At 35.2% G+C, this 72089-nt stretch overlaps 2 protein-coding genes and 1 pseudogene across 3 annotated transcripts; 1 reads left to right on the forward strand and 2 right to left on the reverse strand.

The window, feature by feature from the left end:
* Positions 1 to 32753: 32753 nt before the first annotated feature.
* On the reverse strand, positions 32754 to 35474 carry LOC107851151 (5-epiaristolochene synthase-like). 2 transcript variants are annotated; one of them, XM_016696077.2, is made up of 7 exons: positions 35254 to 35474; positions 34871 to 35147; positions 34385 to 34760; positions 34086 to 34304; positions 33825 to 33963; positions 33429 to 33674; positions 32754 to 33307 (listed from the first exon to the last, which is right to left on the reverse strand). In XM_016696077.2, exons 1-7 carry the CDS (start codon positions 35383 to 35385, stop codon positions 33011 to 33013), a joined length of 1686 nt encoding a protein of 561 aa, XP_016551563.2. In that variant the 5' UTR covers positions 35386 to 35474; the 3' UTR covers positions 32754 to 33010. The 2 variants fall into 2 exon arrangements, with proteins under 2 accessions (XP_016551563.2, XP_047256706.1); XM_047400750.1 differs by having other exon boundaries at positions 34888 to 35147; positions 35254 to 35470.
* A 3387-nt stretch (positions 35475 to 38861) lies between these two features.
* LOC107851150 (cytochrome P450 71D7) lies at positions 38862 to 41222 on the forward strand. Its single transcript, XM_016696076.2, has 3 exons — positions 38862 to 39285; positions 39657 to 40189; positions 40452 to 41222. Exons 1-3 carry the CDS (start codon positions 38871 to 38873, stop codon positions 41052 to 41054), a joined length of 1551 nt encoding a protein of 516 aa, XP_016551562.2. The 5' UTR covers positions 38862 to 38870; the 3' UTR covers positions 41055 to 41222.
* Positions 41223 to 41284: 62 nt separating this feature from the next.
* LOC107849457 lies at positions 41285 to 47777 on the reverse strand (annotated as a pseudogene).
* Between the last annotated feature and the right edge of the window lie 24312 nt (positions 47778 to 72089).

Below are 72089 nucleotides of genomic sequence, written 5' to 3' on the forward strand. Positions count from 1 at the left end.
TGACTTTAATAGTGAACTTTTTTCGTTGGTGCCTTTGTTAGTTGAAAAAGCTTAAGTTTTGGTAACTTTAATAGAGAACTAGTGTTTAGAAGGTGATGTTGTTGGTCACTTTATTTGTTGAAAATGCTTAAGTGCCGGTGACTTTAATAGTGAATTAGTGTTTAGGAGGTGATGTGGTTGGTGGCTTTATTAGTTGAAAGTTCTTAAGTTTTGGTGACTTTAAAAGTGAACTTTTGTTTAGAAGGTGATGTTGTTGGTTACTTATTTGTTGAAAATGAATAAGTGCCGGTGACTTTAATAGTGATTTAGTGTTTATTTGGTGATGTTGTTGGTGACTTTATTTGTTGAAAATGCTTAAGTTTTGGTGACATTAATTGTGAATTAGTGTTTAGGAGGTGATGTTGGTGACTTTATTTGTTGAAAATGCTTAAGTGCCGGTGATTTTAATAGTGGCTATTTGTTGGGGACTGCTCTATATTATTGTTGTGGTTGCATGCAGTATTTAGAAGGTGGTATTGTTGGTTACTTTATTTGTTGAAAATGCTTAAGTGCTGGTGACTTTAAAAGTAAACTTTTGTTTAGAAGGTGTTGTTGTTGGTTACTTTATTTGTTGAAAATGCTTAAGTACCGGTGACTTTAATAGTGAATTAGTGGTTAGAAGGTGATGTTGTTGGTGACTTTATTTGTTGAAAATTCTTAAGTTTTGAAGACTTTAGTAGTGAATTAGTTTCGTTGGTGACTTTATTTGTTGAAAATTCTTAAGTTTTGAAGACTTTATTTGTTGGTTTTTCTATATATTTTTTTTTTGCAAAAAATCAACCACAAGTGGTCGATTTTTCTAATTTTTTTCTGCAAAAAACCGACCACACTTCTGTCGGTTTTTTATAAAATTAATTTATTAGTTTATCTAAAAACCTACCACATGTGGTCGATTTTTCTTAAATTAATAAAATTATTTTAATAAAAAACCGACCCCTTGTGGTCGGTTTATATTTCCCTACAATTATTTTTTTATTTAAATAAAATAATAATAAATTTTATGTATTCTTAAGCATAGTGCAAGAAAGTTGTTGTTGATAGAGGTTTAGAGAACATGATAAGTACGCCTTATGTGTGTTTGCCTTGAAGTTCATAGATGGTTATAGTGATAGGCTTGAATGTCGCGTTTGGCTGTAAGTGGAGGAATGCAATATGAGCTAGTGAATTCATAGTGAGAGTTCAGAGTTAGTCATTAAAGTGGTAAGCCATGCTATGTTAGGGCATAAGCTCTAGAAGAGATGTAGATGATCGAATCATGTGATTTAGACTAGTATTATTGTGTAGCATGTTGTACCTAGTGATTTGAGTTAGGCTTGATCATGGTGAGAGAATTTAGTTCAGTTTAGACTTTAGTAGATACATTTATCAATGCCTATGTGAAAACTTTAAATTGAATCAATGAGTTTGTTATTTAAGGGGAATAGTATAGTTGAGGGAGTATTTGAGAAGTGCTGCTAAGTTTGAAGGTAATAAGTTGCATTGTCAAAGGCCTAGTAATTCTATCCTAGCTTATGATCTATAGGTCTATGTTCCGTGCTATAGAGTTGTAGCAATATTGTAATTTCTTATTCAGATGTCTTGTTCAGATCATGCCCAAAGTTCTTTTCTCCCTAATATCATTAGAATTTTTTAGAAGAGTGTTGAAGAAATACTCCATTTGGTTATAAGCATTAAGTATGATCCAATTCGTAAAGCCTGTGATCCAATTTAGCAATTAAGAAGATAAGCTCCTATAGATTTCCAACATTCCATTTGGTCTTACTACCCAAAGTTTCATGAGTAAGGCCATTCCATGAGGTAGAGTATCCACATTCATGCAAATTACAAATTAAGCTTGGTTCATGCATCATTTTCAGTTTCAGATTAAGATATTAAGTCATGAATCAGCTATATGTGTCCTGTGCATCAGCTTAGTCTTTCCATAATATTTCATCCAAGTTTGTGTTATTCAGGGGACAATATGTCTCAAGAGGTAGAGTAATTCCCCGAGTTTCCATGCTCTATACCCCTCAATTCTTCATCATGAAACAATATCCATCTTGAAACAATGGGTACTAATAAGTTAACCCTCTCATTTCTATCTCAGCCTTATAACCATTCTCATGTCAGTGCATGTATTCAAGAAATTAGCTCAGTCATGATATTTAGTTCATGTATTAGTTATCACTTCATAGTACAATAATAATAATTGTTTCATGGAAATTTCAAGTGAGTTCTAAACTCCAAGAATGAATCAGTACTTGATAGTTAGTAAGGTCAAGTCACCTCAAAATTCAGCTTCATGATAGGATTTTTAAAGTTTCAGCTCACCTATATCCTTTATTAGCATACATGTCATGTCTATATTATTCCATACTTTTAATGTTTCGATAAGTTCCTACCCACCATTCGAGGATGAATAATTTCAAGGGGGAGATATTGTAATACCCCATATACATCTAAGCTAGGAATCAGACCTTTGTTCCTATGAGTGTAAACTCTAGTCCTGTGATTCATACTTGAATTCATGTTTCATAATTATTAACTAGTGTGAATAAATATTATGAGGTGGGAAAGATGTTCATAAGTGTCACTTAGAGTCAAGTGAGCTAAGAACCTTTGATTCAACCAATTTTTGGTGTTTGATGTCACAAATATCATCTTTTAATGAGTATAAATTTATATAAATATGAAATTTGGTAGATTAAGATCCATCAAATTGTAGATAATCGAATTAGCTTTCCAATGATACCAATTTTGCCTTAATTCGATACCCGAGTGAAGAGTTATGCCCATTTTCGTGAGAGGCAATAAGGGTGTGTGATTCGTTGGATGCCGCCCAACCAAACTTAGGCAGTTGAACGCAGCTCCCACCTTGACTTGGGAGATTTATTGGGTGCCACCTAAGTCATTGCCATGTGACAAAAACACCCTGTTTTGACCTAGATAAGGGTGTTGAAGTCATTTCACAACCCTAAACCGTCCCTAATTACTTCAAAACATTTTTATGAGATACAAAACACGTAAAATCCACTATCTTAATCCTAAGAAATCAGTAAACAAATCAAACGCCCTCTTCCACTCCCAAGAAAAAAATCCAAGTGACATCACTCAAGAATCAAGAAGTTCCAAATTCAAAGTTCATGTGGGGTTATGAATAATGATACTTCTTTCATCCTTGTTTCCAAAACTAGTTTTTAAAGATTAATTTACATGATATTATATGGTTTGCAGTTTAGGATTCATACCCAACTATCATAGGTGAAGTTTATGATGTTACAAGTGATTTAAGTGTTGAATTGAATAACTACTTTCACAAATTCATGTGTGTGATTTGATTGCATATATTGAGAATTTAATTTCATTGTCTTAATTAGAATTGTTAAAGTATTTCAATATTATTGTTATTAAGCATGAAGTTGTTGTCAATGACATAAGTTTCAAGAATGGATTGAAGCCCCAAGTTTAAATGTTGATATTTCAAGAAAGACGATGTTTAAGCATTCTTTGATAAGTATGTATTCAAATTTTAAGAAAGATTTGATCTTTTGATCCTCAGCTAAGATACGGAATCCACATAGTTTGTTTTGATTATAGTTTTGAATAGGAAGATGCATAACTGATTTTCATTATAAACCCTTATGCTAGTTTTAATATGAATTTCTTTCAAAATGAGCATATAAATAAAAAGGAGTAGTATTTAGCATCGAGTTGGGTATGTATCTTAGTTCACATACCTCAGAAATACGAGCCAATATAGGTACAAATTTAGATTATTCTCATTTATATGGAAGAAGATACAGACTTTGATCACTCAGCGCAAGTTATACTTCTTAGCAAGAGTATGACACCTCTCCCTAATGTGAGATTTTTCCCTTAGGGGAACTAGATGTTGGACTCCGTGATAGCTCGCATGGTTCATGTCAATTAAGAGAACCTCCTTAACAGAAAATAATAACAGGAAAGCTTTTATAAGAAACTCCCTAAGTCCTTGATGTGTGAGCAAAAGCTAACATATTTAATGGTTTTGAGCTCAAAATAATTGTGAATTCTAAAGCAAGTCTTGTTGTTTTGATGTGTTTGCTCATGATATTGCAGTAAAAGGGTGGAGGAAGAAAAACAAATGACAATGGAGTAAAAGAGTTGAAAATCTGAGAAAAAAAGAAAAAAAAGAAGTTCTGACGACGTTGGTGATAAGGCATCACAAAGGGTGTCAGCCTAAACCGGAGAATTGAGTTTGAAGAAGAAATCTGACGACGTTAGTGATACACCATCAGATCGGTAATGCGGCATCAGCTACATCATCATCCTAAGATAAATTTTGAAGGTAACTAAAGCATTTCTGATGCCATCTGGGATAGGGCGTCAGACTCTTGACGTGACGTCAGCTTGGGCATCACCTATTCTGAGAATTTTATTAATTTTAGTTATTTTATTTCCTTAATTAGGCTTTAGCATAAATAGCATCTCTTAGGGTTTTTAAAGTGGGTGGAAACATTATCTATCTGACGTCAACCCTAAGAAGAGAGACACGTATTTTTGCTCTCTTTCATAAAATATTCATGTGTTTTCGTATCAACTATTTTTGGAGTTTCTACCTTGTGATTAAATCGGAGGAACTACTTGTTGTTTTCTATCCATTCGTAAGTTTATCATTCTAATTATGAATTCAAATTGTTATTTTGTTCATCAAGTCATGAGCGGCTAATTTCATTAGCCGGAGTTATGGGATCCATGTATTAGGGTTTGATATGATGCTAGGTGATTAACGAATTCAAAGAGTAGTAGAACATCATGAAATTCTGTTGTTTGAACTAAAATCTAGTGGTTGCAAACATTATATTATGTCTTAGGTTTTATTTTCTTGTAATGGGGAAATAGACTAGGGGATGTGAATTATCAACAGGGATTCGGAAGCTACCATCCTTCTATTTAATGATTAATGCTGTAACTAGATTAATCTACCTGAGATAACATCCTATTGGAAATAGATTAGTTATCTAAGATGGAGAAAATTAGATAATAAATTGTCTAGTGAGGTCAAGAGATAAGTCAGATAGTATAATCGTCAGGGATATTCCGCTGTTCTACTCATTCCGAGAATCTCTAGCATTACCTAGTGTCTGTCAATTCTCGAAACCCTTGGTGAACATAGCTATGGTTTCCTATTTAACTTGATTACAAACACTGAAGTATTGAAAGTGATATTGAACACACTGTGAACTTAAACCCTCATATTTCGGAAACAGTAAACTACCAGTAAAGTCTTTCGTAAATAAATCAAAATTTACACCCTATTTCCTGTGGGATTCAACCCCAACGTAGTTGGGTTTTATATTGACAACGATCGCTTACACCCATTCAAGAGAGTAATTTGAGCATTATCAGTCCTAAGACAGAATAATAGAACAACTTTTAGAAATCAAGTGTAACGGCTCACAATTTTATTCAGATATTTTTTTACATAAGACATTTGCTATAAGATTTTAGCTTTCAGTTTACAGATGATAAAGGTAAGCCCTTTTTACACTTACCCTGCATGATTTAAAAAAAATAGGCTTAACTTCAGTCTTACTGATTCCACGAAAAGAAAGAGTAAAAGTACAACTTGTTTTTATGCTTTACTATAGTATGCTTATTTTTAGCAGTCTTTGCAGTACTCTAGCCAACGTGAGTCATTTACACTTAGAGTGCATTCTTTACCAGTTATATGAATATTTAGTTACTATTTTTACTTATGATTTCAACCCCACATTCTCAGTAAATTTCAAAAGTGCGGATCCATATATACGTCTTTTTGCTACAGTGTTTAATAATTTAGGTACAACTTGTAGTGTGCATATCAGAATCAGACAGTTGTAGCTTCCATTCAACAGGTGATGAGTCTTTTTGATTCAAGGTCTCGAGTTAGTCAAAGTTTGTGTAGTATTTTCTTTTCTTCATTCAGTCGTATTGATTCAGGATAGCTGAGGGTCATGTCCCGGCTACCTATAGTCAATACTAGTAGAGGCTTCATAGACGATTAGTAGAAGTTGATGTATTTGATTCCAAATTGTTTTTTAAAATTAGAGTCATAATTATCTTAATATAGTTTGTATTGATCATATTCAGAAAATATTTATCTTTCGCATTATTCTTTAGACATCAGTATTTATTTTCGTTGCTCATGAGTTATGCTAATACAAGGGTTAGCTTGGGATCATTTGTGGTCCTAAGCACTGTATGACGTCCAGGGGGTAGTCTCAAGGCGTTATACTAACCATATGGTGGGAAACTCAGACTTTTTACTTAAAAAGAGTCTTACAGAATTGAAAAAACCAAAGAAGGTATATCTACCAAATGGTGACAGTACAATGGTCACTCATGTGGGAACTAGTTTCCTGTTAGAAGGAAATAACATCATAGATGTCTATCACATTCCACAGCTTGCATGTAGCCTTCTATCAGTTTCACAAGTGACTAAGGAGTGAAATTGCTCAGTGAATTTCTTTCCTAATTTCTGTGTTTTCCAGGATCTTGGTACTAGAAATATGAGGAGGATTGGTAAGCTTGATGAAGGAATATATGTGCTTGGAAATTAGTCAAGGAAAGAGGTTGCAGTAGCAACTAAAGAATCTAGTAAACCAGTTATTGAAAGAACTCAAACTCGGGTATATCATGGCATCAAAGGTTGGGACATGCATCATCTAGTGTACTGAAAAGAGTTATATCTCAAGAAGTTCAAGTAATAAAAGATAGAATAAAGCAATGTAATATCTATTCTAATGCTAAACAAACTAGGTTACCTTTTCTGTCTACTAACAGTAAAAGTACATGTTGTTTTGGTCATGTGCACATGGATGTTTGGGGACCTTACTAAGTACCAACTATGAATGGAAATAGATATTTTCTAATAGTGGTTTCTGATTTTTCAAGTTATACTTGGTTATTTCTATTAAAACATAAGTCTAATATGTGTGTTCAGCTTCAATACTTTCTTGTGTATATCAAAACTCAATTTGACAAGGCTATCAAAGTTATAAGGAATAATAATGGTACTGAGTTTGTCAACTCAATATGTAAGAAGTTGTTCCAGGAACATGTCATAGCTTATCAAACTACATGTCCATATTCCCCTAAGCAAAATGATGTTGTTGAAAGAAAACACAGACACATCCTAGAAGTGACAAGGGCTATCAAATTTCAGGCTGAAATTCCAATAAGTTTTTGGGATTATTGTCTTCTAACTGCAGCATATATCATCAATAGGTTGCCTAGACAAGTCATTCATCTTGTGAGTTCTTAGGAGAAACTATAGGGTAAATAGCCAAGTTGTGATCATCTCATAGTAATGGGGTAACTGTGCTATGAAAAAGTACTGAATGGGCATGATAAGCTCATGTCTAGAACAAGAACATGCATTATGATGAGGTAATCTAGAACTAAAAAGGGATGTGTTCTATATGATTTATCTACTAACATATTTTCTATATGTAGAGATATGTCAATTAGGGAAGATATATTTCCTTTTAAGGAGCTCAAGAAGCAGCCTCAGCCACCTCAATATGTGTTTCTTTTGGAAGATCAATATCCAGTAACTATTGATATTATATAGATTCTAATACATATCTCGTCCCAAAGTACTACTACCTCATACAATTAGCAAAAGCATCTACCACCAAGTAAACCTACTCCCAAACAATCCATAACTATGGTATATTAAACGAGGTCATGTAGAAGTCAATGAGTTACTCAGCAAGAACAACAACTACAGACAATTCCCACCACTACACAAGTTGTATCTCAGGATCATAGGAAGTCAACTAGAGAAAGAACGTCACCAACATGGATGAATGACTTTGTTTCCAAAAACACAAAGAAGGTATATCATGCTCTTGCAAATCATGTGTCTTATGATGGCCCTTCCCAGTCCTATAAGAACTATGTTGTGAGTACTTTATGTGTTGTTGAACCTAGAAGCTACTTTAGAGCCTACAAAGATCCTAGATAGGTTGAAGCAATGAAGAATGAAATAGATGCCTGGAATTTTAACAACACTTGGGTGGTTGTTACCCTGCCTAAAGGAAAGAAGGTTATTAGTTGTACGTGGATATATAAAGTAAAGTATAAGGCCTCATGTGAAGTTGATAGGTCTAAAGCAAGACTAGTAGTAAAGGGGTATGGACAAAGAGAAGGCATTGATTACCAAGAAGCATTCTCTCCTATTATGAAGATAAAGACAGTGAGAACTGTACTTTCTACAACAACTAGAAAACACTAGTGTGTCCAACAAATGGATGTCTATAATGATTTCCTAAATTGTGATTATATGATGAAGTGTAAACGTACCTACCTCAAGGATTTTCTAGTCAGGGGGAGAATACAGTATGTAGACTACTCAAATCCCTATATACAAGCACTAAGGCAATGGAATACCAAACTATCAGAGATCTTGGTAAGTTCTTAATTCATTTAGAGTCAATATGCTTCATCCTTGTATATTAGAAAGATAATAGGAGGCATCATTCTTATGCTTGTTTATATTGATAATATGCTGATCACTAGGCATCAAGATGAAGGGTCTAGGTGAGCTAAGATACTTTCTATGAATAGAATTTGCAAGGTCTGACAAAGTAATATTGATACATCAGAGAAAATATGCTTTAGAGTTACTATATGATCTAGTCTTAACAACAGCCAAGCCTACAACTACTCTTATGGAATACAACATCAAGCTAACATCTAGATAGTTTGATGATCAAGCTAAGCATGGACAGACTACTGATAATCCACCAACAAATAATGTTTCTTATCAAAAATTGATTGGCAAGTTGTTATACCTAACTATGAAAAGGCCAGACATAGCCTTCCGTGTTCAAACACTCAGTTAATTTCTTCAAGACCCTAAAATATCACACATGGAGGCAGCACTTAGAGTAGTAAAGTATGTGAAAGGACAACTACGTCAATGTATGTTTTTGTCTAGTGGCTCTGATAATAAAGTGAGTACCTACTATGATGCAGACTAGGCCTCATGTCCTCAAACTAGAATATTTATGACTGGTTATTTTGTGAAGATTGGAGAATCAGTACAATCCTGGAGATCAAAGAAATAAAACACTATCTCCAAGAGCTCAGCTGAGGCAGAATTTAGTAGTCTTGCAGCAGTAACAACTGAACTGGTATGGATTCTAGGTCTGATGAACGAAATTAGAAATGAAATAATGGTACCTGTGGATGTATTCAATAATAGAAGTTTGCACTACAAATAACAGCTAATACAATATATCATGAGAGGAAAAATAATATTAACATTGACTACTTTTTTATATTGGAAAAAACAGTCCAAGGAATGACCAAGACTCACTACATTGCAACTCATGACCAACCTACAGATATGCTGAGAAAAGGACTGACAAGAGATCAACAAGTTTATCTTAATACCAAGCTAGGAATCTATGACATATTCACACCTTTCTAGATTGAGGGGGAGTGTTGAAGACATTGAAGAGGTGGTGACCTCAAATATAAAATAAAGTAGACTTGTTTCTAGTTTTTACTTGTAACTATTTTAGCAGTTAGTTATAAGAGGTCGTTGATGGCTAGTTGAGTTAGTTAGGCATATCACAAGCTAGTATATATATGACCGTGTACATTGTGCTTATCTAATCAATTCAAGTAGTTACTTCTCTCTTTCATCTTCTTCTCCTCTCAGCTCTCTTCCTTCTTTCTTCTACTAAAACTAACAAACTCTGTACTTCCTCTACTGTTGAATAAACAAAAAGCTTACTTCTATCTTTTGTAATTATAGAAACGTAGCCTACTTTCATGTTTACTTAAATGTAGGTGCATTGTTAGCAAGCTTTTATTGCCAAATAATCATCTAGAGTTAGGTGATTTAGAAGCTAGAGTAAGCTTCTTAATTTAGTTAGAGGTAGCTAAATCAGTGTGCAATAGAGTTATTGCGTTGATATCATTGTAATAGAGTTATTTTGAGGTGAATAAGGATTAGGAGTCTAATCCTTAAAGCCATGGGTTTGTATTTAAGGTTTCTTGAATGGAGCTATTGGAAATCCTGGAGGAAGATCGTGGTTTTTCTCCCTTGATCAAGGAGTTTCCACGTAAAATTTGTTGCATTCATTGTTTATTTACTTTACGTTTTATTTAGCTTCCTGTTACATACGTCACTATAGTACTAGGTCCCAGAGTAGGAGGGAAATTCGTACGTCTCTTCAATACTAACTCATGGTGACAAACTCTATGAACCACATGTATTTCCTATAGACATCTCTAGAAAGAAAGGTCGCATCATGGCCAACAATTGTGAGACCACCAGCTTGAGCATCAAAAGAAGCAAGATGATCACCATTCTTATCAAATTCCAACACGGATAAATATGGCCACTCCCCAAATCAGCCAAAGATGACTGGTTGAACAAGCATGGGAAAAACTCAGCAATCTAGCATCATCAACATGAGGGATATGGGAAACAGATTTTTCAAAAGCCAAAATAATTCGGGAAATAGATTTTTCAATCACAACAAGCTTCAGATATTCAAATTGGCCTTGTAGGTTGAACTCATTTTGCTGGAGACTTCCACCAAACACTATGTTCATGTTAAAGTGTCTGAAAACCTTTTTCAATGCTTTTGGTCTGACCACTACCCCAGCAAAATCAAATATATATGCTTAAAACATGCCTCAATGCTCAAACTACCTCAGAAAGTGATGAAGACCATAACTGCTACTTGTAGAAGCTACTTATGGCGAAGCTCATAACTCAACAATAAAGTCCCATTGGTTGATTTGATTTTAGTATGCAGACCAACGAAAGTAGGAAGATTGGGAATTATAAAGGGGTTACTTGGAATGAGGCGGCCATGGAATGTTTGAAACATAGAACGAAAATCCAACAGCCTATGAGTGAAATGGGTTGATCAATCTTTCTGAAGGGCATCTAATGGTGGAATACGAGCCTCCTTGTGAAAGTGGTACTGGAAGAAGATCTTCTCTACTAGAGTTAAAGTGGAAAAGGGCTATGTACAAGAGAGTTGGCTAAATGAATCAAGCAAATACTCAATCAGTCGTGGCTAAAAATGGCTATGGGGAATCCTAGAAAAAGAACTTTGGAGGTGACGGATTTTGAATATAATGAATATACGAAGGTATAGCGTTATTGCATGGTTGGCAGTCATCAAAGACCACAAACAAAGGATTGATTGCACAGGCATGGCATATTTCTAAACAAATGATGTACGATCTATGAGAATACTGATGATTATGTCACTCATCTCTTCTCTGAGTATCCATTCGCTACTACTTGCTTAACGAGCATGATGCACTGGTTGTCTTTGAATATATAAAACATAGAAGGAAAGGTACTGTGGAAATGGATGGTTAGGTTAATAAAAGGAATCAAATGAAGGGATTTTGTCTTGGCTGCCTAGGAATGAAGCATCGGGTTCACCAACCTCAGAGGTTGATTGATGGGATTAAATGAGATTGCAATCATCGAACTTATGACTTTTTTACACGGAGAACCTGCACACAAGTAAGAGAGTAATTGATAAATTGTTTAAAGAGACTAGTACCTAGACAGAAGTTGAATAATACAATAATATATAACGGATGGGATCGAAAGTATGAGTTAGAGGAACTGTTATGAAATATGATTTATCTCGAAACTCCAAGTTAGTAGATATTTTGTAGTAGCCAAGTCTTTTATTTAAAATGAGTGGTGGTTAGTTGGCCACATATTTACTTAGTATTGTGTGAGATATTTTGCTTATTTTGTGGTTTTTATTCCTCATCCACACACTATATATATGTGTAGACTATGTAGTGAACTATTAAGAGAAATAAATAGAGTACTCAACAAGTTTCAACTCTTCTTCTTTCTCTGGAGTTTGTTTTCTAGTAGCAATTTACAGCTCAATTTTGTTCCTATTTCAGCTTGTTGCTTATCAGTTCTTCTTGTCTTTCTAGTGACATGGTATCAGAGCCCATTTTTCGTGGGATATGAATTTGTTTTTAGTTGATTGGCTCATCTTATTTTTAGCTCCTTTTTATTAGATATTTTTGTTGAATAAACATGGCACCAGAAAACTTTCTAGATCAAAAAGTTGTAGAGAAGATCATGGTCGGCCTTCCGCACAAGCTTGAATCAAAAATCTCAACTATTGAAGAGTCTTGTGTCTTGACTACTCTTTTTATAGTTGAGTTGATCTCTAAATTGAAAATCCAAGAGCAATGGGTAACTATGAGAAGTGAAGGGACAGTAAAAGATGCCTTTCAAGTAAGCCATAAATTCAATCAACAAAAGAAAGACCAAAAATCCTCTTTAGACCACTCTGGAGAGGTGAAATCTGGTGGATACCAAGGCGAATCATAGAGGAGAGGAAAATTTCCACCTAGTGATATTTGTATGAAGACAAACCACTGAGAGAAGAATTATTGGCAGAAGTCCAAGGGGTTTCCAATTCAATGTAGATATAGTAAAAAGTATGTACACATTGAGAAGTATTGCAGGCAAAGCAAGCTCAAAGTGGTCAGTCTTCCCAACGAGTAAATTTTGTGAAAAATCATTAAGTTGAAAAATCAGAGGAGGAGGTATTCATGGCTTTGCACACATCATATATTGATCGATATAATTGGTATGTTGATAGTGTGTTCACAAGGCACATGGAGATTGATGAAAGTTTATTTTTAGCTTGGACAGGCCTAATAGGAATAAAGTAAAGCTTGGAGATGGTACACTAGTGCAAGCTCAAGGAAGAGGATCAGTGAAATTCCCTACGTACAAAGGTATGAAAATCATAAATGATGTTCTTTATGTGCCAAGCCTGACTCAAAACTTGTTGAGTGTTGCGCAGTTGTTTCACAATAATTATTCACTTACTTTTAAGGATAAAAATATGTCATTTATGATCCTAAAGGTAGTGAAGTAGATAAAATTAGCATGATTGGTAATCCCTTTCCAATTTCATGCTATTCTGTTGAAAGTTGTTCTTTCAATGTTGAAATGTGTGATACTCGGCTTTGGCATAAAAGATTCGGTCAGTAAAAACTTAGTTCATTGGTGTGTATGCAATCCAAGGGTATGGTGCTTGATGTACCCAAAATGACATGTAACGAGATGTTTGTGAGTCATGTCAATTTGATAAATTAAATAGACAATCCTTTTCTAAAGGAAGTCTTTGGAGGGCAAAGAAAAAGCTAGAGTTAGTTCATACATATATATGTGGACCAACGAGGATATCTTCTTTAAGTAGGGAATAAATATTTTCACTTTATAGATGATTTAAATCGAATTATATGGGTCTATTTTTTAAGAAGCAAAATTCAAGAGTTTTTTAATTTCAAAGAATTCAAGGCTATGGTAGAAAAGGCAGAGTGGCTGCTGGTTGAAGTATATTTGGTCTGATAATGGAACTGAATATACTTCACATTAGTTCAACAAGTATTGTAAAGATGTGGGCATTGAACAACAATTTACTGTGAGCTACAATCTAGAACAAAATAGGGTTTCTAAGAGAAAGAACAGAACGGTGATGGAGATGTGAGATGTATGCTAGCAGAAAAGAAGATACCCAAATGTTTTTGGGATGAGGCAGTTAACACCGTAGTCTATTTTTTGAACACATTACCAACTAGAAAAATCCAAGAAATGACACAATTTGAAGCATGGAAAGGTATAAATCCATCTCCGAGACACTTAAAAGTCTTTGGTTCAATCTGCTATGCACATGTTCCTGATGCTAAAAGAGGCAAATAGGATAACAAGGCAGAACTTTGTATTTTGGTGGGCTATAGCATAGTTGTAAAAGGGTACAAAGTGTATAATATTCATACAAAGAAGGGGCTTATCAGTAGAAATATTATGGTAGATGAGTCTAGCCCCTATGATTGGGATCGAGATACTATTGTAAGGAACCAAGATGGGAGTACTCCAATTGCAGCTCAAAATCTGATCACTAGCTGAAGTTTATGAGCAATGCAATTATGCTCTTGTGGAACCATTTTCCTTTAAAGAAGAAGCAGGTTATGAAGCTTGGATTTCTGCAATGGAGGATGATCTTGCCATGATTAATAAAAATGATACTTGGGTGCTGGATGATAGGCCTAAACAAAAGAACATGATTGGTGTCAAATGGGTCTATAGAATAAAGCTCAATCTAGATGGCTTCATCTTCAAACATAAATCTAGGCTCATAGTTAAAGGCTATTTCCAGCAGTTGGAGTAGACTTTGGAGATATGTTTTCTCCTATCACGAGGCATGAAATAGTAAAATTTCTGGTTTCTCTTGCAACACAATACAAGTGAAAAATCTACCATTTAGATGTCAAATCTACATATCTAAATGGATTTCTTAAATAAGATATTTATGTTGAACAACTAAAGGTTTTTATGGCCTTAAAAAGACAAGGTGTATAAGCTTAAAAAAGCTCTTTATGGCCTTAAAAGTGCCCTGAAAGCTAAGTACAGTAGCCTGGATACTCATTTGCTACCTCTTAATCTCAAGGTTTCAACCGAATCCTAAATGAGCCTACTTTATACTTCAAAAGGAAAGTTAAAAGTAAAGTTGATGGGAGTTTAATTATGATATCCATTTATGTTGATGATTTGATGATCACAGGTGAAGATTCTCTTGTGGTTCAAAAAGTTATAATTCGATGTTAAAAGTTTTTGAAATGTCTGATCTAGGGGAGATGAAGTTCTTCGTGGGAATGGAAATTTCTGAATCTTCTGGAAGAATTTTCTTGTCCCAAAAGAGGTATGCCCTGAATCTCTTAAAAAGGTTCAAGCTTGATTAGTGCAAACCTGTTGTAACTCCACTTGTTGTGAATGAAAAGTTAATGAAGGATGATAGAGAAGAGAGGGAAGATTCACAACTATATAGAAGCCTTATTGGAAGCTTGTTGAATCTGACTGCTATCAGGCTAGATGTGATATTTTCTGCTAGTTTATTATCCCGATATATGCAATGTCCCAGCACCAAGAATTTTGGAGCTGCTAAAAGGGTGCTGAGGTACATTAAAGGGAGAACAGATTAGGGAATTTTGTATTAAAGTGTGGAGAATAGGTCTCTTATTGTCAATTCAAATAGTGACTAGGGTGGATGCTTGGATGATTACTGTGACCACTCGAGCCAGGGCTTTGGCCGCAATGGACATCCCAAACCATCAAGCCTCAATAGACCCTTGTAATGGCCCAACCCACTAGTGATATTATTCTATCTGTGTCTAGGCCCGTACGGCTTTAAAATGCATCACTAGGGAGTATGTCTTGCTTACTTATATAACCAGCAACCCTTTTATATTTTGCCGATGTAGGAATCCATATCCTACATTGGGGTTGTTAAATACACCCCCTTATGGACTCAGAGTACTCGTTGAGGTTTCCCATACTGAATGGGATTTTCCATACTAAATGGGATTTTCCTAGACTCAGGACTGAGGTTTGCCCTGCCTTATTATGATTTTCCTAAACTCGGAATTTGAACTCTGGCAGACAAGGCTGATACAGGAGCAGCTCCGATACTATTCTATCATGACCCAAGCTGGGGCCCTGGTCGTGATGGGCATCCCAAACCATCAAGGCCCGAGAGACCCCTATAATGGACCAACCCACTAGTGATATTATCCGTTCTAGGACCAGGACCATACGACTTTAAAATACATCACTAAGGAGTAAGTCTTACTTATGGGACTCTTTATCCTAAGTTGGGGTTGTTAAAATTATGAAATCACATATGGTTACACTATTTTATTTGGTTCAGGCATTTTTTAATGGACCACAAAAAAGCAGGATATCATAGCTCAATCTTCAGCTAAAGCCGAGTATGTGGTTGCAATAAGAAATTTGGTTGAGAAAAATCTTATTTGAATTGGATCTTTTGCCAAAAAAAAACAACCATTATCTATATTGACAATAAATCAGCTATTTCTATGGCTGAAAATCTAGTGCAGCATAGAAGGACGAAGCATATCAACATCAGATTCTTTGTGTTGCGAGATGCCGAGAAGAAGGGGGAAGTTAAGCTAATGCATTGCAAAAGTGAATAACAACAAGCCGATATTATAACTAAGGCTCTTCCCACCATTAAGTTTGAGTTTCAAAGGTCATTGCAGGGAATATCAATGAAAAATCTTAAGGTGAAGTGTTAGGAAATTATGATTTATCTAGAAACTCCTAGTTAGTAGATATTTTGTAGTAGACAAGTGTTCTATTTATAATGAGTGGTAATTAGTTGGCAACATATGTACTTAGTACTGTTTGAGATATTTTTCTTATTTTGTGGTTTATATTCCTCACACACAAACTATATAAATGTGTAGCCTATTATAACACCCCACACTTTCGAGCTAAGGTTAAACAGTCTTTCATACATTTATGAACCTAACTGTAACACTCTATACTATTCTTATATTAATTCATCTTTTAGTTGTATGTTTAAGGGACTTAAGGCTCAAAATTTTCACTAAGTGTTGGGGTGCTTAGTCATCTTCAAGACCTCTAAACTTTGAGGGCTTCTAAACTGACCTTATCGACCCTGAGACATAATTTTTTGAGTTGATTCATGTTCAGAGATATAAGAAGTATGTCTCAGGGGAATTTTGAATTTTTTGGACAAGTTTTAGGGCACGCTTGGATTTCTATTCCAGATCCTCACCACGATAGTGGCGCGTCATGGTGGGTTTAGCGATGACCATATAACCACATTGCAGTGAAGTGTTTTCTTCAAGTTCTTGATAAATAATTGCATACATGTTTCATGATCTTTATCCTAGAGTGTGAAGTGCTTATGAGATGAAGAATATTCATAGGAATCACTTAAAGCCAAGTTGAGCTAAGAATCTTAGATTCATCTAAAGTTTGGTATTCGATTCTATGAGGGTCAACTTTAAAAGTGTATAAATTTTGATGTATGTGAAATTTTTCATCTCAAAATCCACCAAACTGTAGATAAGTGAATTCTATTTCCAACAATATCAATTTTGCCTTAATCTGATACCTAAGTGAAAATTTACGATCATTTTTCTCAGAACCAACAGGTCACTACGATTAGACCGCGTCGCGATGAGCCTTCAATCTGCATTTCAGTTATGAATTTTTGGTTTAAATGAGTGACAGGCAACTGGGTCTTTTCCCACATCAACCCAAATCATAATATTGCAAGATTAAGTCATCATTAGGGCATTATGTTCCCAAAATTCCTTAATTTTTCTCTAAACTAAACCCTAGCCTTTCCCCAAAACAAGAATTCAAGCCTTCTAACTTACAGATTCTCCAGAAAAGTTTCAAGATTAGGGCTTCATTCTTCAAATTAAGGGACTTAAGGTATATGGGACTACCCTACACTCTATGGGCCTAAGGTTTTTTTATTTTTATAAAGTGTAAGGATTTATAATCATGTTGCAAGAAGTGTGTTGAATATTGTTTCGAAAAGCATGTCATGAAATCATTTTGATGAAAGTGTATAGATTGTATTTGGACTCTTTTTCGTGTAATCAAATTATAGTGCCTTATTTATATATGATCTCAATTTTGAAAAGTTTAATTGAGAGCATGAACAATGAATTCCCTCTCTTGATATGAAATATATTGTCTATTTGAATTGTGAGTTATTTCGAATGCATGAATTAAGGTTTTGAAATTAAGTTCCTCCATATACTCATGGTTGACATGGTTTATGACATTATGAAAGGGTAGCACTCCTTATTTACAAGTGTTCATTTTTGTTATGAGAAAGAAATGCATGTGTTTCAAAGAAGGACAGGCCATCATATGATTATGTATGAGAAAGAAATGCATGTGTTTCAAAGAAGGACAGGCCATCATATGATTATGTGTTTCAGAAAAGTGTTTTATATACATTTTCATATGTTTTGAATTATTAATGACCTCAAGAAACATTTGAATCTTTTGGGGTGTCCATCTATATGACTTCTTTAATAAAAAGGGCTATTGATATGTTATGATGTAACATAAATGACTTACAAGTCTGGGTATGATGGTACCCGATTATAACGTGCCCTTAACAGAATAAGTATTGAATGATTTGAAAATGTGAAGCATGGTTTTGAAGGAACTAAAAATTGGGCTTAAGAGATCTAGCTGGTTACCCAAAGAAGGCATTTGAATACAAGGGCTCATTGCTGGAAACCATGGTTTGCCGATACGGGTATTATCCAAAAGGAGATAATTTTGGACATTATGCAAGGGTGATGCCACGGTACACGTGTAAGGGGTGTACCATATCATGAATACTCTAATTCTTGTGGAAAACTTGGATTGGGGGCTTGGACATCGAATCAAGGGCGATTCCATATAGCCCATGGAATTACATATTATAGGGTGTACAGACTAGCTCAGAGGAAAAATAAAGAGTGATTCAAAGTTGTCAGGATTGTTTCGGAATTTATTAAAAGGTTCCCATGTATTTTTACCTGTATTATGTTTATTGTTTTTGTGAAATGCTCTCACTTATATTAAATAAAAACATGCTATTTTGGGTTGCTTCACATACTAGTACATTTGTATTGACCCCTATATTTCAGGATCTGAGGCACAGTCCCGGGGTCCCGCTAAGCAGTAGATCAGTTTATTAGACTTTGAAGTTGGTGAGCCTCCCTCGTTCCGTAGGACCTTGGTTCATGCTATATCTTTATTTTCTTTTAGTTCATGGTCAAAATGGGGGCCTTGTCCTGGTCACAAACAGTTATTGTTTTCGTATTGTTAGATATTTGCAGCTGGTGTTAGATGTTTCTAAATGTTTATGAACTCATATTCGTATTGATTAGTTGAAGTAAGAGAATGACCGTGTTTCTGTTTTGTTATGTTTTCTGCATTCATTTATAGTAGATGAATTATACATATGATTACCAGTTAGAAGGGGAACTCGGGCCTTTATGGTTCGACATGCTTATCGCGGCCAGTGTCTCAGCTCAGCTCATGACACCTATGTAGTTATCTATCAAGAGAAATAAATAGAGTACTCAACAAATTTCAGCTCTTCTTCTTTCTCCATAGTTTGTTTTCTAGCAGCAATTTACAGATCCATTTTGTTGTTGTTTTAACTTGTTACTTCTCAGTTCTTCTTTTCTTTCCAGTGACAGGAACTATAGAACAACTGGATCCTTTTTGAGATTTTTGTTTTCCTATTTTGGTTTTGGTCGTGGGGCTTGTAAATAGCTATTGGAGTAGAATAATAAAATGTTTCCCGTTGACCAAAAGAATAAACAAGAGAAGAGAAGGGGGTACATTTTTCCTTCTTTATTTCCAATTCTAGTAGGTACATTGCCACGACCCGAACCGAGGCCCAGGCCATGATAGGCATCCCAAACCATGAAGGACCGAGAGCCCTTCTCTAATTGGAAATCATATACACAAATCATATACAGTAAGGAAATGTGAAAATATGGAAAAACAAAAACATGGTCATTCTCTTACTTCAAATGAACAATATGAAATTTAATTCATAGCGTTTGAAAACACACAACACTAGTCTGCAAAATCTCTAACAATGCCAAGACCAATATCTATCTGAAAGCAAGGACAAGACCCCCAGTCAGACCATAAATCAAAATTAACTAAAAATATTATTAAACAGGCCTTCCGAAATAAGGGGAGGCACACCAACTGTAAACTCTAACAATATTGGACCTACTGCTTAGTGGGATCCCAGAACTATGTCTCAGATCCTGAAATATAGGAGTCAATACAATTGTACTAGTATGAAACAAACCAAAAATAGCATGCTTTTTATACAAAATAGATGAGAGCATTTCGTAATAACCATGAACACAATACAAGTAAAAATACATGGGCATACTTTAGTGTACTTGAAAACAATTCTTGACAACATTAATTCACCCTTTGTTATTCTTCTGAACTAGTCGGTACACCCTACAAATCTGGAATTCTATGGGCTATGTGGAACACTTCCTTGACTCAACTTCCAAGCCTCTAATCCAAGTAACCGTAACGATTGGGGTGGTGATACCCCCATGTGATCACACTGCAGGCAATCCCCCCATATGAGATGTCCTAAAAATATCCTTTCATGTAGTATCATCAATCATAAGTCCTGCATCGGAAATTACGGTTTCCTATGATGAGGCCTTGCACTCAAATGCCTTCTTCGTGTAACCTACTAGCTCTCTTAAACCCAACTTTTTGTTCTATAAAGAAAACATGTTCATACTTTCAAAACATGCAACACTATCTTGTTAAGGGCATGAAATCATAGGGTATCTGTAATACCCCGTACTTTTCCTAGCTTGAAAAGTTTCCCCAAGAATGTTACAAGCTTTCTTTGAAAGATGAATCTACTTTTTTACACGAGGTATTTTCAAGATTTTCACTTTTTATCATGCGTGGAATCAAACAAACTTTCCATCGATACCAAATTCACCCAAATCCAACACCCGGGTGAAGAGTTAGAGCCTTTTTAGTGAGATAATGTATCACCTGAGCCTTCAGCGCATCGCGGAGATAGGTCAAATGGAAATTGTCAATTTCCAGTGTTGCTCCGTGATAGTGGCGTGTTGTGTCAAACTTCCAAGTCATAAACAAGGTGGCAACGCGATAGCTCCACGTCGCGCCACCGTACAACTTTCCATTTGTCACTTTCCAGTGACTTGGCACGATAGTGGCGCGTCGCGCCAAGGATGAAAATCGAAAAATTTTCTCAGAAATTAAAGACGCTTCCTAGGGTTAAAAGGGTCAATTTTCCACCCTATATAAGCCTTATAACACGAGATTTGGCCATAATTTGGTAGCTTATACTCAATTACTCTCAAAAACTCTCAAGAACAAGCCATAGGGTTTTAATAGAAGGTTTAATTACAAGGGAATTCACCGTCAAATTTCAAGAATCTCTCCGTCAATCTTCATAGAAATCACAAGCTAAGGTGTGCGTAGTGTTCATTCATGGACTCCTTTCGTCTATGAAATCTAAGAATCTCTTTTCTAAATTCAAGTTATGGATTTTCTTTATGAATTTCATGATTGGATTGCTCTTGTTCATATTGATAATGACTAATTGCATTCTAATCCATGTTTGGTGATAAATTGCATATGTAATCGACTAGTAATGATGTAGATTCGTGTAAACCTAGGATTAAAACCCTTGGATAATGAAATTAGAGATGAATCATGATGATTAATTATTGTATAATGATGTCTACATTTGTTATGCGTACCATGTGTTTGATTAAATGCCTAAACGAACGAACAATGCCCAACTAGTATGATATCATGAAATCCCCAGTATGTACAAATTTATACATATCACATGTTTGATGAAGTTCTTCAATATATGAATTATGAATTGTGTTGTTGGTCATGTGTTCAAGTAAGACATGCTATGTCAATTTTTTCTTATCAAGTCCTTAGGGTACTTGTACCCGAACATTTAGCTGTGTGCCTAGAGCCATGTCATGTTTTCACAATCTCCTCAGTCAAGCTATGATCCATAGAACTCAGTCAGTTATGTGACTCAGGAAATCTCAGTAATTTCAGTAGTTCAGCATTCTGAATAACATCAGTATTCCCAAACAATCTCAGTAACTTCAGTATTCTCAGTCATTCCTTAGAACTCAGTACATTCTGTCAGTCAACGGAACTTAGTAAATTTAGTTCAGCCAATCAGTTCAGTTTAGTGTCTTTCAGATGAGAGTAGGATTCAGCACCAAGCGAGCCTAAGGATGGGGACTTACCCGCTAGATAGGACTGAGATCCCTAGAAGCAATCCCTAAGTTCCAGAACTACGTAGCTAGTGTAGGTATGAGATTTCACTCATTAAATATGACTGACATACTCAGGGATCACCCATTAGCGTATTTAAATGTATAGGACTGATCCCAGAGGACTGATCCCAGAGGTCACCCACTAGATTAGGACTGACTCCACAGCAGTTGTCTTTACTAGTGGCATGGTACTGATACCCTTTCAGCTGGGGTTAAAGGTTGGACCCCAGTTAGCTTAGCATTGGTCATGTCGGTTAGATGATCACATCCCACAGTTTTAGTTATAGAATCAGGACTGTCAGATACAGTCAATTTAGCTTAGTAGTATAGATTTAAGACTGTCAGATACAGTCACTCCTTATCATTATAAATAAACCCTGAGATCATCCACTAGATAAGAATGATCTCAACTATGGTCAATTAGTATTAGTATTATCAGATTTAGAGATCACCCACTATATAGGACTGATCTAAGATTCAGTAAATCAGATGCAGTGTAGAACTCAGCTAGTTCCATTAGATTCAGGACTGTCAAATACAGTCACTCATGTTATCAGTTATCAAAACATATGTAATCAGTTTTTAGCTTCAGGACTGTTAGATATAGTAAACCAGAATAATTCTTCATAATTAGAACTGTTAGATACAGTTATCTATGTTCAGTAACATAGTATTCAGTCCCAATACGATCTCAGTTACAGTTATGTAGTCATGCATGTATTCTTACATTCATGTTAGTCAGTCAGTTATATTTGTTCATGCATATGAACCCCATGCATTTAGCCTACCTCAATTGCATTCCAGTACATTCAAAGTACTAACGCATTTGCGCTATGGTGTCTTATACCATAGGTTTAGAGGAACGAGCTCCAAATCAGCAGTAGATTCTAGTCTCAGCGGTCAGAGTTAGAAGTGAGTCCTCATTTTTCGAGGACATGATGATTACATTACTATTTTAGTTTCCAGTTTATTTCAGTAGATGGAGTTAGTTAGGGACATGTCCCATAAACTCCTTATTCAGACATTTTAGAGGCTTTTTGACTATAGGATATCAGACCATTATTTTAGATTTGTTTTGGTATTGTTATACCGCTTTCAGACATAGTTTTATCAGATGTTTATCTAGTTTGAACCTTATGGCCTCTCAGTACATGTTGTCGTATTTATACAGAATATTATGCAGTGTACAGGTACAAATATCAGTCATGGGTTAGATTATTGTCCTTCGGGGTCTGAGCACCATATAGTATTTCAGTTCAGAAAAATTGAGGCGTTATAGTATCATCATACACTGACTTGCAAGTCAATCAAATCACATCACATCATATTTGCAGTCCTTTTCACCTATTATCATATTAATGACCACCCCTATCTTTTAAACATAAGATGAGAGAGAGTTATACAATAGACCTTTCATTCAAATTTTCATCAAAACACTCTCCTCTAAATTGTAAAATCAATAGGTGATCACCTCATATTTGTAATTACTTAAAACTCATAAAAAGTGTTAATTTGACCGAGTGGACATTTACCTGTAGTAAACCAATTTGTACATGATCATCAGTAAAGCATTTATCATTTAGTTTCCTTTCATCCTCTCATTCACACTTTACAATACAATTAAATCATATATTTATGTGTGTGTGCATGTATATATATATATATATATATATATATATATTGAAATTGTTTAATTTCGTGAAAACTAATTAAGATCGAGACGAACATATGCTTGCTTCATAAGGACTCCTTAATACATACTTTTCAATATAATAACAACACACTCCTTTATAAAACATGATTGGGGATCTTGTATATAGATTAAATCAATAAAAGTTATGCCCATGATGTCTAGAGTAGTCCCACTATCACGACCCGAATTGAGTCCCAGGTCGTGACGAGCATTCCGAACCATTAAGGTTTGAGATCCCTTCTCTAACTGGCAATCAATTACACAATTCATATATAGTAAGGAAAATGTTGAAAAATATGACAAGATGGAAACATGGTCATTCTTTTACTTCAACTGAATAATACGAAAATGAGTTCATGAAACATTCCAGAAAAAAACACCTGACACTAGTATGCGAAATCTCTAAAAACTCAAAAACACTACTGTCTGGCCCAAGTCAGGCCATAAGACAAAATGAAATATCAATGTCAAATCAATAAGACCTTCTAAAATAAGGCAGGCTCACCAACTGCAGACTTCGGACAACCCAATCTACTACTTAGTGGGACCCCGAGACTGTGTCTTAGATCCTAAAATATAGGGGGTCAATACAGATGTACTGGTACGTAGAGCAATCCAAAATAATGTATTTATATATAGAATAAGTGATAGAAATTTATAAAAACAAGTTACATAAGATATAAGAAAACACATGGGCAAGCTTAAAAGAATTTGAAACAATTCTTTGAAACCAAAACTCTCTCTTAGTTTTACTTCTGAGCTAGGTAGTAAATGCTACACTTTTACAATCCTACGGACTATATGGAATAATCCCTTGACTCGGTGGCCAAGCCCCCAATCCAAGTTTGCTGTAAGGATTAAAGTATCTATAAGGGGGAGACACAAGATTACACAGCAGGGTCCCAAAATCTCCAATCAAATAAACATGTCACAGTAGTGCACAAAATCACAAAGCAGGGCTCCTAAACATATTCCCAATTTAGGATGACATGAATCAAGGAACACAAGATCACAAAGTAGGGTATCATAATTCCTTGTCGGTAAATCACGGCTTCCAGTGTTGAGTCTTTCAACTCGTACTTTATTCGGGTAACCATCTAACTCTCTTTATGCCCATTTTTTACCTTTTCTAATCATGCATTTTTTTGAATTCAAAATCTGAGTAAAATTTGTATTCTAGTCCGTTCTGAATCTGCTATGGTATTCATCTATTTGGTATCGTCATAGAAAGACTTTCAAGTCGTATGTCTAAGCCATTTATTATCATGTTACAACTCTTTCATTCAAAACAATGTATAGACCACCAAAATAGTCAAACAGTACAAGAGAACTCATATTTCCAAACATATGTCAAACTATGCAAAATCCTCTCTTTTCAGCATATCAATAAATGGTGGTCAGAATAATCATGCAATTCTTTTGATTTTCACATTCAGCTTTTACAAACAATAAAATATCCCTCTCTTCAATTCACAATCGACATAAGTTCATAAATGATAGTAAAACCCTTAGTTCATGTTGTAAGACATGCAGTTGAGTAATTCATAACATGTGAAATCAAGAAATAATGCAATGATAGAGGGAAATACATTATTCACACTCTCAATTCATATTTGAAAACTAGAAAGCCATATATAGATATACACGAGTAGCAAATTCAAGTTGAAGGGAAGGCCTCGAGAACTAAAAGTTCATAATGGATACTTCTTAGTGAAATTTAAGAACCCTTTTGTAACTATATGATTTCTCAACATTCAAAATATTATTAAAATCATTTCACCATTCCAATGTTGTTTAGGAAAACCCCACATACCTTAGATTACTTAGGTTGAAGGATGGAATCCAAATCTTAATTCGTTTCTTAGGAATCTTTGATTGAAAGGATTAGCTTCCTGATTTTTTGTTCTTAGAGAAAACCCTAATATCTCTTATTCTTCACAGTAGAGAGGATTGAGATGTTGTAAAACTGATAAAATATGGATTATAACGCTAATGGTATTATTTAAATATGTGGGGAAGGAGTTTGGAATGGGAAAGTACCAAAATATCCCTTTAAAATTACACTTTAACGTTGTTTGGCCTTTATCGACGGCCTGGATGACGGACCATCACTCCCGTGACTGGTCGTCACTCAAACCGTCACAAAAAAACAGATTTTGAGTTTTTTGTTTCAAGTTGATGGCCTAATTTGACGGGCCATCACTGGCTTGATGGTCCGTCAGTCTGGCCATTGCAATTTTGCAGACTGACACATCTCTGTAAAATCGGTATAACTTTTTACTATGATATCATATTAAGGCAAAATCGGTTACATTAGAAAGAAGACTCAAAGAACATTCATTTGATATATAGTAAGCCCTATAAATCGTTATATAAAAGAAGTTATGGCTGATTGAAATTTACCTAAGTTGAAACGTTCACAAAAACTTAATAGATAGAAGAGTTTTCAACTCGTTTTTGAGTTACAGGATTTTTGTGACCTCAATTCATGTTCAAATGTATTACCACATGATAGGATTGATCACCACTCATATATTAAAAAATTATCATTTGGTTCGAGTCTATACTCATAGGAATGGCGGTTTAAATTCTAGCCCGAAGGTGCGGGGTGTTACATTGATGGTCTGATAATCTGTTCGTCACAATTTGGCAGGCTGACACCTCTTTGTAATATGGGCATAACTTTTTACCAAGATATTAGATTAAGGAAATTTCGGTGAAATTGGAAATAAGACTCAAAGACCTTTCATTTGATATATAGTAGGCCCTCTAACTCATTATATACAAGAAGTTATGGCTGATGGAAGTTGACCCCAAGCTGAGACGTTCACCAAAACTTAATCGATAGAAGAGTTTTCAACTCATATTTGTGTTAGAGGATTTTTGTAAACTCAATTCATGTTCAAATATATTACCACACTGTAGGATTCATCACCACACATATATTAACAAAGAATCATTTTGTTCGGGTCTATACACGTAGTAACGATGGTTTAAATTTTAGGCTGAAAGTGCGAGGTGTTACACCCACATACCTTAGATTACTTAGTTTGAAGGATAAAAACCCAAATCTTTATTAGTTTCTTGGAATTCTTGATTTAGGATCTTGATTCTTGATCTTTGGGGATCTAGGGTTTTCTTGAAGAGGAAAAGAGAATAATGATGTAACAAAAGCTCTTTGGGGGCTTAAATCTTGTGTTTTGGATGGTTTTGGGTGAGGTAAATTCCAGTATTGCCCTCAAAAAGAAGGAAAACAGAAACTGGAAAATAAGGGGTGAAATGAAGCGTGCGTCGCATGCTAATCGCGTGACCTCACTGCCTCTCTCACAAAAATGGCTATAACTTTTCACTCGGGTATCAGATTAAGGTAAAATTGGTATAGTTGAAAAGATGAATCAATTATCTACAATTTGGTGGGTCTTGAGCTAAAAAATTCTACTTGTATTAAAAGTTATACACGTTCAAAGTAGATCCTTGTAAAATCGAATATGAAGATTTAGCCGAATCAAAGGTTCTTAGCTCAACTTCGCTCTAAGTGATTTCTATGAAGATTTTTCACCTCGAAAGTACTTCAAACACGAAGATATAGATCATGACACTTATTCTCACTTAGAAATAATTTCTGTTAGAGCTTATACACGTAGGAACAATAGTTCGATTTCTAGTTTGAAAATGTGGGTGTTGCATTATCTCCCCTTTGGTATCATTCGTCCCTAAATGATCGGTAGGGACTTTTGGAAGTTCTAAAACTGTAGAATAAAGAACGTAATATCGCATTGAACATTTTCCTCAACAAAAGATGCAAAGGCATCAAACAAGCTTCATGATAACCCCTAGGGAAATGTGTAAACACGAAACATGAGATAAGGAAACTTGACATCGACATGATTCTGGCATGTGTTTTTTGGCACAAGATCAAAACATTGTAAGGCATGAATTTTCCTAAGAATCCTCGGCCTGATTAAAATTGGTACAAGACATGAGATGAGGTTCTCATGAGACATAAGAATAGAAGCATTCTCCATCTTACAAGATACAACGAAAAGACTTAAACTTAGAGACACTACTTTTCTATGCCCCAAACCAACAATTAACATTCTTCATCATTTCCAACTCACAATTCTCCCATAACACTTCTAACCAGAAGAGTTTGAGTTCCCACACACAATACTTCCATGTTGAAGCCTAATTCAAAGTTAAAAGGTGCTAACTTAAACTATGGGACCACGTACTCAACATCACACTAAGAAATCACCTCACCTCATCACTATAATCCAACAACCTCAAGTCTTAATTCAAGGAATACTAACCACATGGCACATCGGTTTGTGTTTTCATCAATCACAACTTTCGAGCCTATCATTACTACACCTACTTAATGGGTCTCTCCATTAAGACCCATAGTTTCAATCATTCTTACAAGTATTTTCGCTACATACCTTCATCCCTACTACTATTCATAATAAAAGTTCATCCCCTTCTTTCTTCTATCACTTAAAACCTTAAATAAGGAAATCACATCAAAATTTTCACCTTCATGAACATCTACTCCCCCTTCCTAAGTCACTGGTACTCTTCCATAACTACTTATCATACTATCATTCGTTGGGTCATTAAGGGGCCCAAGCATAAGCATCACGAATGGGAGAAACACTACTCAATTATAAACCATATTTGTTGAGAACATTAGGTGGAGATATGATACAATCACGAAGTGCTTCATATATCAAGTGTTTTGATCATAAGTAGAGAGTTACTCTGGCATAAACACAATATAGCATGATTCCTTAGTATAGACCATAGTGAGAAACATAAGTGCTTACATCATGGGTTGTATAACATAAGTTTGGAATTCATGAAGTCAACACTTAAGACAAGGAATTCTACTCGAAGCTATCACTTCTCATTTTTAGTGCTGAAATTGTCATGAGTTCGCACAACTTTATTATTTTGGCTAATCCCAACATAAAATAAGTCAGCGACATATGAAAACATAGTTCCTTAGAACAAAGCATGATCCGGGACATGGATTTATGGATCATGAATATCATAACATAGAGATTGAATACATGAAAGTCTAGATTTACTGAGACATCATTTCTTCTAGTTTCGAGGTCAGAACATTACATGAGCTACATAGAGATCTTATACCTTAGGCATAGGCAGAACTTGAATAAATAAGACATTGGTACATTGACCTCTTAAATTGAAGCAGGAGGAATATTCGTGAATAGGAATAGGTTTATCATGACTCCTCCCCGTAACTTGCCACACTGAGAAAATTTAAGAACTACCTTTATTCACCATCTCCCCTTTAGATCAAAGTCGCAATCCTAGACTTGAGGACATATCTTGTCATTAAATCTACAAGCACAACTCTCAACACAACGGGGTATCACCATACACATATAATCTAAACTTCCCCTGATAAACTATACTTTGAAGGCATTGCTTATCGGGAATGCTACTCTCGACTTTAGCTAGCCTCTATAACCATCACCCTACAACTTAAACTCTCATGAACATCCGCATCTACACTCCTTATCACATAATGATCTGACCTCCACTACTCAACATTCAAACATTAGACCTCTAACCATATACCATTACAACTTAACAAATTTTACAAACTATACCAAAGGCACATATTGCCTACCTGTATTTTCTCAATTTATCTATAAAGAAAACCATACAACAACTCCTTAGTCTTCCCTAGATGTCTCCATACTACAAATTTTGAGAAAAAAGACTAGGTACACCAAACACTTATACACATAAAACTTTATCTAATGAGGGGGGGGCCAACTTAATCTTATATACCCACACTCCTATGAGTTTAATGATTCAACCACAATTAATCATTATAACACTAGTCCCATGTATATAAATATATCAAAATTATCGACCCTTTTTTTTTCACAAATTGCTCACCTAGGCTATTGCACACATCGAATCAAGCCTACTACTTACTCCCACAAAACATGCATTATTAATCTTAAGCTACTATTTTTACCACTACACTCCACATCTAAAGTTCAAAGGCTATTGTCTAACAACACCAATAATATAGCACCGATAAAGCAAGTCACATACTAACTATTCCATCAAATTGGGGAATCAACCCAACTATGCCATTTAACTTAACTACCGCCCACAAGTTCATTCTCTCCACAACATTACTACCACATCTTAGAATCCACCGCACACCTTCTCACATGCAGTACTAGCTTACAATTACCAAAGAAAAGACAATCAAAGAAGGAAGGGGTAAAGTCACATAATAGGGACAGTCGGTCGATCTTAACCTTATAAGATAACCCATTACGATCTCATCAACATATTCTACTTTCTCACTCCATCGTTACTTACCCATGCATACATCACAACTACCTTCGAAATTCCATATGCAATAATGAGTCTATGCCTATAAGGGATTTCTATAACCATCATAACTATCCACTCTAGGCTCCATCCCCATTTTGAATAGATAATATCATAGTCAAACACTTTCTCCACAAACTACCATACAATCTACAAATATTGCTACCACATTATTCTATCACTATCAAATGGCAACCCATCCCCCAATCAACGGTTATATAACTAAACTATCTTCCTTACGCAAAAGTCACCCTCATTCTAAATTCTAACCTGGTGATGTTATATCACTAATCATCTTACTACCAATAGGGTATGACACCTTAGCAAATAGTACTACTTGGGTGGAAATATTATTCCAACATTCTGACATATATCACTAGCCTTAAGCATGACATTTGCAACAAGAATCATGAAGGGGACTAAATACGCTTTATACCTCAGGCTCAAATGCATGATTGATGTAAACAGGGGTACAATCTTAAATCAATGCACCTTAAAGCACTTATGGACTCCCCTTAAGTCCTTGTGCAATTTCATAATCGTTTATGACTCAATTAATAAGAACCACATCATTTAGACTTTAAGCTTCTACACTTGAATCACCTCAACAAGGAGACATATCTAAGAACATCAGGGTAAGAAAAGAATTGGGATAACTTTCGTATGGACGATGCCATCACATGAACTAGAGTATGAAAGAAGAATATTCTAACTCCATAGCGTGAACTAGAACATGAAAAAAGGGAAACATTCCTAAATGCCTAGTAGCTTCCTACTTATAAGTGTGGTGCACTACATACCCATAAACAGGATTCTACCCGATGCAATTTTGGAGACACCCTGGGACCATGAATCATGCTCTGATACCAAGTTTGTCATGACCTGAACTGAGGTCCTGGCCGTGACGGGCATCCCAAACCTTGAAGGCCTGAGAGCCCTTCATCAAAGTCTTGTCACCCTGCCCACTTGGGGTCTGAGTAAGGAAAAAGCTCATAGCCATGTTATTGGGCTTGTCCTGTTGATAACCTTGAGACCGCGAAGACTGTGCTCCAACTGGTGGTGAAGGAAAGAGGGAAGCGACTCATTTCGGGAAATCATATACACAATTTATATACAATAAGAAAATACGGAAATATGGAAAAACGAAAACATGGTTACTCTCTTACTTTAAATGAACAATTCAAAATTTAATTGATAATGTTTGAAAACACACGACACCAGTCTGTGAAATCTCTAACAATACCAAGACCAATATACGTCTAAAAACTAGGACAAGACCCCCTTTCAGCCATAAATCAAAATAAACTAAGAATATTCTACAACAGGCCTTCCAAAATAAGGGGAGACTCATCAATTGCAGACTCTAACAGGATTCTACCAACTGCTTAGTGGGACCCCGAGACTGTGCCTCAGATCGTAAAATATAGGGTGTCAATACAATTGTACTGGTATGTGAAACAACCTGAAAATAGCATGCTTTTTATACAAAATAGATGAGAGAATTCATAATAACCATGAACACAATGCAAGTTAAACTACATGGGCATACTTTAGTGTATTTCAAAACAATTCTTTAAAACTTAGACTTACCCTTTATTATTCTTCTGAGCTAGTCGGTATACCCTACAAATTTGGAATTCCACGGGCTATGTGGAACCCTCCCTTGACTCGGCAGCCAAGCCTTCAATCTAAGTAGCCACCAAAATTAGAGTGGTGATACCCCAATGTAAGCATACCACAAGAAATCCCCCCATGTGAGATGTCCTAAAATTGTCCTTTCATGTAGGATCATATATCATAATTCCCGCATCAGCAAGTACGATTTCCAACGATGAGCCCTTGCACTCAAACGCCACCTTTAGTTCTTTAAAGAAAACATGTTCATACTTTCAAAACATTCAACACTATCTTGTTAAGGGCATGAAATCATCGGGTATCGTCATGCCCTAACTTGTAAGTTAATCAAATAACATCATATCATATCAAAAACCCTTTCCACTAATTATTATATTAATGACCACCCCTAGCTTTTAAACATCTTATGAGAGAGAGTTACGCAATAGACCTTTCATTTAAATTTTCATCAAAACATTCTCCTCCCAATTGTAAAATCAATAGGTGGTCACCACTTAAAACTCATGAAAAGTGTTAATTTGACCAAGTAGACATTTACCATAGAAAAATACCCCATCTACATGTAGTAAATAGAATTGTTCATGATCATCAGTAAAGCATTCATCATTTAGTTTCCTTTCAAGAAATTCATACATTTACACAAGCCACCATACTTGAAATAAAAAATAACATCGTAGGAGAGGGAGTTTAATCATTCATGCTCTTATTCACACTTTACAATAAAATGAAATATAAAGACTAATTTAGATAGAGACAAACATATGCTTGCTTCAAAACAACTCCATGATTTTCAATATAATAACAAAACACTCCTTTATAAAACATGATTGGGGATCCTTCATATAGATAAAAACAGTAAAAATTATGCCTATGATGTTTAGAGAAATCTCACATACCTTAGATTACTTAGTTTAAAGGATAAAAATTCAAATCTTGATTAGTTTCTTGGGATTATTTACTTAGGAGCTTGATTCTTGATTTTTGGGGCTCTAGGATTTTCTTAAACAGGAAAAGAGAATAATGATGTAACAAAAGCTCTTTGGGGCTTAAATCTTGTGTTTTGGATAGTTTTGGGTGATTCCTATGAAGATTTTTCACCTCAAAAGCACTTCAAACACGAAGATATAGATCATGACACTTATTCTCACTTGGAAATAATTTCTATTAGAGCTTGCACACGTAGGAACAACATTTTGATTTCTAGTTTGAAAACGCGGGGTGTTACATACATCTTTCTCTCACAATTTTGATTGACAGTTGTCTTCGTCAAATATTTCAATATTGAAACTTTTGGTTAAAAGGACAGAATAGTATAAATAGATCATATGCATTATTACAAAATACAGGGATTACTATGGACCATACTGAATTAGAAACTACAAACATTCTGACTTTACTTGTTTAATCAAGAAAGTAAAAAACATAAGGAACTTGTTATAAGCAGGTCCTAGGTAGGAACTACACTGCACAAGCGTGAAAAAAAATAAGAAAAAAACGTATTACTTTCTCGACAAAGAGAGTGGAGATTTTCTTAAACCAACGATTGTCAGGTTAAATTTTGAAGGAGTCAACAACCGTGGCAATGATGTGAGGTTTTATGAATTTCTCGGGATGAGTGTATCCATCTTCATTGTGTTTATATGTAACGTCAACAAGCTGAGAAAGATTGAGAATGCGAGATAAAAACTCCATAGATATGGGAGTGGGCCTAAGCATTCCTTCATTAATATCCTTCCATCCCGCCTCACCCATTTCCTGAAATTTAGCCATTGCCTCTTTTGTCGATACACTATAATCTCTCATGTAGCACTCAATTACCGTTGAAAGTTGTCCCCTGTCTTTCTCGACCTGCAAAGGCGATTAAATTAGGGTTTAGCTTTTATATTTCTTCGATTGTTAAAAACAATCTATTTGTTCAAATAACTTAAAATGTTAATGACTTTATGATATACAACTCATAGTCTCATACCTCGTATGTGGCTATGTGATCAATAACTCGGCATATTGTCACACAACCTTCAAGAATCTTAGGATTTTTCGAAAACCACTCAAATTGCTGCTCCTTAGCATACTTCATTCCCAAATACGATGTTGTGGCAAGATAGTAGTAAGTGGTAGTTAAAAATGCATTGCGCAGGTATTCAGAAGCAGGAGGCATATGTCCTTCAATAAACCATTTTGCCTCAATATTATAACTTTTTACCAATTCTTTCAGCTGTGAAAACCAAGCATACAAATTCAAAGTGTTAGAAAATTGTAACCCAATTACCTCTAGTTTATATTCACAAAAACATGTGAGGAAAAAGCAAAGACAGAAATGTATAAAGGATAAAAGTAAATTGATAGTTAAGTCGTTGAGACTCACTCTTTCTTTTGCGTAATAAACAACGTGAGATCTTCCATCTCTAGACATTTCCTTTTCATAGTCCTTGTAAAGATCTAGAAGAGCTTTGTAACTGATTTTCATGTAATCAGGCAGACTATCAATTTCTTTAATATCCCATCTGAAAGGTGACAAAGATAAGGTAAATTAGTATAAATATAATGAGCAAATGCTTGGTTTAATGTTTTTCATGATATTCTCTTTCAAGGTATATTAGAACAAGTGAATTGGTGATGTCCATACCTTTGTATGACGTCCGTGTATATGGAAAGTTCTTCAACTGTACCATAAGCATCGTAGGTGTCATCCACAATCGAAATCATTGCTATGGTCTTAACGAGCATGACACGAGCTTGAGAATATTGAGGCTCATAATATACTCCTAATGCCCAAAAGTAGCATTCAACTACTCTATCTCTAGCATATGGAAGTGTGTTCACGAAATTCAAATCTTTCCACCACCTGCAACATAACAAATTAACATCAGTACTTACTTGATAAATGATCAATCAAAATTTTTTACCGTTTTTATATAATCTCACCGTGATACTTCAGCAAGTTCTTGTTTGTGCAGCATTTGGAGCATGTTGTAATCCAATTTGGCAAATCGAAGTAACACATCATTCTTTATTGTCTGCTTGTCGTAGATTGATGAGATGAAGAATTGAATCTCAATTCGAGGAATACCTTTGTGCAAAGATTGCTCAAGGGCATGCCTCACTTGCTCCTTAAGAGGATATTCCAAATGTGGAGTTGCAGACTCTAGATGAGTAGTGGAGAAAGCGAGTGCATCTTCTAAGATGTCTTCACCATGAGACCTTACATGTGAAGCTTCATACAAGATCAATAATCCTAGGACATCACTAGCAAGAGACTCCTTAAGTCTGCCATTTCCATCTAGGAATTCGCTGAAGATTTCTGACTTTCAACGAAGAACACACAATATTAGCCTTCATATCAAATGGATTATATATCTATATATATGATTACGACAATATTGAACTTGTAGTACTTCAAGAGGTACTTATTTAGAGAGATAGTGTACCCATGTTGCCTAAGCAATCGGAATTGAAGAGTACAAGTGCATAGATCTTCATTATAGACATCGCCCTCGAAGTTTGAATTTTCATTGCAAATCCGATCCAAAATCTCATTGATTTCTTTCTCAAAGTGATAGGCTATGCCAAGGCGTTCAATAACATCAATCAAATTCAATGTCTCCACCAATTTCATTCCAGTGGCCAACAACATACTCTTTGTTTGTTCCTTCAGCGGTTCAATTTCTTGAGCATACTTTTGTTCAGCCTACCAATATATCCAAAAGACAAAAAAAATCACACTACATTATCTAATAAAATCAAAGAAATAAGAAGGTACTATGAAGAAAAGATGGCGAATATTAATTAATTACCAGGTTTTCGATGGAGAAAGAAAGGAAACGATCACCCCATAGACTTGGAGAGAAGTTGGCGATGGGACGAACAATCTCTTCTTCTTCTTCAATATGGTTAACTGTATTATTGCAAACTGCCGTTGAGACCATTGCTAAATATGATAGTATTTCTTCTTCTTTTAAGTAAGAAAGAATGTAACACTTAACTTAAATATTGAAGAAAGAAGTATGCAACACTTACGTTGAGAGCTGATGACTTAAATGGAAGACAAAGAATAAGTATATATAGTGTGGTATAAGGACACACAATAAATTTTCTAATATTTTTTTAGTTGTATGTAAGTTGACTGTGAGCATAGCCATCTTTTCTTAATTCAAATTTGGAGGAATATTACTTTATATAATAATTGCTGCCTTACTTTGACTATATACTTGCAAGAGTGGCAGCAGCGATTTTGAAAACTACTCAAAATTATTTATCTAAATATTTGTCATTGTAAAAGTTCAAAATTTTATTTTATTCTTAATAGTAATTGTTCTTCAATACTTTCAGCTTGCCAGCCTAAGACTTTATTGTTATTTTATAAACTACTAAATTGAGTTGCTCTTTGCGCGGTCATGAAATACGTTATTAAATATATAATTTAATATTTTATAAAATATTAAAAATTAATTAAAGGACTTTATGAAACTCGATCGTAGAATATTAGAATTTTATACAATGATACCAAATACACATGTAGTATTATATAAATATACACAAAAATATTTTTTCAGCCATAGAGAATATTGTAAACCTTTCACTATTCAAACATTATAAATTTATAATCAATTAAATTCATACTATTATTATCGTTCTGATAAAAATTTCTCGCAGAAATTTTTTTTGTATATGTATTATAGGTTATAAAAAACCTTCTTTTTACTTGTGACAACTCGTAAGATTTTCAAATGTCAAATTTGATTATTACTAAATTATTGTACATTATGAAATACTAAACTTCAATGACAATAAATTCTTTAGATTAACTTAAGGGAAATTTGGAGGAATAATTTCTTTTTATAAAAATGAGAAAATATTAATACAAATCTTAAATTCTTGAAGTGAGAAAAATAAATATCATAATTTGATTGATGCTAATACTTTTCAAGTTGTAGCAAAAACCTCTGATGTTATACTTTGATAGCTTCAATAGGCATCCACCTCCGTCATATATCCTTTTGCCTGCCACGTATAATTAATCTTTTCTTTTTTCCTTATAGTCTTGATCATTATATCTTTTTGCCTGCCACGTATAATTAATGTTTTCTTTTTTCTTATAGTTTTCATCATAATCACACTGTTGCAAGATGTTAAATAGTAAAGAGTGAAAGTTGCAAAATTTAAGCACATATAGGAGAGCAACATGGTGGGGCGTATCGATAGAGATGAAAGATTTTCTATAATTGATGATATAATCACCTATTAATCATAAATACAATTATAATGAGATTATAATTAAATGAAAAAATTATGCATGAATCTTGTTGTCTTTTCATTAGCCACTTACGTTTGTGAAAGACATATCATTACTAAATAATTTATCAAATGTAATATCTTTTACAGTTTTTTTAGGTAGTAATCTTGAAAGGTAGTTTAGACCAACATATGATTGTAATTAGGGGTAGAGCTAGCATAAACTCAGGAGTTCATCCAATCTTCCTCCAGCTAGTTCGCGTGTGCATTTTTAATGAAAACTTGATTTTGCCACTAATTATAATGATCTCTGAAAACTTAAAAATATTAAGAAGTTTAATCAAAAAAAAAGAAAAAGATAAAAAGATTGCATTTTAATATGAATAAATAATTTTTATGAATTAAACTATATTATAGAGAGTAATACAAATTAACTTTACATTCTTATTTTCATTCAATAGACTTATTAAAAATTTGTCTAAGAAAATATATATAGTTTCTTAAGCAACATGCATGTATGAGTTACTTCTCTTTCTCACTTTAAAAAACACAGTAACCTAGAGACAAAATATTAATGTCATAAAAAAAAAAACATGAAAAATGTAAGCAATACTATAGTTAAGAATTGTAAGAAAAAGATGAGCTCTATTACAATATGACATAATCAAATCATTCGAAAATAGTAGAAAAAACTAAGTACGAAAAATAAAAAATATATTATAGTTAAGAGTTAAAGGAACAAGATATAATATATTGCATAACATATTCAAATCATTCTAAAAATAAGGTGAAAAAAAAAAAAAGAAACATAGGTAGAAACAACACATTGATTGCTATTAGAAACTTCATAAAACGGACAATAAATAACATTTATGAAACCCCAGAATGAAAAGCTATTGAAAGGTGTACTATCACAAATTTACCCCATGAGATATTTACAAAAACCAAATACTACATGAAGAAAGCTATGTACAAATACCAATGATCGAACCTCACAATGAAAATTTTGACCCTAATGGAGTTTCCCCTTCACTTGAAAATTTATCATAGTCAATATGACTCTAAACAATTTTATTTAAATAGGAGTATTATTTATGTGAAATTTTAAGGGTCATAAAATTATTTATTAAATAATTAGAGTTATAAACATGAAAGCTTTGGGAGTTATGGATATTAGTAATACTAAGTAAGAGTAGGTGTTATGAAGATGAAAAGATGTGAATTATATATAGAATTTTTTATACAGAAAAAATAATTTTAAAAAATGTGAAAAAGATCAAAAAAAAAGAAAAAAATAGATAAATAGGAATATAGAGGTCACAGAGAGGTGCCACATCACCTTGCGTATGACTCTCCTTTATATTATATATAGATTCTTTTCCATCCGTTGACAGAAATGACAACCCATAGCCCGTAGGGGCTACTACGTTGGTACAACTGGTGGTATCCCATAAGTGAGTTGAGGGATTGATTTTTCTTGTCAGTGCCTTTTCAGTTGATCTTATCGTTTAGGACTTCTCTAGCGCAATTTATATCTCTTATATCATTTGCAAACTGTTTGAATTTACCCAATGTATACCCAACGAACAACATGAGCTGGTAGTTTCTTTGGAGTCTCAAAAAACAAAAAAGCCAAGAGAAATTTTATATATTCCCTTTCGTATTGACTTTGATTTGAAATTGGACAAAAATGTCACCCATTAATAGTTTGGTTCAAAAATGTCTCGCCATTAATATTTGGTCTAAAAATTCCCTTCCTCTTATCCCTTAACTGTTATAACTTAACCAAAAACCTTACATGTTGTCCACATCACTGTTTCCAAAGAAGTTTTTGAGTGAGTCCTAGGATAAACTTATCAAAAACATTCCAGAGCAAAATAAAAAATAAAAAATATAATTCTTGTTTTGAGATTTACCTCTTATTCAATATCAATAAAATGACTCGCCTTACCCCTCGACTCCACATCAGTCAAAATTGCTACAGCTTAGTAGGACCGATTGAATTCCAAGCTGGCAACTACTAATTATAAAATCAATTTCCCAGCCACCTTATTAGAGTCTTTATATGGGCAATTATTTGACTTATTGAATTCCAAGTTACTGAAAATAACGCTATTATATTTGTATCAACGTGTCCCATTATTTGCCAATCAAACCAGAAACCTATATATAAGAGCATATGCAAATGAATTTTGAAGAATCACCAAACACAATTACTATCTCTCCCAAAATGCAATTCTTCAGCTTGACTTCCATCTTCCTTTTTCTATCTTTCCTCTTTTTGCTAAAGAAATGGAAGAAATCCAATAACCAAACCAAAAAATTGCCTCCAGGTCCATGGAAACTTCCTCTTATAGGAAATATGCATCACATCGCTAGTGGACCTCCACACCACGTCTTTAGAGATTTAGCCAAAAAATATGGACCGCTCATGCATCTTCAGCTTGGTGAATTTTCTTCAGTTGTTGTTACTTCTTCTGAGTTGGCTAAACAAGTACTAAAGACTCATGACCTCGCTTTTGCATCTAGGCCTAAACTCATGGCCATGGATATTGTCTTTTACAATAGGTGCGACATAGCCTTTAGCCCCTACGGTGAGTCTTAATTAGGTGTTTTCCCTAATATATTTCCACTATATTTGGAATTTACTTTTTCTTCACGGACAAAAGTACATTTTTTCCATAATTAATTTTACTTTTCTTAGAAAAAATATCTGTATGAAAAAATATAGAATCCTTTTTTTTTTTTCGAATTAATATATTGCATCCACAATGAAATGCTAAAAGGAGTCCTTTTTAGTGGGAGAATGTAAACCTGATCTACTCATATGTAGGCTAATAATTGGTCAATCCATGTTATATTGTTGTGTCTGTTTTGATATATTTTTGTTGTTGTCTTAGTTATCGGCATCCAGGATTTGTTTTGCTAGATTTTTAATGACACTTGACCATATCTATTTTACCAGGTGAATACTGGAGACAAATGCGTAAAATTTGTGTGATGGAACTACTGAGCGCCAAAAATGTCCGATCGTTTAGCTCAATTAGAAATGAAGAAGCCATTAGTCTCATTGACTCTATCCGATCCTCTTCATCTTCTGGCTCACCGGTTAATTTTACAGAAAGTATCATTTGGTTCACAAGCTCCATGACATGTAGATCGGCATTTGGGCAAGTACTAAAGGAGCAAGACAAGTTTATAAAACTAATTGGAGAAGTGATAAGATTAGCAGGAGGCTTTGATGTGGCTGACGTCTTCCCTTCATACAAGTTTCTTCATTCTCTCAGTAAAACTAAGAAAAAACTTCTAGATGTCCATCGCCAGGTAGATTCAATTGTTGAGGATATCATCAACGAGCGCAAGAAGAACCTTGCAACAGCTCACAAGGGTGATGATGCATTAGGAGATGAAGACCTAATTGATGTCCTTCTAAGAGTTAAGAAGGATAGAAGTCTTGAATTTCCCATTACCAACGATAATATCAAAGCTATTATTATTGTAAGTATTGAATAATATCCATGTTCTTACTTAACCATATAGTCCTTCAATATCCATTGCCATAGCTAAAATATTAATCAGTAAAATTTTCTAGTTAGGAATACTAAACTTTTGATTTGTAAGAAAGAGATTTGAAATAAGTCTGGCGTAAAAGTTAGATATTCAAAATAGATGGATGAGGAAAGAGCATGTTCGATGGTCACATTATACAATGAGCATAGCTTGTGTGCTTTTGATTTATTAACTTGGCCATAAATTGCAGGATATGTTTGGTGCTGGAACAGAAACTTCCTCAACAACGACTGTATGGGCTATGGCTGAAATGATGAAAAATCCAAGTGTATTTGCCAAAGCTCAAGCAGAAGTGCGAGAAGCCTTTAGAGACAATGTGACATTCGATGTAGAGGAGCTAAAATACTTAAAGTTAGTCGTTAAAGAAACTCTACGACTTCATCCACCAGTTCCACTTTTGACCCTAAGAGAATGCATGGAAGAGACCAACTTAAACGACTACACTATTCCACTGAAGACCAAGGTCATGGTTAATGTTTGGGCAATCGGAAGAGATCCAAAATATTGGGATGACGCAGAAAGTTTTAAGCCAGAGAGATTTGAGCAGTATTCTGTGGACTTTAATGGTAATAATTTTGAGTATCTTCCCTTTGGCAGTGGAAGGAGGATTTGTCCAGGAATATCATTTGGTTTAGCTAATGTTTATTTGCCGTTGGCTCAATTACTTTATCACTTCGATTGGAAACTCCCTAGAGGAATGGAGCCAAGAGATTTGGACTTGGCTGAATCAGCTGGAGTAACTTCCTCCCTGAAAAATGACCTTTACTTGATTGCCACTCCTTATCAACCTTAATGGCATCAACTTTTTAAAGTTCCTTTGTCGTCCTCACTCTTGTGGCATCTTTCATGTGTTTTTTAGATTTTAATTGATTTCTAGTGCATGTTTCTTTTATCAAAAAAGATTGTATCATGACAGTTATCCTGAGATCTTGTCTGTTGAATAACATTTTTTATTTGTTCATTTTTTATATAACACCATTTTTCTTCGTTGATTCTTCGAAGTTCAGTTGGGAGCCCCCCCACCCGAAAAAAAAAGAAGAAGAAGAAAAAGAAAGAATTTAATAGGTCAGTAGTTGCCACCTTGGAATTCAATATATAGGGCCTTCTGTGGCAATTTTGACTGATATGTTAGTATGTTGGCTACTCTTCTGTAGCATATATAAGGTTCTGGGCTCTTCATCTATCTAAGGACTTTAATCAAATAAATAAAATGATGATGAATAACTTACGCAATATTAGCATTTAAATAAATGAAAGAAAAGTTCTCTCTGTCTCTCAAATATTATATATAGAGAGGTTCCATTATGCCGTCGAATTTCTTAAATAGACTCATCATGTCAAATTAGGTGGCCAAAAAGAATAAAATAGGAACTTTATACAGTTTTTTTTTTTAACTTTTTAAATCATTTAAAAATAAATTAGTTGTTCCTTAATAATACGTTATGCATTTGGTATGGTAGGTAAGTGATTTGATCGCAATAAAATATAGTCAGAACATTAGTCAAAAAGGCAGAGGAATAAATTAAGCTATTTTGAAGGAGGATACAGGAATAGCTAGTTTGAAGTCAAAACTATTTTTTTTCCAACAATGGTGACAAATGAATTACTCCATTTATTCAGTTAGTTTGTTATTAGTTATAATAGACATTGAATTTAGCTAGAAGTTATATCATATTCAAATTAAGTCCAATTCATATATTTACATTGCTTTCACATTCAACAGGCCAAATAACTTTCTTGCACTTTTTCTTTACGCCTCATAATTAGTTTTTATGTTTTGTGTATCCAAGGAAGAAAAGTTGACAGAATGTCTTTGATGGCTATTGCTCAATTTTTATTGTAATGTAAGATAACTATCTCAAACTTTAAAAGTTTCAAGTTCAACACTCGATAACCAACTATCAAAGTAAGATTAGTTCCTCACATACATCATATTGAGAGCCAAGAATGTCTTTCATAAGTAGTAACCATTTCTCATAAAAACAAATTGGTGAGATGGGAGCACCTGAAATGACAGTGGACCATTGTTTTCCATGACTATAATTCCACGTTGTTAGAAAATAATATCCACATGAACAATATTCACGATGGATAAAAAGAACAAGAGAGTAATAAAGACACCAAGATTTTTAAATGTGAAAAATATAATACTCGAAATGTGTCAGATAATATCATTCTAGTGATAAATTGTAAACTTGATAATCTCAACAGACTATAATAACTTAAAAGAGATACACTCTTTTACAAGAGCAGATTCAGAAGGGACGGTGGGGTAACAGGGAACCCACTAACTTTCATACGGATCTTATATTTATATTGAAAAATCTAGTAAATATATAAAAATTATAAGCTAAGGACACACAATAAATTGTGTTGTTGGTCTAGTGGCAAAGCAAGTGCATGTTGAAACATTGTTGGTCTCTTGGTTGTGCGTTCTAACCCCATTACTCACTTTTTGTTGGATTTTTATTTTGCTCAAGGAACTCACAAGCTTAAAATTCTAGATCCGCCTCTGTTCTTTTATCTCATATACTTCACTATAATAAAAAGAACTTACAAAACTTGATTTCATTAAGGTTGATAAGGAGTGACAATCAAATGAAGGCCACTTTTTTTGGTGGCAGTGGCTCCACTTGATTCAGTCACATCCAAGTCTCTTGGCTCCATTCCAGTAGGGAGTTTCCAATCGAAGTGGTAAAGCAATTGAGCCAATGGTAAATAAACATTAGCTAAACCAAATGACATCCCGGGACACATCCTCCTCCCACTGCCAAAGGGAGATATTCAAAATTATTACCAACCAAGTCCATATAGCACTGCTTGAATCTCTCTGGCTTAAAGCTTTCTACGTCGTCCCAATATTTTGGATCTCTTCCCAGTGCCCAAACATTAACCATGACTTTGGTTTTCACAGGAATAGTGTAGCTGTTTATGTTTGTCTCTTCCCTACATTCTCTAGGGATCAAAAGTGGAACTGGTGCGTGAAATCTCATAGTTTCTTTAACAACAAACTTTAAGAATTTCAGCACCTCCACATCAATTTTATTGAATGTTACTTTGTCCCTGAAGGCTTCTCGCACTTCTGCTTGTGCTTTGGTGAGTATACATTTATTTTTCATCATTTCAACCATAGCTCATACAGTTGTTGTTGATGAATTTTCTGTTCCAGCAGCAAACATGTCCTGTAATTTATGGACAAGTTACTATCATTGTCGCACATGGTATTTCCTGATCTAACTTTTTTTTGTGACCAATTTTTTCACCAAAGTTTTTGCAAAGCTCTTAATTACACATCAAAATTAAGATTTGTACAACTAACTCTTCGTAATTAGTCATTTTATGTATATATGGCAATGGATAAGGAAGTACTATATGGTTAAATAAGAACAAGCACAATATTCGATACTTACTACAATAATAGCTTTGAAATTGTCATTGGTGATGGGAAACTGAAGACTTTTATCCTTCAGAAGTCTTAGTAAGACATCAACTAGGTCTTCACCTTCTAATGTATCATCACTTTTGTGAGTTGCAAGATTCTTCTTGCGCTCGTTAATGACATCCTCAACAATTAAATCTACCTTACGATGGGCATCTAGAAATGTTTGCTTTGCTGGACTGAGAAAATGAAGAAATTTGTATCAAGGAAAGATGTCAGCCACATCAAAGCCTCTTGCTAAGCTTCTATTACTTGTACTCCTTAATCTACAATTCTTTTCAACATACTAGTTTAAGCATGTCCCAACCTTTGGTGCCACAAATCCACTTCATCTTGAGTCTTTTCCACAGTTACTTTAGTAGTTGCTACTGTAACTTCATTCTTTGACCGATCTACCAGTAGATATAAGCTTCCATCAAGCTTCCCAATCCCCTTCACCTTTCAAGGATCCTTGAAAACACAAAAATCAGGGAAGAAATTCATTGAACAATGCCATTCCTTAGTCACTTGTGACATTGATAGGAGACTACATGAAAACTCTGGAATATGATAGGTATTTGTAAGGTTGTTTCCTACTAATAAACAGCTAGTTCCCACATGAGTGACCATTTGTTGAATATATGAAGAGAAGAGCAGAACAAAGAAGAGTGGAGCAAAACAAAGAAGAAACAAAATAGACTAGTTCACTTTTTCAGTTATAATTGTTTGTCCTAACGGCTAGCTAGTTAGTTAGTTAGTTCATACAAAAGTCTATAAATGTCGAAGTCTATGTACATTAAAGAATAATGAAAATACTACTCTACTTCTCTATCTTTAATGATCTTTCTCTCCTCATCACTTCTTCTTCTTCTTACTCTTAATCTGTATTTTATCTTCAATTATTTCTACCAAGAAGTATAGAACTCCTTGGTTAATTATATGGTATCAGAACAGGGCCCATCTCACTGAATATTGGGCCCCCGAATGGAGATTCAGGGAAATTGTCCACATCCAGTTAACTAGGCCTGGGAGTGAGGTGGGGTGATAAAGAAAGAAAATCCTGCATTAGTGGTTAATGAGATGGGTGGTCTCTTTATAAGGCTTGGGTAATCCTTTTCCCTATGAGCTAGATTTGGGAATAAAAGTTAGGCCTAAGACCTATTTTAAGATGGTATCAGAGTTTTACTTACTAGAAAAACTAGTAGAGCAAAATCGATTCTAGGGTATTAAGTGTATTGGTTTTTTCACAATCAAGAAGTCTTGAATCAAGAATTGTAAATCTGCAATAATGGTGAATCAAATGTTGTTGTTGAATCTGGTGAGGCATTCAAAATTAATCCCAGTATATTGGGTTACAATCATCCTCTCTTTCTAACCCCTTCTGATGTAAGTGGTATACAAATCATCTCCTTTCAATTAATAGGTGTTGAGAATTTCTCAATCTGGTTTATATCCATGCGCATAGCTTTACTAGGGAGAAGTAAGTTAGGTATTAACGATAAGTTCTCTACTGAATTGAGTAGTCACTAAGAGAGAGTGAATGTAATTATGCTGTCTTGGATCATGAACTCTATTTCTAAAGGATTTCTTGGTAGAATTATGTATACATCTATGGATAGTGTTGTCTGGAAGGAGCTATATGAAAGGTTTAACAAGGTTTGAGGCTCTTGTGCCTGCACCTGAATGTGAATGTGATAAATCAAAGGAGTATGTGTTACATCTTTCAAAAACTAAAACTTTTTCAGTTTCTTATGGGTCTGAATGGGTCCTACACATAAGCAAGGAATTAAATCTTGCTTATTACCCCTCTCCCAAATGTTAACCAATCTTATGCAATGATAATAAGTGATGAAAGTCCCAAATCCATTGCAAGTTTGGTAGGGATTTTAGGAATGAATGATACAGCTACTGGTAAGAATCTTGAGCTAGACATGTATGCAAAAAATGGAGTAGGTGGAAGCCAAGGTCACAAGTACAAGATAAATGTCACGGGGCAATGTGATTTCTGTAAACTCAAAGGGCACGGCAAATAGAACTGCTAGAAGTTGGTTGGCTATCCACAAGATTATAAAGCCAAGAAGAAGCTCATGCGTGAAGGGTCTAACACAGCATACAATGTATCCTTGGGTTCTTATTATTATCCAGTAGATCAAGGTGGTTATTATACGAAAGATGCAGGACAATCAGTATCTTCAAATAATTAAATGGATCAACTAAGGCAGATTGGAAATGCAGCCTTTACTAAGGAATAATATAAGCAAATCTTCCAACTGATAAAAAATAATGACTCTGTCAACACATCTACTGAGTCTGGAAATATAACAAATGTAGTTATTTCTTCTTGTTTAGCTTCTTCTAATTTAGAGAAATAGATTCTAGCTACTGGTGCTACCAATCACAGAGTTGGTGACTCATAATTATTATTTAACAAGACTGTTATAGAGTTACAAAATCCAAAGAAAGTGTATCTACCAAATGGTTATACTATAATGGTTTAATTAACCAAGCAATTCTACCCTTCTTGGTAGAAGCAATTAAAGATAAAATACAAATTTGGAGAAAGAAGAAGAGAGGAGGAGAGAAAGACCTTGAGAGATAGAGAAGTAGAGTAGTACTTTTATTTTTCTTCAATGTACATAGTTTTATATAGTGATAGACTTGTGCATAGGCTAACTAACTAACTAGCCATCAACAGTTTTGTAACTAACTGTTGGACGAATAGTTATAACAAAAAAATTAAACAAGTCTATTTTGTTTCTTCTTTGTTCCGCTCCACTCTTCTTTTTTCTTCTCTACTCTTTAAATATTCAACACTCCTCCTCAAGATAGGAAGGTATGAAAATGTCACAAATTCAAATCTTGGTATTAAGATGAACTTGTTATGCTCTTGTAAACCCCTTAGTTAGCATGTATGAAAGCTGATCTTGAGTTGCAATATAATGAGTTCTAATCATCCCTTGAACTTTTTTTATCTGATAAAAAAGCAATTAATATCAATACGTTTTGTCAATTAATATCAATACGTTTTGTCCTCTCATGGTATATTGGATTTACTACTTTTTGTAGAGTAGATTTTCTATCACTGAATACATCCACAAGTAGGACTACATCATTTCAAACATCCTTCATCAGACCTAAAATCCATACCAACTCTGTTGTTACTACTGCAAGGCTTCTAAATTCTACTTCAAATGAACTTTTAGAAACAATAGTTTGCTTCTTTGATTTCTAGGACACTATTGATTTTCCAACCTTTACAAAGTAGCCAGTTACAGACCTTCTAGTTTGAGGGCATGATGCCCAGTCTGCATCATAGTAGGTACTTACTATGTCATCTGGATTACTATATAATAGCACACCTTGACCTGGTTGGTTTTGAACATACTTCATAACTCTAAGTGTTGCCTCCATGTGAGACTTCTTAGGCTCTTGAAGGAACTGACCTAGTTTTTGAACACAAAAGGCTATGTCTAACCTTGTCATAATTAGGTACAACAGCTTACCAATCAATTTCTGATAAGAAACCTAATATGTTGGTAGATCGTCAGTAGCTTGCCCTTGTTTACCATATTCATCAAACTTTTTAGATGTCAATTTGATGTTGTAATACATAGGAGTAGCTACAGGTTTTGCAGCTATTAAGACTAACTCAGATTGTAGTTTCAATGCATACTTTCTTTAATGCATTAATATCTCTTTGTCAGATCTTGCAAATTCTATTCCAAGGAAAAATCTCAACTCACCTTGATCTTTCATCTTGAAGTTCTGATGTAGGACTGCCTTGGTTTCTTCTATCAGTTTTAGACTACTCAATTTTAGACTATCTCCAGTGATCAGTATGTCATCTATATATACTATCACCAAAGTGAATCCTTCTGATGATTTTGTATTCCTCTGCCTTGGTGCTTGCTTTAGTCCATATAGGGATTTGAGTAGTCTGCATAGTGCATTCTCCCCCTGACAAGAAAATCCCCGAGGTAGGTCTATGTATACTTCATCATTGATATCAACATTAAAGAATACATTATAAATATCCAGACGCTGTATAAACCACTGCTTCCTAGTTGCAATAGCAATTATAGTTCTTATTGTTTTCATTTTCACAACAGGTGAAAATGTTTCTTTGTAATCAATTCATTCTCTTTGTCCATCTCCCTTTTCTACAAGTCTAGCTTTAAACCTTTCAACATCACCTGAAGACTTATACTTTACTTTATATATCTACCTGCAACCAATATATTTTTTCCCTTTAGGCAGAGTAATAATCTCCCAAGTTTGATTGGAATTCAAGGTATCTATCTCATTTTTCATTGTATCATGACCCTATCTTTCAAGTCATGATGATGCCTACTATAACCCACCAGTAGTTAAGCTAACCCATAGTCCAGAACGGCTAGTAACGGACTACCCAATTATATATAGAAAAGAATATTGAATAAATGAGATAAGAGAATCAAATACATTATGAAATGCCAAAACCTGGTGGTATCAGTACAAGAGCTTCTGCAATAATAAGATTTCAAAGTGAAGTACTATGAATAGAATAATACAACTTATCTATGTATTCAATATAGAGACTAGTTTAATACAAAGAGAGAGATGAGTAATACTATGAATGTCAAGAGTTCACTCTATGTCTCTAAACCATGGCTGCTTCACATGATGCACAATCAATGGCGATAACCCGTATCATAATCTTCAGGCTGCAGAAATATAGTATGAGTACCAAGAGAATGGTACTTAGTAGGTAATTTCCAATTAATCTTCAAAGATAAATTAGATATATACAGCATATAAACAGAATGAAAACCACACCCAAAATCCTAGAGTATATATAACAAGTCAATGAGAATAATAAAGGACAACTATCTTATTCATGTCCAAGAGTCTAATATAACAAAACTAAGGAAGTATCAAGGTGAAATATCCTATTCCAACCACATTCGTTATGTCAATACAATATTGTATATACCAGGATAATATACAAATGAAGAGTGAAAGAAAGATATATAGCAACATACAAGTTCAAGAAATGAATATACAATAGGAACAAACGAATAAAGGACTATATGGTAGTTCCATAGCTTCATATATCAATATACATATTTATACATACACATAAACATGAGTTCATGTCAAAAAGTAGTCTAGATAATCATATCCTCATTGTTAGACCGTATGATGATACTATCAGGATTCAATACTATTATTCTTAGGGTTTCCAATCCATATGACTAAACATGAAACAACCGTGTACAATAATACCATCATAAGATATAAGAGGCCAAAGACATACCTCAATTCTCAATACCAGATCAATGACCAATCTGTAATAAGTTAGCCAGAATAGTGATCATACCAATGATAATAATAATATCAATAATAGCATGAATAACTGGCTACTCCAGATAACCAAATACCATCCAAGCCTATGCATACCCCTACCACCCCAGACATAGAAGGTTCAATCAACACACAATAATGAAAGGCATATTTTTCACCTATATCTATGCAACCATCCCATACCGGCTGATAGATATAAGTCCATACTGGTGATAGGTGATGTGCATGTAGGAATGAATGCAAGGTACACAATCAATATCACAAATCATCATAACTATCATCATTATGACCATCATTATCATAATCAACCTCCATCCTTGTCGGATATTAATGTATCATCATAATATCCTCTGGCCTTGTCAGGTATCAATATCATCACAATAGTATCCTCCAACCTTGTCGGGTATTAATATCATTGCAATAGTATCCTCCATCCTTGACGGGTATCAATACCAGTGCAATAGTATCCTCCGACCTCACTGAGTATCATATTATTACAATAGTATCCTCCAACCTTACCGGTTATCTATATCATCACAATAGTATTCTCCGGCCTTTTCAGGTATCCATTTCATTACAATAACCATTATGGAATAACGTATACTAATATACTTATGAACATGATTGTATCACCATAAAATATCTATCTAGACATTACTTCCCAACTATTCGTTATTAGATGATACAAGCCAAATGGTTATCTATACTTTTGAAGACATCATTGGAGGCCAAGAATAAATACTTAAGACTTGGTCACCTCGAGGACACAAGAACATGCCTGGAGGACCCATTTTGAGCATGACATAAAGCAAATCCGTGGGTGGAAGATTGTGTGGGGGCTTACCTTTTATGCCAACCCAAGTCGACAAGTGTTGAAGCATGACACCTTGGTTTTGGAGCATTGAAGAAGCAACCTTAATTAAGGGTATTTTGGGGATTACACTTATTGAAAAGACACTTCATGACCACCCCTTTCATTAAGGGTATTTTGGCTATTTTGCTATGTAATAAGCTAGCCTATAAATAGTCTTCTATTAGGTCATTTTCTCTTTAGTTGATTATTAATATTTGAAAGACTTCTTGTCTCTTTGAGAGTATAGTTTAGGGCTTGGAAAAGCCAAGTAGTGTAGGGCTTGGAAAAACCATTATTGATCCTTGCTTAGACACGGTGGTTGTAAGGCGGAGTTAATTCCCTTAGCGGTCACCGTAAGAGTTTAGTGTTGTTATTTAGGGTCTTATGGGTCTTATCATTTGATAAACGGTTTGGTTCCTATTTCTTGTAATCTCATATGTCAAACTATCTATCTTACTTTATTGCATTTGTTAGTTATCTTATTTCTCTTAGTCTTCATCTCTTTAGATCATTCTTCTATCATTTGGTATCAAGAGCAAGGTTTGATTTTATTCCAATAAAATCAATCTGGGATTGCTATCTTAAAAAAAAGTGTCAAATCTGAAAATTGTAAAAAAAAAAATTGTTATCCCGTTTTTATCCCTAGGCCAAAATTTTACGTCCTAGATTTTTGTGTCTTTTGATGTTTCTAGTGTTAGATTCTTGTTTCCTAACACTATTAGAGTCCAGAAATTAAAAAATCACAAAAAAAGAAGTGTCAAAAATTAAAAATTTCAAAAAAGTACTATTCCCTTTTTTGACCCTAGGTCAAAATTTGAGTTTTTAATTTTGTATTTTTCTTGTGTTTTTAGTGTTATATTTATTTTCCCTAACACTATAGGAGTCCCGATCTTGAATTTGAGCTATTTTTGGGTTGTTTTGAGCCATCCACCATTGTTGAGCTTGAAGTTAAAGAAACTTGAAAGGTGGATCTAAAAATTGGAAGGGTTTTTCTGAGATTTGTGGCTTGAAAACATGATATTGATGTTTGGGAGTTCAAAGTGTGCTTGAATATTCAAAAATCATTCAATTTAGAGTTTATTTGGGTTAGGTTCCATTTTTGAATGTTCTTGGTGTTCTTCATGTTCTTTATATGTTGTTGAAGAAGAATATTCAAAAAGTGGTGGTTTGATGCAAAAATAAGAAGAAAGAGAGTGTGGTCCTTGTTTGTACAAAGAATATTCCAAGCATATTTCAAGTCTTCCAAAGGAAGAAAGAGTCCAAAAGCATAAAAAAAAGGAATATTCTTAAAGAAGAGGACAATGGAAAGTACAAGGGGGGACCACAACAAATTCAAACTCTTTTGAGCTTCAAAAATGGTCCATTCTTTGTGTTTTGTTCACCAAAATCAATTACCATACTATTAAGAAGAAGATTGTTGAATTTTAAATTGGAAACAAGTCAATTCCAAATAGTTGACCAATTTTGACCAAGGTTTCCATGTCATCAAAGTGCCACATCATCAACTTCCAAAATACCTGAAAGCTTAAATTTAAGTTCTAAGTTTTATTTCTTTGTTTCTTTAGTTTCATTTCTTGAATCTAGAACTAATTAACATCTAGTAATCACTTACTTAGTTGTGAATTAGTTGTTTGAGTCCGTTTCTTCATGTTTTTGTACTTTGTGTGCTTTTCTCATTTTGATTCTTGAATTTCTTTGTTTCAAGTTAGTAAGTAGATTTTATTTTGTTTCTTGAGTCGATCAAACAAGAATCTATTTCGGCCACTAAGTAGTGATTGACACCTTATTAACTACCGGGGTATAAGCAACTTTTAATATTTGTTGCTTCAATTGTGAGGATCACAAAGGTAAGTGTATACGAATGTTGGTGAGGAGCTTTTACTACTAATCTTGTTTGTTCATTTTGTAGGTACAAGGTGATATAAGGGGAACATATCTTGGTAACCTCGGACTGTTGTGATTACAATATGGGAGACTATGATTGTAGTGAGGGATTTTATGGCTATGATGATGTTGGCGATTATGGGGGATATGAATATAGCCATGATCAAGACATGGGCAGAATTGAGAGTTATGGTTTTGAGGGAGAAAATGAGGTAAATGAAGCTCCTAGTGCTTATGGTGAATATGGAGATGATATAGGGCCTTGTGATGGTTCTTATGATGAAGTTGGTACATGTGAGGAGTCTTACACTTCCTACTCTAAACCTAGAATTGGTTTAAGGTATAATCCCTTCCTTCGCAAAGCTTATAAGATCCATGGTGAGAGTGCACGTGTGGAGCATGAAGATTCATATTCTTCACCTTGTAGTACATCTTATCAAGGTTGAAGTGGTGTTAATGGGTATACTAGCTATAGTGTAGGTTGTCCCATGAGAAGAAGAGAGAATACATCTCCAAGGCCTAGGGGTACTCATGTGCCCATGGGTTGTCCTAAACTCTACAATGTTGATCCTAAGAGAAGTGTTCACTCCGGAAAGGTAAGCATTTATGGGGTACCGGGCTGCCTCCTTATTCTAGATGATTGGCTCCATAAGAACTACATCATGCCACCCATGGTTTACTATTTGGGGTTGTTTCGAGAACCTTTACTGGTTCCATATTCCTTGGACGGGTATAAGGTTACCGAGAGAGTGAGGATTGTCTTCACCCAATTTGAATACTATGAGGAGGTGTGGTGTGATATCTTTCCTTAACACCAGGTCATGTATGCTTGTGTGCCAATTTTTTTGCACAACATAGAGTCCTAAATTTGCTAAATTGGCCTAACGTTGTAGTGGACCATTAGGGAAATTATCTCTTTTTCTCAATTTGTCCCAAACCACAAGGAGATGTGATTACTTACTCCAAGCCGAATGATTATGATAGACAAAAGATTTAGAGGATTAAGGGTGTGCAAAAAGGCAATCCAAGAGTGAAAAAAGAAGAGGTTGTGTGGAGTGAAGTAAGGGGGTTGCCACCAAACCGTGCTAACTATGTTGGTCCTTCTATTTCTAAGGACATTTGTGTAGGTACTAACATGAAAAGCTGAGGAGCATAAGGCCAAGGAGAAGTTTCTACCGAAGCATGTGGGAAACCTTCACACCACGGCAAAGTAGAATCTACTTAATAACTTCAAGGTAAAATAGCTAACTCTTACACTTTTGTGCATGTGAGTGATAATTGTGTGGCTAGTAGCCCATTAAAGGTGAGTAGTAGCTTACGTATCTATGTGTCTATTTACTCTTTGCCTCTTGTTGATGATGTACTTATTGTGAGTGTGGATACACTAGTTGATCCTATTGATGACCGAATTGACTCTTCTTGTAAGATCAATTTAAGTCCACCTAGTGTTGAAGCCATTGTGTTGAATGATAATACATCATCTATTGATTCTTTGCCCCTTGATGATGATATACATGTTGTGAATGTAGATACAATACTTTATTCTATTGATGACCGAATTGACTCTTCTTGTAAGATCAATTTATGTCCACCCAGTGTTGAAGCTAATTTGTTAAATGATAGTACAACATCTTGTAGGAATTGTGTTGATCAACTAATGTGCAAAATTTGTCTACCTCTTGAGGATGTGTGTGATGTGATTAATGGATCTCAAGTGAGTGATGATATTGAAAATGTTGATCAAATAAATAGGAGTGACCCCTTTAGAATGACCTCTAGTGAATGTTCTACTCTCAGTTTTGCTCATAGGGATAATCATGTTCTTGAAACATCTTTGATACTTGATAATGATCTTTTAGAGAATGGATTCGCATGTTCTATATCCTCTTCATGGATAGATCCTTCTCTCTCTAAGGACAATATTTTATTTGAAGATGATGATTTCACTCATAATGATCCTAATAGTAAGAATGAAGTTGAAGGTATAGCTTATCTTGAAAGCTATAGCCTATATGCCAACCCACTATAGCGTGAAAACATTTCTCCTAAAGATGGAAATCTCTTCTTAAAAGATGAGAGTACTCTTAAGGGAAGGGAATGTGAGGTCTTGGAAAGGAATGATCAATTAGGTGATGATAATTTTGACTTGCTTGAATTCTTAAGAAACCCAATAAGTGATTGTTCCTTGAAAATTGATTGTGGTTGTAATCCTTTATATTACACCCCACCCATGTTTGATGACTACTAGGATAAATTTCTTGCTTCTTGTGAAGACTTAAGTAATAATTCCTTAGACTTTGGTGGAGGTATGTGTCTACTTGAGGGTACTTTCATAGAAAGGGAAGGTGTCTTTTGTTTGGAAATTACTTCTTCTACTATGTGTGACATTATTATTGAGAATACTCATGGTGATAATATTGAAACTAGTAGTGAGTACATATATGAGGATACCTTAGTTGAAGTTGACTTGAGTGATACCTTTCTCCACTCTCTATTCGCTTTTAATGATATATATACTATTGTAGCTAGTATATCTTGTAGTTTGGGTGAAGCCTATGGGGAAATGGAGTGTTGTCTAGACTCGTGTCTGTGGCTGCTCTTTCCATTTGACCCCAATGCCAAATATGAAAATGCTGATGTTGATGCACCTAACTTATTGCTTGGTCTACATGACAATAAAATTGTCATTCTTGAAAATCTGAGAGCAAAAGTGTCATTATCTCCTTGGGGTAATGCTTCTAAATATGCATCCTTTCTTGACACACTTGTTCTTAAGTTGCATGAATCCCAACTTGTGGATGCCAAGTTATCTATTTGTTTGAAGGAAAGAGCGTGTATAGGCTTAAATGCTTTGTCTTCACCCGTGCACGTTTTTATACTTGTTTCTTTTCTGTACTACCTCTTTACTTATGATGGCATCCATGCTAGTTTTGAGTTTGTATTAACTAGAGGTAGGGATCTTATTGGTTGGTTCACTTGTTTGATTGATAAGGCTATGTGGGATTGGTGGATTTTGAGATCAATAGTGGAACCACGTTTGATGAGGCCACTTGAAGAGGTAATGAACAATTGTGCTTTATGGTTCCCAAGACAAGGGTAGCCTTACCTTTTGGACTTAGTGATACCATTAAGACCTTTGTAGTTTCTTTATCTCTTAATACTTTTCATAGCTATTTCCTTTGTAACATTCTTACTAAGATTTTCATGACTAAGACAAAGGATTCGTGGTTATATCTCAAGATATACCACCTTGGCATGATGGAGTTATTTGTCGTACTAACCCTAACACTCATTCGATAAGGAAGTTATGCTTGTTTGTCCTTTCTTTAGTTTTGCAAGGTATGGATTCGAGGTCAAATCCTTTTCAAGAAGGGGAGGATGATACAAGCCAAATGGCCATCTATCTTTTTGAAGACATCATTGGAGGCCAATGCATAAATACTCAAGACTTGGTCACCTCGAGGACACAATAAAATGCATGGAGGACCCGTTTTAAGCATGACATAAAGAAAATCCGTGTGTGGACGATTGCGTGGGGGCTTACCTTTGACGCCAACTCGAGTCCACAAGTGTTGAAGCATGACCCTTTGGTTTTGGAGCATTGAAGAAGAACCCTTCATTAAGGGTATTTTGGGAATTAAACTTGTTGGAAAGAAACTCCATGACCGCCCCTTTCACTAAGGGTATTTTGGCCATTTTGCTATGTAATAAGCTAGCCTATAAATAGTCTTCTATTAGGTCATTTTCTCTTTAGTTGATTATTGATATTTGAAAGACTTCTTCTTCTCTCTTTGAGAGTGTAGTTTAGGGCTTGGAAAAGACAAATAGTGTAGGTCTTGGAAAAGCCATTATTGATCCATGCTTAGAAACGGTGGTTGTAAGGCGGAGTTGATTCTCTTAGCGGTCACCGTAAGAGTTTGGTGTTGTTATTGCGGGTCTTAGGGGTCTGATCATTTGATACACGGTGACGTTCCTATTTCTTGTAATCTCATATGTCAAGATATCTATCTTACATTATTTCATTTTTTTGTTATCTTGTTTCTCTTTGTGTTCATCTCTTTAATTCATTCTTTTATCATTAGCTAACCAACGGTATTTATAATGAAATCACTAGTTCGCTAGTCATCACATGACCTCAAGTTAGTCTAAACATGATACTTATTCAAGAGATGGAAACTAAACATTATTTATTAAATAGCCAACATCTAACATCTAGCCAAGGTTCATCATTAGATCATAATCGCCATTTTAATTATTCCAAATTATTAACTAGTCAACACATATGTCACGACCCCATTTGGAGTCATAATGGCACCTAACACATCCCATCGGTAGGGAAACCGATACCGTAACCTGGAGCTATGGCAATGGGTTACCTCGGTTTCAACATCCAACATGGACTCGATATATGAAAACAATACATCTACGAAAAAAATTCACAACTAAGGACAATCTATATTCAAACACAAATCCCATGACCTGATAGTATTAATACAAGAGCTTCTAAACTTGACAGGAGGAATTTACATTCCCAAAATCCAAAATGTCTTAAATAATATCATACATTTGTCTCGAAAGAAAAAGACAAATAAGGATAGAGGGGAAAAAGGGCAACTCGATCTCCTAGAGCTCACCCTGTCTCCGAATAGTGAACTCGCAAGAACTAGCTCAACGGCAGCAACTAGAACTTGGGTCTTCACCAAAAAGGTATAGAACTTTAGTATGAATACCAAAACACAGGTACTCAGTAGGAATCTTCGGCCGATTGAGCTCAAATATAATGTAAAGACGATATAAAGTAAGACAATAATCTTAAAGTCAAGGGATAGGATAGAACCTGAATCTACTTTGATAGAACTGTACAAACATCTATACTACTAAAGCAATAACATTACAAGCTATCTCAATATATTCCATAATCTCCATAACAATAGAGTATCATTTCGAAAACATAAAGCCATATACACAATCGTAAAACATCTTCTTGCCATAATCATCATCAACCATCTTTAGAAAATAAACACAAGAACTTACCACGACGTCCCATACCTCCGGAAATTACACAAAAGAAAGCACAAAAAAGAACTCATCACGGCGTCCCATACCAGCGGAGAGTACAAAAAGAATATCAAACAAGAACTCATCAAGGCGTCCCATACCACCGAAGAGTACACCAAAGAATAAAACCAATAATACAATAAAGAACAACTACTTCATCAATTTACCAAAAACCTCGGGTAGCACAACCCCGCCATGGATCATTACCGAAATCCACTTTCAAATACCCATACCATAATTAAACATAAAGAAATCAACATTGCCGTAGCATAGGCATGAAATTATTAATTCTATAATTCATTGAAAAATACCACAAAGTCCATACTAATTAACGTTATTTTTTCCAAAAGTCAAAAGATTATAAGTCTTAAAATCACTAGTCCATAGTATATGTTATTCAACTATCATAAAGTCATTATTTAACTAGCATCATCATGACATGAGTTATCAACTAAGCCATCTCAACTTCATAGGTTAAGAGATAATTTAACTAACCATCACGCAATACTAGATCCATTATCACTAAGCATGTCACAACCTTAAGGACTAGTTTCCATAGTTTAATCAAGTAAAGTCCACCAGCTAGTTTACTAGGTTTCTAGGTTCCAAATAATAATCATATATTTTAGAAGTAGCTAGTTATCACATAAGACACCTTACTAGGCAATATTTCATAATATAACCCCTTATTCAAGTCAAGTATATATATATATATATATATTAGGTTAGCCCTTTATTTTATGCATGTTTACACATAATACTAAGCCTAAACTCACTATTAGGCATAAATTTTCTCTAGTTACTAATTTAGCATCAACAAGGGTCGCACCTCTTATATAGTAATTTGGAACAAGGAATGAATAGCCTATACCAAGAGAGACCTCATACCCCAAGAACATAGGTGGTTGGCCCCACACGGCCCAACCTTACCACTATTAATGCATAAAAGTAAATTTTCTCCACACGGTATCAATATGTTCTTACCTCTTCCAGATTCGTGGGGCATCATCACAATATCACATACTCCTTCGGACACAATCTGAGCATCATTATAATATCATATATTCTTCCGAACTTGAATTAGGCATCATCATAATATCACATATTCCTTCGGACTCGAATTGAGCATCAACATAATATCACATATTCCTCCGGACTAACCTGGTATAATAATAACACCATTACCTCTTTCAGACTAACTGGGCATTATTACAATTATACATTCATTTCCTTCAGTAACCTGATATCATGTTTAGAGCTATTTTCTTTTTTAAATCTACTTCACATTTCTCAATCATACTGGTAACCGGAAGACTAGGCAAAAGGATGAAGATGATCCAAGTAATCTCAGATCACAATTGTATGAATAAGAACTATGCCAAACAAACAATGTTTTAATCATTATTGTTAGTATGAATAAAATGAACTTCATTGATAACTTTGACCTAGTATTATGATGCACATTACAACAATAATTGACACATAATCCTCAAGTTTTCCATTTGTTAACAAAGCAAGGAAGACATTAGACCATATCATCGTGTTGACAAGACTCACGGAGTAGAACTTGATAGTTTGTGACTTAAAATATTCCTACTTCAAGAAAGAAATTATCAGGAATTGAAAATTCAGAGAAAGCATGGTTTGTTTCCCTATCTAGAATCAGTATGGTTGTTTACACCATCTGAGAGCATACTTTGATGAGTACAACAACGGTAGAATTACACAAAACCAAATGAAGTTAAATTTCTAGTGGCACACAGATAAAACATGAATGTAAAATCACGAACACATACAGCAAGTGCAAGTAGAGGTTGCAGAGGTATACATATTATCCAACCTTCGACCACATACATAAACCGACAACCAGGTTTAACCATTATAATCTGAATAGTTTGAATTAGACGTTCGTCATATATCTAGGTCACTAGGGATTTTCGTTGTTCAAGCTTAAGTTGGGTCAAGTCCCACACCTAAATCCCTATAATGCCAAAGCTTACTAACACAAGTCTAGCTTCTATCAAGAATTAAGCTAGGTTATCCATACCTTACCATAAGGGCTTACCAATCCTTTTTAGGTCCATAGGGAAAGTCTCTTCAAGAATCCTTCCTAAGTCAACCCAACACCAAGGTCATCTCCTGTCTAGGCATTATATAGGTCACTACACTCCTAAGGATAGAGAAGTATACAAATATGTCTACTTAATACAACTATTGTGTTCTCACACTAGTCATGAGACCACAAATAGGCTAACCAAGGTCCTAAGCTAAGGGCCAAATATCATACCTCACAAATTAATAGTTTACAGAAAACAATTAATCCCAAGTTCACCATTTAATCAGCTATCGCCTAGTTACCCCGCCCAATCTCGCAAGATATCAATAATTACATTACAAACAAGCTCAATTTATAGTACGGGTAAGCCTAACCTACCTTGAATCCAAGAAACACATGAACCAATGTGCTTTTTCTTTCCTTTTCGAGAAGCTTCCTCTACCACAAGCAATGATATCAACAATACAATCTAAGGATTACAACAAGAATGACAATACCCATTATAGCACCATTGTGCCATGTGTTTCAAATGGACACCAAAACCCCAATTTGGTTTCATCCTTGGAAAGAAGTTTCCAAGACCAAACTATAGCCTAATTATCTTTAGGGAGTTAAAATCCTCAAGTAATTTGAGTCAATCACTAAATTTTGGGGCTATAATTGACCCACAATGATTTAGAGGTTTTGAGTCAATAAACCATGAAAACAATATCAAATTAGAGGAATTCTTACCTTATATTTGTAGCAAAAATATGGATTACACAAGTTACAAAGCTTCTAATCAACCCATATGACTCAGTTTTTAAGTCACCAATCTCCTATGGCTTGTAGGGTTGTAATAGCAATGAAAAATGCCCCAAAATCTGCCAAAAGACCCTTTTATATGAGTTTAAGTGTGCCCGTAAGGTCAAAACTTTTTTTTGACCTCCTGGGATCATTTGGACTCCGTTTTTCGCAAAAAAAACTTTGTAACCCCACTAAATTCAACATTCTAGATGCATTGGTGAAGTTGGATTTTCCATCCGAGGTCATTTAGTTCACTTGTGGGTCCTGCACCTATATATTCTGATTTTTGAGTTTTCGACTAATGAGTTGAAATGAGCTCAGGTGTTGTGGGATCCAAACCAAGGGTCTATCTATCCTAAAATTGATATTACATAGCTGCTGGAGAAGTCAAAATTTGCATCTAAAATTATTTTACTGAATTTTTCACTCGGCGGCCATTTGAAATCGACGAAGATTTCAAATTGGAAAAGCGGTTCTAAAACCAAATGAACCATTAGGTAACCGAACTATCGGTTCCATCAAATCACAAATGACTTGGGACAGCTATAGAGTAGCTCTATCAACAAAAATAAGGAAGAACACAACTAATGATAAGTAAGTACCTGAAGCCTCAAACAAGTAAGGATACTGGGTCTGCATCTCTCTCTCGATCTCCTAAGTAGCTTCCTATACTAGGAAATGCTTCTATTGAATCTTGACCACTGGAATCTCCCTATTACGTGTTCTGCTCATATCACTAGCCAAAGCAAGCACAGGCTCCTCCACAATGGTCAATAGATCGTCCAACTTAATCAAGTCCCATCCAAACACATGAGATGGATCGGGAATGTACTTCCGCAATATAGAGACATGGAAAACCGATGGACAGCGGCAAAGTCTGGAGGTAGAGACAACTCATAGGCCATCTCGCCAACCACACTAAGAATCTTAAAAGGATCAATATAGCAAGGGCTAAGCTTACCCTTCTTTCCAAACCTCATCACACCTCTCATAGGTAAAACTAAAAGGAACAAACGATCACTTACTTTGAAAGGTTGGCATAGGACTTTTACCTATTCTCGGATGCTCTCAAGCTATCCTAAATCACCCTGACTCTATCCAACGAGTCCTAAAGAAAATTTGTACCACGGGGTCTAACCTCGGACATCTTAAACCATCCTATAGGAGAATGACACCTCCTACCATACAATGCCTCATAAGAGGCCATCTCAATACTCGAATGATAATTGTTGTTGTAGGCGAACTCTGTCAAAGCCAAGTGCTGATCCTACTGACCTCCAAAGTCCATAAGATCGGAGCATATCCTCAAGAACCTGAGTAGTCTACTCAGACCATGCGTCTGTGGATGAAAGGTTGTACTCAAATCCACTCGAGTACCCAACTCCTCAATACTCTCCAAAACCTCAAAGTAAAAACAGAACCACGATCTGATATGATACACATAGGAACCCCATGCAAATAAACTATCTCTTGAACATAAATCTGGGCTAGTCTCTCAGCACTGAAGGTCATCTGGATAGGAATGAAATGTGCCAACTTGGTCAAACGATCAACAACAACTCATATACCATCATGACCACGAGAAGTACAAGGCAAACCACTAATGAAGTCCATAGTGATCCTTTCAAATATCCACTAGAAAATGGGAAATCTTTGACTCAATCTATTGGGACACAAATGCTTGACCTTAACCTGTTAATAACACAAGCAATGGGTTACGAAGTCTTCCATATCATTCTTCATACCATCCTACCAATACAAATATATCAAATTTTTATACATCTTAGTCGTACTGGGATGAATAGAATATCTAGAGTTGTGATCCTCATACAGAATAAACTGGATCAGATTATCAAGTTAGGGAACACAAATACGACCATGAAATCTCAAGATAACCTCGGGATCCATGGTGTGTATCCCAGACTAACCGCTCACTACTCAATCACGGAGAAGGCACAACTTATAATCCTCAAAGTGGCAATCATGAATCTTCTCAAATAGGGAGGACCTCGCCTCTACACAAGCCAAAACTCTTATTGGATCCAAGATATCAAGTCAAACCATCAAGTTGTCTAAGGAATGAATGTCCCATGCCATAGGCCTCTGAGAAACTGATATACATGCCAAACTACCCATACTCACCGCCATGCGACTCAAGGCATCCACTGCGACATTAGCCTTACCCGAATGATACAAGATAGACATATTATAATCCTTTAGCAACTCCATCCATCTGCACTGATGAGCATTAAGCTCTCGCTGAATCATAAGATGCTAAAGACTAATATGATTGGTGGAATCTCACAACGCACACCATACAAGTAATGCCTCCAAATCTTCAGCGTGAAAACTACTGCCGCCAAGTCCAAATCATAAGTGAGATAGTTCCACTCATGGACCTTAAGTTGTCTAGAGGCATAGGCAATGACACAACCCTACTGCATCAAAACACATCCAAGACCAACACCAGAAAGATCACAAAATACTGTGAATCCCTCACCCTCAATTGGAAGATCTAATATAGGGGCGGAAGTGAGTCAATCCTTGAGCTTCCCAAAGCTCAACTCACACTCCTCGGACCATCAAAAAGGAACTTCCATCTGAGTCAATTTAGTCATAGGGGTTGACATGGTAGCAAAACTCTCAACAAAGCGGCTATAGTAACCCACCAAACCAATTAAAATGTGAACCTCAATCAGAGACCTAGGCCTAGCCTAATCATGAATCACTGAAATCTTAGTCAAGTCTACCATAATACCCACCTTGGACACTACGTTTCCCAAAAAAAGATACTTAAGCCAAAACTCACACTTGGAGAACTTGGCAAAAAGCACATGCTCTCGCAATACCTGGAGCACAATTCTCAAGTGTTGCACATGCTCCTCACTACTCCTCGATTACATAAGAATATCATCAATGAACACAATAACAAAGGAGTTTAGATAGGGTCTGAGCACATGGATCATCAAGTCCATAAATGCAGTAGGGGCATTAGTTATCCCAAAACACATCACCAAGAACTCATAGTGACCATAACGGGTCCTGAAAGTTATCTTCAGGATATCCTCAGTTTGAATCCTCAACTGATGATAATCGGAACTCAAATATGTCTTATAAAATACGGCTGCGCCCTAAAGCTGGTCAAACAAATCATCAATGTAAGGCATAGGATAATGGTTCTTCACTGTCACTTTATTAAGATGCCTATAATCAATACACATACGCATGGAACCATATTTTTTCTATACAAACAAAATAGGAGCTTCTCATAGGGACACACTTGGTCTAATAAAACCCTTACTAAGAAGATCCTGAAGCTGAGAATTCAGCTTCTGAAACTCGGCAGGAGCCATATGGTAGGGTGCCATGGAAATAGCTTAGGTTCCAAGCTTAAGGTTAATAGAAAACTCAATCTCACGGTCAAGAGAAATACTAGGCATATCATCAGGAAATAAATTAGGAAACTCACACACAATAGGAACAGAGTAAAACATTGAACTCTCTACATGGGTATCACATATATAAGCGAGATAAGACTCACAACCGCTCGATATAAGTTTCCTAGCACAAATATAAGAAATAATCCCTGTTGACTCGCGGCTAACTGCTCTTTGTCACACGAGTGGGGGTAGGCCGGGCATGGCTAAGGTAATGGTCTTAGAAAAATAATCCATGACCACATGATAGTGAGCCAACCATTCCATGCCCAGTATCACACTGAAATCCATCATATCAAGAACAATAAGATTGGCATAAGTATCAACATCTCTAACTGTCACAACACATGATATAAACACTTGATCCACTACTAAAGAATCATAGATGTGAGTAGATATGCACAATGGCACAGTGAATAAATCACTAGTAAAATCCAACTATCGTGCATAATAAGAAGATATATAAGAATAAATAGATTCAGGATCAAATAAAGCAAGAGTAGACTTGCGGCACACCAAAATCTCACCTTTCACTACAGCATCCAAAGTCTCAGCCTAGGGTCTAGCAGGCACTGCATATAACTGACCACGTCTACCACCTAACTGGGCACCTGATCGACCTCTTATCCTGCCTACCTGATTACCACCTTGAGCACCCTAGTAACTACCTCTATGACCATACCAACCATCTCTTCCTCAAGGAAAAACTGCCCTAATAGGAGAAGCTTCCTGGGCTGAAGTAACCAAGGCCCCACAACTAGGGCACTCTCTAGAGAAATAACCTGGAAGACCACAAGTAATACAAGACTCACATGAAGAACCAGAACTCATAAATTTGGATGATCTGGCATAGCTACCATGCCTATCATATCCCACAGATGAATCTCTCATAGATTGACCACCGCCCTTACTAGGGTGCCCACTTAAAATAATCTGATCCCCATTAGCTATCTGAAGAGCTTCCTGAACTGGTCAACTCTGAGGCTGAAAAGATAGACGCAAAGGATGTCCAGCATAAGAAATACCACTCCTAAATTAGGAACTACCATGGGTACCACCAAATCTACCCTGGAATCTAGGCGTCTTATCATGGCCCTCACGACTCTCCATGTGCATCTCTTCCATCAATCTAGCATGACCAGAAACCTCAGCAAAAGTCCTACCCATAGCAACTAGACTCTTAGTAGCATTTAGAATAGGGAGTCTCAACCCTCTGACAAATCATCGAACCTTCTCATATTTAGTATCCAAAAGAGAAGTTCCATGTCTGGCTAACTCATGAAAATAATCCTCATACTCAGCGACTGTCATGGATCCCTTCTCTAGTCTGGAGAACTGATCTCCCAGTCGATCTTTAAGACTACGCGGCATATACTTCTCCAAGAACATCTTAGAGAATTGAGTCCATGAAAAGGGGGAAGATCCAACTGGTCTAGAATATGCAAAACCCCTCCACCAGTGAAAAGCAGACAAATCCAATTAACATGTGGTGTAATCCACACCACGAGTATCAACAAGGCCTAGAACACGAAGACTATCCTTACAAGCAGTAATAAACTCAAATGCATCCTCCCAGGAGCACAAAAAAACCTAGGCGGAGACAATCTAAAAAATCTACCAAACATCTTCTTCACATCGGCAGACATAGTAGGCTGGGTCACAACTGGAAGCATGGCTATTGATTGAATGACTACCAATGCAGAAGGAATCTCAATGTTGGGAGTTGCAGCTACAAGGTGCTCCCCGATCCCAAAAGTCTGTGTACCATCAGATGATACACCACCAACCATACTTAGTATCTGAATCAGGACATCTCTGAGCAATAAAGAAGGAATAAAACCTGGTGGGACCTATGCTGGTCCCAGGCCCACCACTGGCTGTGGCGGAGGAATCTATGGCTCAGGTGCAGGGATAGGTCCCGGGGAAGGCAACCTATCCTAGCCCCTAGATGGAGACATATCACGAGGATATATTCGACCTCTAGGTCATCAATGAATAAGAGAAGGATTCCTAGTCCCAATCTTGGGACACACATCTCGCATAGGGGTAACACGTCTCCTCGATATCTATGAAAGACTCTGGTCAATAAAATATTCTACAAACCAACTCTAACTCTTAGCATGATATGAATAAAAAAAGAAAGACTCCTAAGAATGTCACATAGCCTTCTAAAGATAAGAAGAGGACGTCAACGTTTTGATATGCAGGACTCTATTAGACACTTTCTCATGTATCAATAATATTGGTGAAACCTAGGCTCTAAAACTAATTTGTCACGACCCCATTTGGAGTCATGATGGCACCTACCATATCCCACCAGTAGGTAAGCCGATATCGTAACTCAAAGCTATGGCAATGGTTTACCTCAGTAAGAACATCCAACAAGGACTGGATATATGAACACAATATATATACAACATTTCACAACTAAGGAAAATCGATATTCAAACACAAATCCCATGACCTGATAGTCTTAATACAAAAGCTTCTAAACCTTACAAAAGGAATTTACAATCCTGGAATCTAAAATGACTTAAATAATCTAATATATTTGACTCAAAAGCAAAAGAAAAATAAGGATAGGGGAAAGAGGGAAACTTAATTTCCTAGAGATCACCCCATCTTTGAATAGTCAACTCGTATGAACTAGCTCAACAGCGGCAACTAAAACCTGGGTCTGCACCAAAAACGTACAAAAATATAGTATGAGTGCCAAAACACAGGTACTCAGTGGGCATCATCAGTCGACTAAGCTCAAAAATAATGTAAAGACGATATAAAGTAAGACAATAATCTTAAATTCAAGGGATACGATCGAACCTGAATCTGCTTTAATACCACTATAACAACATCTGTACTACTAAAGCAATAACATGACATACTATCTCAATATACTCCAGAATCTCCATAACAACTGAGTATTATTTTTCAAACGTATATCCATATACACAATCCCAAAGCATCTACTTGCCATAATCATCATCAACCATATTTTGAACATAAAAACAAGAACTTAACACGATGTCCCACACTGCCGAAAAGTACACGAAAGAGAGCATAAAAAAGAACTCATCACGGCGTCCCATACCACCAGAGAAGTACACCAAAGAATACAACCAATAATACAATAAAGCACAACTACTTCATCAATTTATCGAAAACCGTGGGCTCCACAACCTCTCCATGGCTAATTACCAAAATCCACTTCCAAATACCCATATTGTAATTCAACATTAAGAAAGAAACATTGTCGTAGCATAGGCTTGTAATCATTAATTCTATAATTCATTGAAAAATACCACAAAGTCCATAATAATTAACCTTATATTTTAAAAAGTCAAAAGATTACAAGTCTTAAAATCACTAGTCATCAAATTGGGGAAAACTACAAGCCACCGAAAGTATAGGTTATTCAACTATCATAAGGCCATTCTTTAACTAGCATCATCATGACATGAGTTATCAATTAAGCCATCTCAACTTCACATCTTAGGAGATATTAACTAACCATCACGCAATACTAGATCCATCATAACTAACCATGTCACAACCTTAAGGACTAGTTACCATATTTTAATCAAGCAAAGTCCAATCATATATATTAGAAGTAGCTAGTTGTCACATAAGCCACCTTACTAGGAAGGAATTCATAATATAACCTCTAATTCAAGTCAAGTATATATATATATATTAGGTTAACCCTTGATTTTATGCAAGTTTACACATAACACTAAGCCTTATCTCAATATTAGGCATAAATTTCCTCTAGTTGCTCATTTAGCATCAACAAAGGTCACACCTATTATATAGTGATTTGGAACAAGGAAGAATAGCCATATACCAAGGGAGACCTCATATATCAAGCACATAGGTGGTTAGCCCCACACGGCCTAACCTTACCAATATCAACTCATATAAGTAAATTTTTCCCACACGGCATCACAATGTTCTTACCTCTTCTGGCTTCACCGAAAATCATCATAATATCACATATTCCTCCGAACTAAAATCGAGTATCATCATAATATCACATATTTCTTTGGAGTCAAATTGGGTATTATATTAATAACACATATTCCTTCGGACTTGAACTGGGCATCATCATAATATCACATAATCCTCCGAACTCACCGGGTATCATCATAACACTATTACCACTTCCGGGTTAACTGGGCATCATTACAATTATACAATCATTTCCTTTAGTAACCTGATATCATGTTTAGATCTATTTTCTTTGTTTTTTTATCTGCTTCACATTTCTCGATCATACTGGTAACCAGAAGACTTAACAAAAGGATAAAGATGATCTAAGTAATCTCGGATCACAACTGTATGAATAAGAACTTTGCCAAACAAATATTATTTTAATTATTATTATTAGTAGTATGAATAAAATGAACATTGATAACTCTGACCTAGTATTTTGATGTACATTACAATATTAATTGACACACAATCCTTAAGTTTTTCGTTTGTTAACAAAGCAAGGAAGACATTAGACCATATCATTATGTTGACAAGACTCAAGGAGTAGAACTTGCTAGTTTGTGACTAAAAATACTCCTACTTCAAGAAAGAAATTATCAGAATTGAAAATTCAGAGAAAGCATGGGTTCTTCCCCTATCCAGAATTAGTATGGTTGTTTACACCATCTGAGAGCATACTTTGATGACTAGGTACCTTGCCCAGTCTTGCAAGATATCAATAATTACATTACAAATAAGATCAATCCATACTACGGGTAAGCCTAACCTATCTTGAATCCAACAAACTCAAGAACCAACGAGCTTTTTCTTTCCTTTCCAAGGAGCTTCCTCCTCCACAAGCACTGCTATCAACAATACAATCTAAGAATTACAACAAGAATGACAATATCCATTATAGCACCATTGTGCCATGGGTTTAAAATGGATACCAAAACCCCAATTGGGTTTTATAATGCCCTGAATCTGGTACCCAAAATGCTATATGGTGCTCATGACCCCAAAGGACCACAAGCTAACCCATGACTGATATTTGTACCTATATACTGCATAATATACTGAATAATGCAGAAACATGAACTGAAAGGCCATAAGGTTCATATAAATGAAGTAAAACATAACATCTAAACAGTGTATGAAATACCCAAAACAACTAAAATAACTATTTGAACATAATAGTCTAGAAAGCCTCTAACTGATGGAACTATCTGAGTAAGGAGTTGATGGGACATGCCCCCAACTAACTCCAACTAATAAACTAATTACTGAGATAATAAAATAATCATCATATCCTTAAAAGATGAGGACTCACCGGTATAAGACACCATAGCGCAAATATGTCAGTACTTTGAATGTACTGGTATACATGTGAGGTAGGCTGAATGCATGGGGTTCATATGCATGAATAATACTGGATAACTGACTAATATGAATGTGAGAATACATGCTTGCATATATAGTAACTATATCCGAAATCATGATAACATAAGTATGCTGATGACTAACATGACTAATGACTGAATTCTGATAACTGATAACATGAGTTACTATATCTAACAGTCCTGAATCTGATGGAACTGGGTGAGTTTTGTATTGTATTTGTGTTGACTGTATCTGATAGTCCTGAATTCTAAAGAACTATCTGGGTTCTTTTACTGAGACTGATACTGAGACTTATGCCCCAAATAATGCATTATATCTGAATTGGGGTCCAATCTATGCCCTAATTAGAAGGGTGTCAATATCGCGCCACTGATAAGGACAACATGTGAGTGACCCAAATATAATAGGTAACTATAGTGAGAATGGTGGGAACCCTCATATAGCAGGCTAAGATACCTCATCTACCCTTATATAGAAGGCTATGATGTCTCAACCTATGCTGGCTATATAGTTCTGGAATGCAAGGATTGCTTTTAAAAATCACACCCACATATAACAGATGAGTTCCCATTTTTGGGTTCGCTCGGTGATAATTTCTACTCCCGTCTGAATAAACACTGAACATGATTTACTGAATTAAACATAGATTGAGTTATTGACTTTTGTTAACTGATGGAATACTACTGATATCTAACAACTAACTAAGTTCATGAGATCATTGAGATTTCCAGTCATAAGACTGTCTAAAGTCTAAGGATTCATAGCTTGATTGAGAGTATCATAAAAACATGACATGGCTCTAGGCTCACATTTAATGTTTTGGGTACAAGTACCCCCAAGACTCGATAGAAGGAAACTGACGAAGCATGACTTTATCAAGAACAAGACCCACATCAACAATACATAATTTAATAAGTTATGGATTTCACGAAGTACAGGGTTATTATACTATCTAACATGGACGACGATGCCGATAATCATATCATAATATCATATTCTAATACATGGACATTCCGACAACATACACATTTCACAATGATAGCATGGAAACCATTTAAACATAGGAGGATGACAAGAATGTCACATTTAGCTTATATCTTGATCTATAAAGCATGATTTCTACTTTTTCAAGCATTTTATCAACCACCTTGCATGCACAACTTAGGGAATAAGTGAATTCATCAAATTACACATAATAAGAAACTAAATTCATGGATTTTATCTTGCATGGTAACATAATATCATGATAAACACACAAAGATTCCAACTTTGAAATCAATCAAAGGTAATTGAGTCTTTTAACACTCCTTACACGTCCCTAAACTTAACCCTACGAAATATATAGCTTCTAAACACATTACAACCATATTAACATCTCAAATCTCATCATCCAAGAGAACCATAGGAAAAGAACAACTAGGGTTGCACAATCAAGCTTGAAGATCAAATTTCAAGGAAATTCCTCCGTCAATCATCAAGAACCTACCTTGCAAGGTATGCGTAGTGTTCATCTAGGGATTCAATTTGTTCATAGAGCTCAAGAATCATGCTTTTAAATGTTGTTTTGTAAACTTTTTGTGGTGATATGAATATGTACATGTTGATGATGGATGTTTAAGTTTCAAGATGATAGCTAAGGTTGTTTTCATGAAATATATGTGGTTGTTGGTTGAAAATCATGAACTTTGGGTGGTTTAATATAATGCATGTATAAAATCCATCTATGCCTTAAAGAATGCATGCAAGGTGTTTGATAAAATGCCTAGGATGCTAGAAATTCCTATTTAGATGATTCCATGATATTCACATGACAAGTCCATGTTAACTATACACTTCAATATGAATTTCCATGCTAATTATGTATTCTTATGGTACTGGCATGAAGCATGTATGATGATGAAGATATGAATTATGTATGTGAATTATATCCAGCTTTTCCTACCATGTTTGAGATTTTGAATAAATACATGAAGTTTAATATCCTCAAATCATTACAACATGAACTAAATGTCACATGTTGCCGTGCCCTTATGCTTGAATGGTTTCCATGCCCTTACTATGAATAGTATATGTTGTCGGAATGCCCATGATATTAGAATATGAGATTTATGACTTGATTATAAGCATTCCTATTCATGATAGATATTATGATGACCATGTACTTTATGAAATCCCCCACTCATGTATTATGGATTGTTATTGATGGTCGTGTACTCAAGAAATTCAGTTGTGTCAGTTTCCTTCCATCGAGTCCTGGGGGTACTTGTACCCAAAAAATATAGTTGTGTGCCTAGAGCCATGTCAGATTTTCATGATACTCTCAGTCAAGTCATGATCTATAGAATTCTGTCAGTCATGTGACTCAGGAAAACTCAGAAATCTCAGTAATCTCAATAGTCCAGTAATCTCAGTAATCTCAGTGCTCAGTAACCTCAACAACCTCAGTATTCACAATCAAACAAAGTAACTTCAGTACTCTCAACCATTCCTCAAAACTCAGTACATTCCGTCAATCATTGGAATCTAGTAAACTTAGTTTAGCTCTGCTAAACAATACCACTAGTACAAGTCCAGTTAATCAGTATTAGTTCAGCTAATCAGTTCAATTCAGTTATTCAGTTCAGTTTAGTTATTCAATTCATTGTCCTTTGGATGGGATTAGAATTTAGCACCGAGTGAACCCAAGGATGGGAACTAACTCGCCAGTTTAGGGTGTGATTCTTAGTAGTCATCCTTGTGTTCTAGAACTACGTAGCCAGCGTAGGTTGATACATCTTAACCCATCAGATTAGGGTTAATGAGGTGGGTTAAATCGTCAGTTTAGGTTTCCCATCATTCTCATTGAGTACCTAACAGTATAGGTTTCTCACAGCTATCCTAAACAGTGGCGCAGTATTGACACCCCTTCAGTCGGGGTAGAGATTGGACCCCATCTTAACTATTATAGAGTGTTTGGGGCATATCGTTTAGATAACTACTTCCCACAGTTTCAATTACAAATTTTAGGACTGTCAGCTATAGATACCCAGTCTCAGTAAAGAACTCAGATAGCTCTTTAGATTTCAGTATATCAGGGCTGTCAGATACAGTCAACTCAGAAATAGAATGGAACTTAGATAGTTTCCTTCAAATTTATGGACTGTGAGATATATTAACTTATGATATCAATCACAATATTTATCAAAACTCATGATATCAGTACTCAGCTTTAGGACTGTTAGACACAGTTAATCAGACAAGTTTTTCAAAATTTGAACTATCAGAAACAATCATTTATTTATCAGTAATGCAACATCAGTCTCATAGTATATCAGTAATACAATTTTAGATCCATCACTTATTAGTGATTTACATATCATTATCAGTAAACTCAGTCTTTTAGAATCTCACTATCAGTACACTCATGTTGTTAGTATTCAGACTCAGTAGTCCATATCTCCACGAGTTCAGTTACAGTTACGTATGCATGTATGTACTCTCACATTCATATTAGTCAGTATTGTCCATGCATATAACCCTTTTCATTTAGCCTACCTCACTCGTATACTCAGTACATTCAGACGTACTAAAGCATTTGCGCTATGGTACTTTCTCTTATGTTACACCATGAGTTCAGAGGCTTG

This window comes from Capsicum annuum, chromosome 12 (assembly GCF_002878395.1).
Source record: "Capsicum annuum cultivar UCD-10X-F1 chromosome 12, UCD10Xv1.1, whole genome shotgun sequence".
Lineage (NCBI taxonomy): Eukaryota > Viridiplantae > Streptophyta > Magnoliopsida > Solanales > Solanaceae > Capsicum > Capsicum annuum.

Excerpts from the sequence above, each read along its gene's own strand:
- LOC107851150 (XM_016696076.2), top strand. The coding sequence starts at position 38,871 with ATGCAAATGAATTTTGAAGAATCACCAAACACAATTACTATCTCTCCC. Across the intron at positions 39,286-39,656 it reads CATAGCCTTTAGCCCCTACG|GTGAATACTGGAGACAAATG; the intron begins GTGAGTCTTAAT and ends CTATTTTACCAG. Across the intron at positions 40,190-40,451 it reads ATATCAAAGCTATTATTATT|GATATGTTTGGTGCTGGAAC; the intron begins GTAAGTATTGAA and ends CATAAATTGCAG.
- LOC107851151 (XM_016696077.2), bottom strand. The coding sequence starts at position 35,385 with ATGGTCTCAACGGCAGTTTGCAATAATACAGTTAACCATATTGAAGAA. Across the intron at positions 33,964-34,085 it reads TACACGGACGTCATACAAAG|ATGGGATATTAAAGAAATTG; the intron begins GTATGGACATCA and ends GTCACCTTTCAG. Across the intron at positions 33,675-33,824 it reads TTTATTACGCAAAAGAAAGA|CTGAAAGAATTGGTAAAAAG; the intron begins GTGAGTCTCAAC and ends TGGTTTTCACAG.